The 63,287-nt window shown below is 39.8% G+C and overlaps 3 protein-coding genes across 5 annotated transcripts; 2 read left to right on the top strand and 1 right to left on the bottom strand.

Moving 5' to 3' along the window:
• Positions 1-823: 823 nt before the first annotated feature.
• On the top strand, positions 824-7,121 carry ncam3 (neural cell adhesion molecule 3). The gene is made up of 16 exons (XM_085473288.1): positions 824-1,051; positions 1,433-1,504; positions 1,661-1,858; positions 1,961-2,095; positions 2,348-2,494; positions 2,630-2,747; positions 3,292-3,446; positions 3,552-3,685; positions 3,868-4,003; positions 4,153-4,320; positions 4,470-4,586; positions 4,965-5,092; positions 5,185-5,353; positions 5,546-5,732; positions 5,822-5,926; positions 6,021-7,121. The coding sequence occupies exons 1-16, from the start codon at positions 988-990 to the stop codon at positions 6,061-6,063; spliced, it is 2,076 nt and encodes a 691-aa protein (XP_085329414.1). The 5' UTR covers positions 824-987; the 3' UTR covers positions 6,064-7,121.
• Positions 7,122-17,844: 10,723 nt separating this feature from the next.
• mroh1 (maestro heat-like repeat family member 1) lies at positions 17,845-42,311 on the top strand. 3 transcript variants are annotated; one of them, XM_085473285.1, is made up of 46 exons: positions 17,845-17,994; positions 18,654-18,757; positions 19,757-19,859; positions 20,002-20,147; positions 20,916-21,047; positions 21,436-21,598; positions 22,374-22,472; positions 22,634-22,785; positions 23,405-23,545; positions 23,739-23,831; positions 25,003-25,081; positions 25,403-25,516; positions 25,739-25,812; positions 25,956-26,078; positions 26,576-26,683; positions 26,927-27,071; positions 27,271-27,311; positions 27,778-27,919; positions 28,164-28,216; positions 28,442-28,549; positions 29,255-29,374; positions 29,488-29,610; positions 30,241-30,387; positions 31,060-31,086; positions 32,352-32,474; positions 32,572-32,651; positions 32,984-33,125; positions 33,266-33,361; positions 34,126-34,230; positions 34,333-34,468; positions 34,681-34,793; positions 34,998-35,150; positions 36,155-36,211; positions 36,474-36,571; positions 36,722-36,887; positions 37,084-37,253; positions 37,368-37,505; positions 37,697-37,811; positions 37,980-38,126; positions 38,203-38,269; positions 38,408-38,529; positions 38,931-39,080; positions 39,205-39,339; positions 39,519-39,621; positions 39,782-39,847; positions 39,933-42,311. In XM_085473285.1, exons 3-46 carry the CDS (start codon positions 19,838-19,840, stop codon positions 40,007-40,009), a joined length of 4,911 nt encoding a protein of 1,636 aa, XP_085329411.1. In that variant the 5' UTR covers positions 17,845-17,994; positions 18,654-18,757; positions 19,757-19,837; the 3' UTR covers positions 40,010-42,311. The 3 variants fall into 3 exon arrangements, with proteins under 3 accessions (XP_085329411.1, XP_085329410.1, XP_085329412.1); XM_085473284.1 differs by lacking the exon at positions 18,654-18,757; XM_085473286.1 differs by lacking the exons at positions 18,654-18,757; positions 31,060-31,086.
• A 3,268-nt stretch (positions 42,312-45,579) lies between these two features.
• Positions 45,580-50,368, bottom strand: ccka (cholecystokinin a). The gene is made up of 4 exons (XM_085473283.1): positions 50,269-50,368; positions 48,279-48,358; positions 47,836-48,019; positions 45,580-47,281 (listed from the first exon to the last, which is right to left on the bottom strand). Exons 1-4 carry the CDS (start codon positions 50,366-50,368, stop codon positions 47,148-47,150), a joined length of 498 nt encoding a protein of 165 aa, XP_085329409.1. The 3' UTR covers positions 45,580-47,147.
• Positions 50,369-63,287: the final 12,919 nt, after the last annotated feature.

Here is a 63,287-nt window from a genome sequence, read left to right as displayed (position 1 = left end):
TGATGTAAACAAAGTTTATAGGAATCATGTTATATATTTTTCCATAGCACTACATTTGAATTTAACAGTTCAATCCTTCACATAACGGACAAATATTTGTGCAATCATGATACATCTGTGAATGTATTTTAACAATCTAAATATGCATATGTACAGACAAATACATTTAAAAAACAAGGACATTATGTTTTATTACATTACAGTGATTTTACATTAATTTACATTTGAAATGTGAAATCACAGACTATTGATGTAAATTTAATGATATTCTAGAAGAACAGAACAAAACTGCAAAATACACAGTAAAATACTTTTATATTAGGACTTGTTCTTACAGTGTAGGCAGTCACATGAAATGAACTTACAAACATATAAACAAGCAAATCTACTATAATTGCAATTTTTCCCATTCTTGATGCACATTCATGGATTACCTATTAGATTGAGCTTTTCTGTGTCACACATTTTCAACTGCTCACGTGACCTATGCGCTGATAGAGCGTGCCGAATTGAATTGAACTGGCCGAGAAACTGGAGGGGAGCAAAGCAGAATGCGGTGAAAAAAATGAACAAAAGAGATAAAGATAATAGAACGTGGGGGACCATTTTGAGCAAAACAAAAAGAGAGAGATTAAGGAAAAGATGAGAGGAGCAATGACGTCATTCACTCACCACATCCCAGTTTTCTTCCTGAATGACCCAAAGTGACTCTGCTGGAGTTTTAGGAGGGATGAGAGACCAGAAGTCTGTTCCCCGCCTCCTCCTCCTCATTTCCTCTCATCTCTTTTGCCCTTGTGCCCCTATATAACCACTGACATAGACCCTGTTTCTCTCAGAGTGGTGCTCGGTGGATAGGATACAGGTGTTTGCCTGTCAGTTTCATACTCAGACAGATTTATTTTTTGACTAGCTGATTTTTCTGAATTTGATTTACTGACAGCACAGTTGTCGTTTGAAAGATCGGTAATCTGCAGACAGGTGAGCAAGATGAACCAACCAACTCGCATCCTGACATTGGCCTTGCTGCTCCTGCAGCTGATGGACAGCATAGGTAAGATCTGCTGATGTTTTTAATGATTTTGAAGTGGAAATGCAGAGTTGTCAGAGTGGGAAAACTGAGACTGTGGTCTATGAAAACTGTGAAGTGTAAGGATGAAATTATTCAAGAAAACTATGCTTTATTGAGAGACACATCCACAGAGCGTTGGAGTGTTTAAACTGGATTTACTGGGGAGAGATGTGTTGTGCATGTCATTCAACTGCTGTCTGTTAAATGTTTAACAATGAACTAAAAAGTCCTGATAGGTGATTTAGGAACAACAGTGTTACTGTGTTTGCTTTGGATGAGATGTTGCTCTGTGTTTTTCTTCTTCCAAAGAGAGGAAAAACATCCCAGACTAAAACCAATCTCCTCTCCTGTCTTCTCCTCCAGATGCTAAAATGAGCATCATTTCCACTAAACTAGATATTAAAGTTGGAGATGAGATCTTGCTGTTGTGTAAAGGTGAGTCGTTTATATTTCTTATCTAATTGAAACGATTCAGCATGAACATATTTTGCAATCCAGCTTTATACTCTTGTGAAGGTATTAAAATAAGGCTACAAATTATATTTTTTTCCCCTCTCTTTTTCTTTTTGACCTTCTTGTCTCTCCTCTCAGCTGGAGCAGAGGGAGACATAACCTGGCAAAAGGATGGGGAGGACATAGATGATGAAGAGATTGTGAATAAGTTGGACGAGGCCTCCTCCAAATTGGTAATTAAGAAGGCTACAATGCAGGATGCTGGCAGGTACACCTGCCACTGCGATTTTGACAGCGGACATAAAGATGATGCTCAGATACAGCTGTTTGTTTATGGTACGTAACAGCTGGCGGCACTTTTTCCATTTAAACTTTAAACTCAGTAAAATGTATGCTAGGACTTGTTGCTTTATCCTTAATCTTTTCCTCTTCTGTCAGATGGGCCATCCTTTGGAAGCACTAAGACCTACCATGAGTTTCTGGAGGGTACAGATGGGCTGGTACCCTGCCTGGTGACTGGACAGCCACAGGTGGATGTTCAGTGGTTTAAGAACCAGCAAGAAATCTCTAATGGTAAGAGCAAAAAATGGGAACATAGGACCTGATGCTACCCTGCAATATGAAGGCTTGCTTTGTGATTTAAAAAGAGCGTTTTGTGAACCTTTTGTGAACATTCAGTTTCCCAAGCAAACTCTCCTGTAAACTTTAGAGTCGTAATAAGCAAAAGTTAGTGTATGACTATCATAGCCAAAGCTGCTCTAATCAATATTTCTGCATCAAAATAGTTTTTAGTTAATTTTTTCTGCCTTTCTTCTCTTGCTTCAGTGGGAGGGCATATGCGTAAGCAGTCTGATAACACGCTCCGTATTGAAAAGGTGAAGAGAGAGGATGCTGGGACATACGTGTGCAGAGCTCAGATCAGAGGGAGGCCGTCAATCTTTATGGAACTCTCTGTTTCTGTTGTTGTCAATGGTAAGTGACTGTTTTGCACCAACACATTCATGAGGCTGAATTATTATCATCACTTCCTCATTGAGTTTTAGAATGAGATTAACAAACAAAAAAAACCCACCTGAAAATGTACTGAAACTCAACCCTCTCCTGCAGCTCCCCCGACTGTGAGACTGAGAGAAGAGGTGAAGAAAGTGTTGGCTGGACCTGAAACTAACGTCTCTTTGTTGTGTTTGGTGGACGGTCTGCCACAACCCAACATCACCTGGACCATGTAAGACCACATTTTATGATTTAATAATAAAAATCAAATGTATGGGCTGAACACGATCTGAGCACGTTACATCCCTCTCTCTAACGGCATCACAAAACCTCTAAGGTTAAACTTGTCAGATTTTTCACACAGTTCATCCTTTCCTTTTTATTTAATTCACATATATGCATGCTTGTCACAAAATGTAAATAATGTTGTTGTTGTTGTTGTTTTTATTGGTTTTAATTACCACCATAGCTGAGGGAAAATGTACAATCAGCAAAGAAACTGGGTCACGTTGTGTTGATGTTTGGACTAGTCCCCCTGACGCTCTCCGTCACTAATGTAGCGTGACATCTACACTGTGCATCAGCGGGTGGAGCAGAGTGCACGTGTCTAAGGGGGCTGTGTGTGTGTGTTCCTTGATTTCCAGCTTTATCTCTGCCTCCCTCTCCTGGCCTCGTTTTCTCCATTCCTGATATCTAAACAGTCTCACTATCTCATATTGCATAGCATATTAACATGAAAAAAATAAGCAATTTTCTATTTATTTCATTTTTTCCAGGCCTGTTCAGTTTAACCCCTCCCGTCATCACTTCAACTCAGACAGCAGCCAGCTGACTATACAGTCTGTTGTGAGGGAGGACTTTGGGGAGTACGTCTGCACGGCCACCAACAAGATTGCTGAGAGCAGCGCTACCATCATGCTTCATGTCTTTGGTTGGTTTGATTGTGTTTCACTTTAAAAACAGCTGTGCTAGAAAAACTCTTTTTAAATCTTGTTTCAGCAGTTTGTGTCACGATCATTGATGTGTTTCATTTCAGAGGCCCCCGAGGTGTTTGTCTCAGCAGAGCAGCAGCGTGTGTTGGTGGGTGAGGCTGTATCTGTGTCCTGTAATGTGACTGGCCATCCCCACCCTGAATTACACTGGCTCAACAAGCAAAATGGACAAACACTGGTAAGACTGTATAAACATAAATACTTAGATTCAAACAGCAAATTGTGTAGCTGAATTCAAGGACCTATATGTAAGCACTAATCCTGAATTGAAAAATTTGATAGAGCCCATAATGTTATATGGTTAAATATATGTAATGTTTTTAAAAATGTTTTTACCTTCTGTCTTTTTCTCTCTGTCAGAGTTCAACTTCAGGCCGCGTGCGAGTGGTGGATAATGTGTTGATGATTGATGAGGTGGTGCCCTCTGATGGTGGATTGTATTCCTGCATGGCCATCAGTTCTTCTGGAAATGCATCAAGAGATGTCGCCGTATACAGTAAGAGTTTGTCTCTGTCATATATGGTTAAATGGAGAAAGTGCCTTTATACTTTATTTATAACACCAGTGCATGTTCTGTTTCTTTTATATTAATTTGTGTTTTGCTGTTCCCTTTTTCATTTTTTTCATTTTACACCCTAACTTCAGCTCAGCCCGGTCCACCTCTCTACCTGTCAGTCTCTGCGGGTCCAGCTTCAGTCCACTTCTCACTGAAAACCACACCTGTGAGTGGAGGAACACCCATCACAAGTTTTGTCCTGCAGTGGAAAGAAAAACCCACAGAGCAGTGGAAGGAGAACACCGTCCCGGCTACAGGTGAAACACCTCCTCTTTCCAGCTGTGTATATGCATCAGTCATCATTTACACTTTCACCTGCTCACAAGTAAAAGTTTTATGAATGTGTGAATGAGTAGTAGGACTTGAATATGTGCAGTATCTGATGCTGTTTGTGTGTTTTTTGTAGATCCTCTTGTTATCAACCTCAAGCCGTACACTTCGTACACAGTACGTCTCTCTGCACTGAATGCAGTGGGACGTGGAAAGTTCTCTGAGACACACAATGTCCACACACAGGGAATACGTAAGTTCTTCACACATTACCAACATATTATATAAAGCATACATTATATCTCTAATTCATTCCATAAATTTAAATAGGAGTGAATGAATTACTGGTTCACACTGTGCAGGATGCTTGCTGATGTTTTTGTGGTACTACATCCTTATCTGCCATCATTACCTTTTCTTTTCCATGTCATCTTCTTCCGTCTCCTGATATTCACTCGCGCTGTTCATCACATGATGTAATCCACCGTCATCCATCCTCAGAAGGTAAAGTTCTCACAGTTTTTTGCTAAACTAACCTGACATGCTAGTTTAAGTAAATCAGTCAAATGCAGTGATCAGGTTTTAAATATTGTTATGAATTCTTCGTGTTTTTCTTGCGTCGTTCCCACAGGTGAACCTGACAGTCCAGTTCTATCCTCTGATGAGATGAAAATAGAGAGCAACACCTTCTCTGTCCCTCTTAAACACACGGTAGATGGTGGCAGCCCTGTGTTGCAGTTTAATGTTCGATACAGACAGGTAAGAGACAGCATGAGCCTGTCTTTGTGTTTGTCTCCATCAACCCATTTCCCTTGATTAAGTCCTTTGGTTGCTCTGCTGTCTTTAACCAGGATAAAGAAGAGGCTGAGTGGAAGGAACTGCAGATGCCACCTGATGCTGACTCTGTTTCCCTCAAAGACTTGGCTTTTGGCTCAAACTATCAGCTGGAAGTCTCAGCAGTCAATGCCAACGGTTCCTCCATACCTGCCACATTCAACTTCACCATCGCAGAACAGTCTGGTATGTGGCCTCTTGAGATCTGCAGCATATACGGAGCTAGAAGTTATTCTTAGAGTGTAATTTATACATTGAAAAACTGACACTCATACAAAATCACAGCAGATCTACCTGAATAATAGAATTTTCTTGTCAGAATAAAGATGTTTAATGTTTTCTGTTTGCGCATTGAGACTTTTTCCTCTCTCCCACCAGCCAAGAGCGGCATGACCAAAGGCGCTGTGGTTGGCATCGTCATGATCATCTTTCTGGTGGTATTCATTGCTGTCGATGCCACCTGCTGCTACAGAAACCACTGCGGCCTGCTCATGTGCATTGCCGTGAAGCTCTTTGGGCAGAAAGTTCCAGGAATCAAAAAGCTGGAAGAAGGAGGTGAAAAGGGGTAAGTGTTTGGAATAACCTGGAGGAGATGAAGCTTATATCATATATTTCCATGATCATAACTCATATATTTATGTGTTTTGTCTGCAGAGAAGTAAAGCTGAAGGGCATGTCCACTCTGAAAAGCAGTATGCAACAGGTGGGGGTCCCACTCAAGGAAGGGAAATGTGACAAGGCCCCACTCACCAAGAATGAGTACGTTCATTTTCTCCCACACACTGTAAATCTACACAGATATGTCATAAACATGCGTTGAGAATCTCACCGACTACTTCTTTTCGTCTCGCAGGAAAACCCAACCTGATAGAGACCTGCCCAGCATTAATGCATGAGACAAGAAAACAAAGACGGGAAGATTTCATGTACTTTACAAAGAACAGAAGAAGAAGTGAAGTAATGATAGGTGCCATGGGAAAGGGCAAACACTTTAACACTCCGTAGGGGACTGGCTGACTTTGGCCTGACCCAAACCTCTGAACGGTTTCAGTCAGTGGACAGCGATTCTTTGTGCAGCCTCTCGTGACAGCACCGTCCTCTCCTCAAGCTTCTAGCTGACCTGGTTGATACGTGACTGCAGACAGGAGATTAGCAGAAGTTATTTTGTTACTTTGTCTGCTTTTACAGGGTAATCCTCATGTCTGTGGTTTACAGGCTAAAGCCATTGTTGTTACTTTCTAACTTTACACTTGATTTATGAAAAAAAATCATAAAGACACAACAAAGGTTTGCCTTTCACATTTGAATGTTACACAGGCGTGAGGACCTAGTTCATTTTGGTTTTTGTTACTAACTTTTTATTATTACTGCACTGTGGCAGCTCTACTAACTTATGTCTATGACAAAATATCCTATTAATGTAACACCAAATATGACAACTTTACCATGTGGACTATTTAAAGGGCAATATATACTAAACCTACACATAACCAACCTTAATTTAAAGTATGCTAATTTGTGTTGGTATTTATTGGGTTTAAAAGCCGTACCGTGACTAAATGAGAAATGTTGTAAAAATGAAAAACATAATTGGACTTTTTAGCCAGTTTTGTTCTCAAGCACTTTTTTAGGAAAAGTTTTGAAGCTCTGCTAGTGTCACTGATCACTTAGGGGACCTTAAAATGAGAGCCCTCTTTAAAGTACCTGTAATAATAGCCGACATGTATGATATGGTTGCTAGACACAAAACTGATTGATGTAACTCATTTTTGTATTTATGACCAAATTAATGATTACAGGACGCAAGCTGTTCAAACGACAATTTATTTGAAGTATCTTCGAATTTTTGAAGGCGATGCATGTTTGTTTTTATATTATGTTTTTCACTGTACATTCTTGTAAATACATGTTACTTCTTTCTCTTTGTGTTTTATAAAAAACTTTGACTTGGAAAGCAGCTGTATGTCTCTTTTACTCACCAAATGAATGTTTTTCCCTTTTTCCTGGTGTAATTATCTCATACAGTAAAACTATGAACACTGAGAAAACCTGTTTTTTCTTTATTGACTAAGCCTATCACAGTTACATATAACACCTGGCTACTATATTTAGAGAGTTTAAGAATATAATATGTTCCATTAAAAAAAAGCCCTGCATGGAAATGACTGTGCTTCCACAGCTCACTGAGCGCCATGTTCAAATTTAATGTAAATGTATAAAAAGAATGATGACATGTCTCTGCTTCCTCCCACTTTACAAAAGTGAAGCCAAAAGCTTCTACAGTCACTGAACACAACATTTATTTAGCAGTTTTTAATTCCAGATCAACCAAGTATTGACTCCAGTTGTGCTGAATGGATTTCTGACTTAAATCCTTCAAGTAAGCAAGATGTACTATGTACTATAACTCACATGACTACAGCATTAAAAACCTTATTGTTCAGTCGTGGTATGCTGAGCTAATGTTGGTATTTTGATATCCAAGCAACTTTTTTGATACCAACTTTTTATCTTTCTCGAAATCCAGCTGTGTATAAACAGAGTTAAACTGTAGTCTCAGTTGCTTTCTTCATGTTTGGATGTTTAGGATGTGATAAACTCCAGTCACGTAAACATCTGTTGACTTCTGAAGAAAACATCAGGACTAGAAAACAAAGAAAAAAGTCTGTCTGCAGATGCAGTGCTGTGTAATAGTGAGTGTGATCAGCATGAGTATGATGTGGCTGCTAATCTGAATTTCTTCTTTCATGTAATATAAAATGAGATTGACCACAGTTATGACTGATGGCAGTTTTTTCTGTACAATGTGAGAATGGCCCATCATGTCTAAGATTACACACCACCTGACAGGCAGGCCACAGTGCTTTGTTTTATATAGTGGTGAGCGGCTATGCTGTCTCTATTCCTGTTCACCTCATACACCTCAAACTGTCAGTACAGCTCTGCACTAACTCAGTGAAAGCTTCTGCTTCTGAAAGTGAAAAAGCACTGAAAACTCCTACTTTTACAGAGGGACTATTGAGAGCGTCCTGAGCAGCTGCATCACTGTCTGGTCTGATGATAACTGCACTATATCGGATCGCAACACCCTACAACAGATAGTGAGAACAGATGAGAACATCACTGGAGCCTCTCTTTCCTCCATCACAGACACTTATCGCACCAGCTACATCCGCAAAGCCACAGGCATTTTGGAGAAACCCTCACGGACACTATTCGCCCGGCTGCCTTCTGACAAGAGGTACCGGAGCATTCGGGCCCTCACTGTCAGACTGACAAACAGTTTCTTCCCCCAGGCTGTTAGACTCCTGAACACTCAGTGACTGGACTGACACACACACCCTCATACACGTCACTACCAAGCACTTATCTGCACAATTTCATACACACACAGACAGCACACCTTCATACACCAAGTTACTTTTTGCACAATGCTCAGTCATTTCTATTGCAGTTGTGTCTGCACTGTCTTGTGTCTGTAACGTTCTGTTCTGTCTTGGTTTTGTTTTTGCATTTTTTGCACATTGCACTTTATGTAGTCCTGCGTTGATTGTGTGTTATATGTCATATGTAGCACCAGGGTCTTGGAGGAAGGTTGTCTCATTTCACTGTGTACTGTACCACTGCACATGGTTGGAATGACAATAAAGCCACTTGACCTTGACCTGTCTATCTCGGGCCAGGATGTTGATATGGAGCAGTATAGATGCCTGAGCATCCACATTAACAACAGGCTGAAATGGAAGACTGTATACATTGACTTTATTCTTCAGCAATTTACACTGAACATTGAAGTTACCATTTTAATGTCTTATGATTCGATTTCTGTGGGCGGGGGGGTGGGGGGGGGGGGGGTGTTTGGTTTTTTTAGCTCCTTTGTTTTACTTTATTTCATTTATATCTAAATAATTTAACTATTTTCTTTTGAGCATTTTTTTAAAGCTATCTTATTTATGTAACTTTTTTATAGATTGTGTTTTGGCTGACTGAGCACAATAATTTCTTACTTTCAGGAACAATTAACATATATTTTATCCTTTATATAGTAGAACTGTCCATCCATCCATCCATTTTCTTCCACTTATCCAGGGCCGGGTCGCGCGCGGGGGCAGCAGCCCAAGCAGAGAAGCCCAGACCTCCCTCTCCCCAGCCACCTCCTCCAGCTTGTCCGGGGGAACACCAAGACGTTTCCAGGCCAGCCGAGAGATATAATCTCTCCAGCATGTCCTGGGTCTGCCCCAGGGCCTCCTCCCGGTGGGACATGCCCGGAAAACCTCACCCAGGAGGTGCCCAGGAGGCATCCTTGTCAGATGCCCGAACCACCTCAACTGGCTCCTTTCGATGTGGAGGAGCAGCGGCTCTACTCCCAGCCCCTTCCAAATGGCCGAACTTCTCACCCTATCTCTAAGGGAGAGGCCAGCCACCCTTCGGAGGAAGCTCATTTCTGCCGCTTGTATTCGCGATCTCGTTCTTTCGGTCACTACCCACAGCTCGTGGCCATAGGTGAGGGTAGGGACGTAGATTCACCAGTAAATTGAGAGCTTCACTTTTACACTCAGCTCTCTCCTCACCACAACAGACCAGTACAGCGTCCGCATCGCTGCGTCCGCTGCACCAATCCATCTGTCAATCTCCGGCTCCTTTCTCCCGTCACTCGGGAATAAGACCCTGAGATACTTAAACTCCTCCACTTTGGGGCAGGAACTCATCCCCGACCCGCAGTGGGTACTCCCCCCTTTTCCAGCTGAGGACCATAGCCTCAGATTTGGAGGTGCTGATTCTCATTCCCACCACTTCAGGGGTACTGCCCCTGATCTCCACGCAACATTGTAGAGGTGTGTCAACCAAGACAGCCCTACAACATCCAGAGCCTTCAGGAACTCGGGGTGGACCCCGTCCACCCCAGGGGCTCTGCCACCAAGGAGTTGTTTAACTGCCTCAGTGACCTCGCCCCCAGAGATTGGCGGGTTATCCCCTTCGTCCCCAGATTCTGCTTCCACCACGGAAGACGTGCCAGTGGGATTGAGGAGGTCCTCGAAGTATTCCTTCCACTGCCTGGCAATTTTCTCAGTCGAAGTCAGCAGCACTCCACCCGCACTGTACACAGTGCAGGTAGAGCACCGCTTTCCCCTCCTGAGTCGCCTGACGGTTTGCCAGAATCTCTTTGGGGAAGTCCGAAAGTCTGCACTGTTAATAAGAAGTTTATCAGTCCCATAGATGCTGGCCTGTTGTTGTGTGTGTGTGTGTGCAGCGGACGTTGTTATCTATCTGGGTAGATCTGATATGTTTACAACGTGTGAGAGTGTGGTGAAGAAAATTGGTTTACCAAATGTGTTTATTTGTTAAGTCCCCTGTTTTCCTTTCATCATCTCCCCAAGGCGGCTGCCAAACAAAAGAAAGAACTTCTGTCAATAGTAGAGGCTGAGATAAGACCCAAAAATACTCCAACAAACAACTTACGGTAATGCTACATGATGTTACGTGCCAGTTTGCAAACTCTGCATTTCTTTGACTAATTTCCTCCATTTAAATTGAACTAATGAGATTGTTACAATCTAAATGGGTTGACTTTTGACTAAAACCTCCCGAGTCGCCATCAGTAAACTCCACTGTATAAAAATACATTCTTTAAAACAGACACTTTTTTCCCTTCTCTGAGATGTTTTTTTGACAAACAACCACTGATATCTGCTGCTGGCAAAACAGTGTTATATAATGACAACCAAAATAAAAATTAAGTCAAAATAAACAGGACTCAATTCTGGTAAATTTCATAATTGTTAGGTTAGGATGGAATAAAAAATGTCTGCAGATGTTTATGTTATTTCTCTATCTACAGGTAAACTTTTTGTTTTTCATAAAATGGAAAACAAGTATAACCATGTCAGAACAATTATGTGGTTCAATATCATTTACACCACATGTAATGGAAAAAGAAAAGCACCATCCATTCGCTTCCGGTCATCCTTTTCGGGGTCGCGGGGGGTGCTGGAGCCTATCCCAGCTGTCATAGGGCGAGAGGCAGGGTACACCCTGGACAGGTCGCCAGTCTGTCGCAGGGCCAACACACAGGGACAGACAACCATTCGCACTCACATGTACTCACACATTCACACCTAGAGGCAATTTGGATTATCCAATTAACCTATCCCCACAAGCTGCATGTCTTTGGGAGGAAGCCGGAGTACCCGGAGGGAACCCACGCAAACACGGGGAGAACATGCAAACTCCACACAGAAAGATCCCGGCCTGATGTTGGAATTGAACTCAGGACCTTCTTGCTGTGCGGCAACAGTGCTAACCACCGTGCAGATAAACTTATCTAATTAATCACACAGTTCATTCTTTTCTTTTTAGTTAGTTAACATATATGCATGCTTGCCATGAAAGTAAATTTACCTTCATTTTTTCCAGGCCTGTTCAGTTTAACCCCTCCCGTCATCACTTCAACTCAGACAGCAGCCAGATGACTATACAGTCTGTTGTCAGGAAGAACTTTGAGGAGTACGTCTGCACGGCTACCAACAAGATTGCTGAGAGCAGTGCTGCCATCATGCTTCAAGTCTTTGGTTGGTTTGATTGTGTTTCATTTCGAAAGCAGCTGTGCTTTAGTCAGATTTCAGACCAGAAAAACACCTTCTGTCTTTTTCTCTCTGTCAGAGTTCAACTTCAGGCCGTGTGCGAGTGGTGGATAATGTGTTGATGATTGATGAGGTGGTGCCCTCTGATGGTGGATTGTATTCCTGCATGGCCATCAGTTCTTCTGGAAATGCATCAAGAGATGTCGCCGTATACAGTAAGAGTTTTTCTCTGTCATATATGGTTAAATGGAGAAAGTGCCTTTATACTTTATTTATAACACCAGTGCATGTTACTGTTCCTTTTAAATTAATTTGTGTTTTGCTGTTGCTTCTCACTGAAAACCACACCTATGAGTGGAGGAACAACCATAACATGTTTTGTCCAGCATTGGAAACAAAAACCAATCACTGACAAAAAGTCATCATTTACACTTTCAACTGCTCTCAGGGCCGTAATTTCCAGGGGGGTTAGGGGGGTTACAGTGTCACGCCAAATTGTCATACATCCAACTGCTCTAAGTAAAAAATTCAATCAATTCACATGCACATCAACAGGCTCCCATATCCCAACACTTCCAGTGAGACGGCAAACAACGCAAACAGAACAGACAAACAACAAAACAAAACAAAAAAAGAAATCCAAAAGAAAAGGTAAAGCAGCAGAACTTCTGTCAGTGTAGCCCGGAGAAGCAGTGGCGCCCAAGCTATAAAAGTTATCAGCCACCCACTGAGGCCTACACTTCCGATCAAACAGCGTCGCTCAATTTGTTAACAAAGTAGCCCATATGAGGCTTCTGCAGAAGCCAATAAACAGTGTTGGGGAGTAACGGCATGTACCACCGTTACGTACACTCAACAAAAATATAAACGCAACACCTTTGTTACTGCTCCCATTCCCCATGGGATGGACGTAGAGACCTAAAATTCATTCCAGATACACAATATAACCATCCCTCCCAAACAGTGGTCACAAATCAGTCCAAATGTGTGGTAGTGGGCACATCTGCTATATTGAGATAATCCATCCCACCTTACAGGTGTGCCACATCAGGATGCTGATCTGACATCATGAGTAGTGCACAGGTGTACCTCAGACTGCCCACAACAAAAGGCCACCCTGGAATGTGCAGTTTTGTCTCACAGCAAAATGCCACAGATGCCACAAGCAATGAGGGAGCGTGCAATTGGCATGCTGACAGCAGGAATGTCAACCAGATCTGTCGCCCGTGCATTGAATGTTCATTTCTCAACCATAAGCCGTCTCCACAGGCGTTTCAGAGAATATGGCAGCACATCCAACCGGCCTCACAACCGCAGACCTCGTGTAACCACACCAGCCCAGGACCTCCACATCCAGCAGGTTCACCTCCAAGATCGTCTGAGACCAGCCACCCAGACAGCTGCTGGAACAATTGGTTTGCACAACCAAACAATTTCTGCACAAACTGTCAGAAACCGTCTCAGGGACGCTCAACTGCATGCCCGTCGTCCTCATCGGGGTCTTGACCTGACTCCAGCTCGTCGCCGTAACAGACTTGTGTGGGCAAATGCTCACATTCGATGGCGTCTGGCACGTTGGAGAGGTGTGCGCTTCACGGATGAATCATGGTTCACATTGTTCAGGGCAGATGGCAGCTGAGAATGTCCCAGTTCTTGCATGGCCAGCATACTCACCGGACATGTCACCCATTGAGCATGTTCGGGATGTGCTTGACCGGCGTATACGACAGCGTGTACCAGTTCCCACGAATATCCAACAACCTCGCACAGCCATTGAAGTGGAGTGGACCAACATTCCACAGGCCACAATTGACAATCTGATAGACTCCATGCGACGATGTGTTGCACTGCATGAGGCAAATGGTGGTCACACCAGATACTGACCGGTTCTGGGTCCCCAGACCCCCAATAGCGCAAGAAACTGCACATTCCAGGGTGGCCTTTTGTTGTGGGCAGTCTGAGGTACACCTGTGCACTACTCATGATGTCAGATCAGCATCCTGATGTGGCACACCTGTGAGGTGGGATGGATTATCTCAATATAGCAGATGTGCCCACTACCACACATTTGGACTGATTTGTGACCACTGTTTGGGAGGGATGGTTATATTGTGTATCTGGAATGAATTTTAGGTCTCTACGTCCATCCCATGGGGAATGGGAGCAGTAACAAAGGTGTTGCGTTTATATTTTTGTTGAATGTATTTAAAATACAAAATATGAGTAACTGTCCCTGTACTAACGCTCGGAGCCGCGGACCTGTTTTATATACACGCGGAATAGTTTTCTATACGAGATCGCTGCAAAAAGTGCAGCCTTACCTAATGTCCACCTTACTGTTACTCATTTATTTTATATTAAAATTTAAGAATCTAGTTGGTATTGGTATGGCGATTATCCTTCAGTAATAGTAATAAATCACACAGCAATAGTACTTTCATGTAGTTGTAAAAAGCATGAAAAAATATTAAGTAATCCAAAGTAATCAGAATACGTTACTCTCACTGAGTAACGTAAAGGAATATGTTACAAAATACATTTTAGGGCATGTATTCTGTAATCTGTAGTGGAATACATTTTAAAAGTAACCTTCCCAACACTGCCTATAAACACACTTATTTACCACCAAGTAAAATAATAAATGACACAAAATAAACACATACCAGCAGCGATGGGAGGCTTCAGGAAGATAATCCGCAGGTGATAACATGAGTAACACCAATCAACAAAAGTACAGCCAATTCAGGCTGAGGAAGTCGCAACATGTACGCAACTCCTAACTGTAACACCCAGGGAAGTCAGGTGACTGAAAGGCCGCATGCGGATAACAACAGGTGAGCGATTCAGGGACACTCAGATGGCAGCTACTATTTATAGCAGAGCCATCTAATATGATTGGTTAGTAGTTGGATTAAAAACAAAAGTACTGCATACAGTATTCATTCTGCTACACAGAGAAGTAATGCTGAAGAGCATATCCACTCTGGAAAGTATGCAACAGGTGGAGGTTCCCACACTCGCTTATGAGGTCGGTCAGTTCACAGAGATGAATATGAAAACTGTTTAATATGCTGTAGGCTACAAACAACAAAAGAAGAGAGAGGTCAAATATACTAAAACGGTCTGATTTGGGGGTGAACCAGAGCTCTGCATTTTTGCAGTGAGAGGACGGTGGTTCTGAATGTAGCCTCTTTGTCTTTGACAGCAATGTCCACTCCTCAGGCTTCTACCCGACAACAGGGTGACTACAGGGAGGAAATTCTGCTGAATGTTTTGTTGTTTATTCAATTTGTTCACTGCAGGGGAGTAAACGAGATGAATCAATGCTGCACAGTGAGACCAGCAATTTATTTCATATCAGCAAGTTTTCTAATTATATGTCTTGGTATAAGATACACTGCTGTAATATGCAGACTCTACTTCATCATTCCTGGTACAGAAAGCTTATGTTAGTCTTTTGAAATGTAAGCAGTGAACTTCCTCAGGAAATAACTGATGTCCAAGTCTCTTTTGTCCCAAATTTGTGTGTATAAACAGAGTAAACAGCAGTTCTGGTTCCTTTCTTCATGCTTAAACAGTGATAAAAATGATAAAGTCCAGTTCTGTAAACAGTTGCAGACTGCTGAGCAGAACGTCACAACCAGAAAACGACAAGTGAAACATACATATCTTACTCTTCAGAGAAGCAAACCTGAGAAAATGTCTTTTTCACCACCTAGTGCTGATCTTTTTTTTTTTCTTCCAGTATATTGAATAAAATGCAAGGTTTTTCCCCACCCTAGTTCTATTTTTCTTAAATGAAGCTTATGGGAAGGTTCAATGTCTGCTCGCTCCCATATGCTGCCAAATAAATCTAAGATTTATCCACTTTCCCACGCTGTCAAGCTGCTTGTGTCATCGCTGGGCTAGTCCAGTCATCTTCTCTCTGCCTTTTCCCGGCCAATCAACATTCGTGTCACGTACTTAAAATCTCACTGCGCATCTGTCTTTCTCCTTCGCGGACTCCTTTGTGCAACCCACCTCCTCCCCGTCTCCACTCACTCATCACTCAAGCTCCATTCAAGCCACCTTCATCTCCACCACCAGCATTTAGGCCATCTGAGTCTAACTGCCAAACATTTATCTGTATTATTATTGTTGTTATTATTATTAAGTCTTTGTTATTATTTATTTAGTCTAAAATATGTTGGCATAAAAATTAAAAAGGGCTATTGTAAAATTGCTAAAATCAATGTCAAATATAGATTCGATTCTTTCATTGCCTGCTCAAAATTTGCCCAAAACTTTTATTTGAGGCAATTTAATATTTCATTTTTCATGTTTTATTAAAAAGAAACTGGCAGGCACAAATTCACTATTTGGGACTCAAACACAGAGTTTGTATACTTGATGTTTTGTGCTGATTAATAAAGTGTCTTGCATGCAAATGCTCCAAATTAAAGAGATGGTCCTCACCTGCATCCATCAGATAGAGGAAGAGAGGGAATCAAGATTACCGCATCCATTACTGATGAACATTTTCACTGTAGCTCTCTTTTAAAATGGCCATATATGTATTTAAATGACTTCTGAATATATGTTTAGTTTTGACCAATACAATCTGTTGATTGTTTCTTCACTTTCTGTGTATAACTTCAGTTACCTAAAAGTATTAAGACAGTAATTTGGTTTAGATTTTCACAGGTCAGATTCGGGTTGCCTGCATTATACACTGGGCTGCCATGGCAAACTATATGCTGTAGTGACATTTTTCCTCCTTCAGTGATTGGTCGCCAACAGCTTTGAAAGTCAAAGCTGCAAAGCATTTGTTAAAGATTAATTAAGATTATTTAAATCAAGCATTTTTTAAAACCTGGACAACAGTGTGTGGCTTGCTCTTTGTCCTGCAAAAGAATGCTAAAAATCCCAATTTGGGGCGTTAAAAATGTAAAAAGAATCTTTAATGCAACATCTATAATCTCTCCTTAGCACCAAGACAGATACAGTCGACTGTTCTTTCTTTTTCTGATTTCCTCTCATAACAAGTTCAACACAGGACCTACAAAAAATGCTTAAAGGTGCGACAAATGTCAAATGTTGAACTATATTTGTTAATAATTAGGCATGTTCTATGCTTTCTATTGTTAGCTAGTTCATTTACATATCTTTGGACTCCAGTCACAACTCTATCTGTGAACACTTGGTCATTATTATAGTCCATGGTTAGACCAACGAAGAAAACTAAAAACAAAGAGAAAAAACTGAATCTGCACAGAACTCTTAAGCACTGTAGTTAATATGTAATGAAAACTATCATCACAGAGAGAAGTGAACAAATAACGACAGAGGTGAAACTACTTCCCATGCGACAATGTTAGGGTGGATCATTAGATGGCAGTATTTCCCCACGATTTTAACTATTGCTCCAAGAGACATGACAAATATTCTTTTGGGCTTTTAAGTAAACATTTCAATCTGTAAAGTCTTTATATTCTTTTGGAGATGACATTTCCTGCACACATTTAATTTGTGTAGAATTAGAGCACAGTAACCAAGTCAAGATTGGAATTTGTACTTTTATTGTTTGATGAAATAATGTGGTCTTTTCCCCAGTAACCCTTGTTAGAGTCCTAAAAGACATAAATATTAAATCTATAGTTAGAAAAAACATCTACTTTATCAATCAATCAATGATTCAATCAATCAATGAATCAATCTTTATTGACAGACGTTTCGTCTATAAAAGGATCATACCCTTTTTTTAAAATTCATAACCACAACTCCATTACAGTATGGAGATTTGTTCTATTAGTACTAGTATGTTAAAATTGCGTTTGTGCTCCATTTACACTCACACTTACGCTTGAATGTTTTTCTTTGAGTAAATCACATCAAACACCCACATCCACTTTATCTTTTTTTAGCCGTTTTTACTTTTTTTTTAAAATAATGAATTATGATGAGGTACCCAGTTTACCCAACAGAAATAAATACTAATTTGATGACGCACTTTAGCAAGTCAAAGTCTCGATACCTCTCGGTAGCAGTGAAAGTGGCAGCTCTATGTGTTTCAGGTCTGCACGCTAGCCACGCCCCCTGCCTGATGCGTTCCTGCTGACTGAAAGCACATGACCAAGCGTGTTTACACCTGCAGTCTTTAGTCAGGCGCTAACGTCAACTGTGACACGGATACGCAAGCCTGTTTTTTAAACCAAGATAAGACTTGACCGTGGGGTGAGAGATTATTGTTTGGCAGACCCTCGGCTGGTAAGTTAGCCATATTAGAAAGGCCGCTGTTTTGCTTCAATAAGAAGGCTAGTAGCTCTTCCGTAGCAGCAGCTGCTGCTAGGTTAGCACACTAATGACTCTTGAGTAGGTTGCGACAGCAGCATCACCACCAAAGCAGGTAAAAGCTAAAGGTTTAACAGTTCACTCATGTATAAGTGGCTTCACTTCAGGCACTCTACTTAGCTTAGCCCACACGGTGTGTTTGCTTGCAATGTCATCGTTCTTTATGGTATAATCAACGTAAAATTACAATAAATGACTGAACGAGCTAGCAACGATTCAGTTGTTGGTTATGTTAACCCTTTAGCACAGCAGGTGTGGCGGACTGATAAAAAGTTAAGTCCTATTGACCAGATAGTGGCAGTTTTTGGTTGAATACAGCCTTAAACTCATTAATAGGTGTTAGCGTGTCTCAGTGTGAACTTGTCACAGAGGTCACAATCAACTGTCTGCTCTCAGGTAGCTTCCCGCAGGTTCCCTGTGTCTACGTGAGTTGTTGTAATCAGAGGTTAAACTGAGATTTGGCAGGTGAAGGCACAAAGATTGGCTGCAGCAGGGCCAAATAATTACTGTGAGTTAGAAGTAAGTTACATAAAAATGTGTTCTGTGATGTCCAGTAGATGTTTCTTTGTCTGCAGATTGTGATCAGCTGAACTGCCATGCTACTCCGATATTCCCTGCTCTTTATGGATTTAACCACCTGAATTCAACAAGATATAAGCAGATGTTAAGACAGTAAAAGGTAGACTTCGGTGAATGAGTCTAATCCGCATCAACTTAATCACCTTAAATATAAACTCATGTAACCCATTAGCAGTACCCAAGATATATTCAGTTCAACATACTAATTCTCTGTAAACTTGATAACAATACTGCAAACTAACCAGTGTAGCATGCAGTAAACTGCCTACTGCCATATTTTCATGTAAGCATTTGCAAAATGTTAGGCAAAAACATAATTCAACAACACATCATGCATAATCCAGTATCTGATTTAAAACTCAGAGACTGCTCAGCATGTGAAAATCCCATTCTTTAAAAATAAATAACTCATCTTTCTGGCATCTTTCTCCATATGTCAGTGATGCATGTTAACATTTTTTTCCTCTCCCTGGGAAAAAAAAAGCAACTGAGCATTTAGCTCACGGATGTATTTTGCAACACACTGCACGGATATAGTTTGTGCATTTGTTGATATTTGTTGAGCTGTTTTAAAGTTACTTTTTACAATACTTCCCCATTAAAAATCATTTCTTACCTCTTCTGTGGCACTAACTAGATGCAGACTACAGTGAAACCTTATTTAAATCAGCACCATTAATTGCATCACAGGGATGAAAAGGAAAAAGGGATGTGTTTAAGATGTAAATGAACCATGGGATGTCATTGTTTTCTTATTATTGAGCAAGTGTCTCCATGCCATCACTGGAAACAAGCACAACTCACTCAATAGTAAGATGCACTAACCTCTCTATCAGATGTAATTAATCATTAACTGAAGGCGGTGGGATGCTATTTCAGATTGTTCCAACCCACTTTAACCCCTGGTTGTCATGTTTTTGCATACATTACTGCACATATTTGATAAAGGAACATCCATACTGGGATGGTAGTATGAACATTTTAAATGAATCAAATGATTTTGGTTGCTCCCAAGTCAAAACAGCAGTTTATTTCCAATGAAAAAATGGCAATATTAAGAACAGTATTAACTGTAAATACTGTATACTGTCTTCGGTAGCTCTAGCCCATCTGTATCCCAGGAGAAACAACCCCTCTTTGGCCTCTGGCTCCAGGAAGCCAGAGCTCCTTGCTGTCCAACATGGATGAGACGGATGTTGAACGTGAGTCTCTTCCCTTCCCTACTGAAGGCTAAGCCACATGTATTTGACATTGGTCAATTCAGCTTTCTGAAATGTTGTCCATCCACTTATGTTTACTCCTTTTCTGCTCCGATATGCTTCTGAGGTTGTGTTTTCCTTTCAGAGGTGACCCTGGCTCTTCTTGATGCAGCCACCGATAAAGACTCAGAAGTCCAGGAACAAGTCAGGAAGTCTATTTTGACTCTGGGAAAACAGCAGCCAGACCGAGTGTTGGCCATGTGTCAGGACTACCTCCTGAAACACCCTAAGGTAACAACCCAGAATAGTGAGAGTCCTTAGGAAGACGAAAGTCAGCCATAATTACGTAACTAAGAAAACAACTGCAAAGTCGTTTAATGTTTAAAAGCAATATGGACTGTTAAATCTATTTTGAGCCTGTTTTTCTCCATTTTTTTCCCGCACACAGATGCAGAGACTTTTGATACCGTTGTAGCCACTGAATTCATTCAGTTCATTAGTTGGCTTTTTTAAATTTAGATGGTGTAAAATGTTCTTGGTGATATATTCTTTGCTTATCTAAAGGCAGTCCCTGACATTCAGCAGAAAACAGAGTCATGCTGTTATGTTTCAGATTAACTGCTCCTGTAGCATTTTAATTTCCTGTTTCACTCCATTGTGTTCCTGTTCTCCTTTATGTTAATGACCTTGTCAGTGAGGCTGATACTGTTTTCATCTTATTAATCCGTCAGTATCATCATGCTAAAATGTGCTTAGGGAGACATATACTATAACAGAAACTACCACAAAGGCTATTTTGGAAGCTCTGCCTTTCTATGGACAGATTTTGACAACAAGGTAACACAGCTTTGGGAGATGCAGTCATCAGATTTTACGCTTGTACTGACATCAAAATGAAGGCTGATTTCTGTGTGGTCGGAGAGCTTATTGGCATAGTGACTGATGTTATTCCATCGCAGACCAGCCTGTGGTCCTCTTTTTTTTTTTTTTTTTTTTTCTCCATGCTTTTATATCGCCTCTTCATATCTTCCTCTTCTTCATCTCATCTTTCTTCTGTAGCTGGTGGTGAGCCACAGAGTTGTGATTCTTCGGACTATTGAGCTGATTGTTAGCTGCAGGATAGAGGAGATCAGTCCTTCCAGGATAAAGAGTATTATCTCCCTGGCCTCAGATGAAATGACTCGATCAAAGGTAAATTATTTATGTTTGTGAAGGTTCTCAGTCGCCCAGGTCATCGTAGTCTAAGGAGCTTGGAAAGAAAAGCATCTGGACTTCTTTAAGTGGACCTTTCACCTCTCATCCGAGAAGCTTCTTCAGTTCTTCTTCTTTAGAGCTAAAGAAGCTGAGAGGTGTAACGTCTTCAAGAAACTTAAAGAAGTCCAGATGTTTTTCTTTCTAAGCTCCTTTGACAAAGGTAGAATATTTACTTTTAATCATTGATTTTTGTGTTTTTTTAAGAGTGTGGACATTACATGATTGAGTTTTGATTAAGATATCTTAAAAGCCTTAGTCATACAGTTTCGTGTGGCCCCTTTCTTACATCCTCTTCATTGTTGTTCTGCCTTCATGGTTGATTCAGGAGGTCATCCCAGACTGGCAGCAGGCAGCCAGTAATATCTTGGTCGCGGTGGGTAATAAGCACATCAATGACATCATGGAGGAGATACTAAGCAAGTTCCAGCCAGGGGTCCTGCCTCACTTCTTTGTAGTTCAAACACTGGCCAACCTCTCTGATTCAAATGGTAAGGACATTTTTACTGGCGTACATGAAAGGAAAAATGTGCAGTCTGTCTTTAAGGAAGCCCACATGCAGGCCAGGGTAGGATTTTGGCTGAGAAGAAAGGAATTGAGCGGTTGCTGAGAAAAGCTGAACCTGTTAAACCTGTCCAGTAAGAGCACTTGCAGGTCAAAGATTTTGCACAACACCAGGATTTTTTTTCTTTCTCTCTGTTTTTTAGGAGCACTCTGTGATTACAAATGATTAGGGCTCATTTTTTCCACTAAGTATGGAGTCATACTGGCAGCAGTAAGATATTTTTCAAAACTTCTGAGCTGATGTGTACTTTTCTAATGGATTAGTAAAACTTATTTAGAGCCCTGAACTTCAGTGTCTGTGCTCCAAGTATGGCAGCTACCAAAGTAGCATGTCAGGTAGTTAAACAGAGTTTGTCAGTCTTTAAAGGGCCTTTAAAGTGCGGCTGACGTTACTAATCCTACATTTGAATTTGAGCATGTGTTTTATGGCATGAATGAAGTTGTTGTTTTTTTTCTCCCCAAACTCCATAAAATGAAATCTGGAATAACTTAAAAGAAAAATAATCAGTTGTCTGAACTACTCATGTCTGAGTGTCACTTATTGTGGTAACAGCCAAATAACTGATAGACAAATCATTTGAATTATTGTATAAAAATTAGTCTCATAGTGCAAAAATAATGCCAATGTATGTCTCACTGCTGTTATAGAGGAAGAGGGAAATGTAAGCGTGCCATAAATGTGTAATCTGTTCTGTTCTCTAGTTTATGGCATGGTGCCGTTTCTGAATGCTATTCTGGGAACCATGTTACCCATGCTGAGCATGGCAAAACAGGACAACATAAAGTGGGTCTTCTCTTCTGGTAAGAACCACCTGACCTGTTTTCCAGTGGTTTCTTAGATTTTGACTGAACAAACCAAACAAAAAGTGCAGCTTCACGATGTTCGCGTGTTTGCTTTGCCTGCTCTTTACAGTCACACGGCTTTTCTGTTTCCTGTTTTGTTGTTTTTTCTCTCCCTGCAGCTCTGTCTCATTTCAGCGACAGTATCTTGGAGTACCTGGCCAACTTAGACAAGGCTCCAGATCCTTCAGTCAGAAAAGACACGTTCTCCAGTGACATCTATGCTGCTTTTGAAATCCTCTTCAATAATTGGTTACAAAGCAGAGAGCCCAAGGTAGGTTGATCGTGCAAGATGATATGAAATGCAGTGAACTATACAACTGAAAAACCACCTACATTTTGCAAGAAGTCATGGGTTGAGGCATTGTTGAAGGAAGCTGAATCATTAAGGAAGCAGAAGTAAGCCATCCAAAGCTGCAATGACAAATAAAAAAATAAATGATAAAAGCTAAATTAATTTTCTCACAGAGAGAACACTTGGTGTAATTTACTCTCCTATCCTGGAGAGACACTGTTTTATTGGGAAATTCCCAAAAAAATGTTTTTTGAGTTTTCTGGAAGGTGCAATCTGTTTTAGTCAACAAAAGAGAGTCACAAAACTCAACTAGAAGAGGGTGACATCTTTACTTTTTGTACTGACTCTATATTAATCTGTGTTACTGAACCAAACAATTAAACCGTTTGTTGCACAATTGGGAAGATACAACTGTTTATTAGAAGAGTATTTAGTTAAATTATCTCAGAAAGAGGCTTGTTCTGGGAACTAATATTTATTCAATCACAGGTTATTGATGTGAAGGTCATTCTTATTACACATATGTCCAAGTACTCACCTAATCTTTGTCATCTCTATCACCTCATATTCTGACTTTTCTTTTCTGTTTGGCTTCCAGTTGAGGCTGACAGTGGCTGAGGCGGTGGGATCAATGTGTCATCTGATGGCCAGCGATAAACTGGAGGAACAGATTCCCAGACTTGTTCCTGCCATCCTGTCCCTGTACAAGAAAAACAACGAGCACTACATCATTAGCAAGGTGGGCACAGTGTGATGCATCAGTGTAGGGATTGTTTATTATGGGTTTTTGTAGAAAGTATAATTTATGTAAGGAAATGGAGGACCATTACTCTCTGAGCATCTCTAAACTCTGTCCTGGCTTTAAGTAGAAGTGCATCTTAAACTGAGTCTGAGCCTTTGCGTGAGTGTACCTGTTTTGTTTTTCTAAACAGAGTCTGTGCCAAGTCCTAGATGCATCTGTTAACATGGGCAGCAGGGTGCTGGAGGCACAACTGGAAGCTCTGCTCTTTGCACTGCACCAACAGGTACACTTTAAGTGCATTTCTTTGCATGGTAATAAATTGGTATCATTGATTGTGTAGTGTATTGATGAGAAACAAATGGTTAGAAGAATTGTTTCTCAGTATTTCTGTTTGGTGCTGAACTACTTATGGTATTGAAAGCACAAATCTGTGAATGAATGGACTGGGTTAATTCTTGCGAATTGCTCACCTGTGCTGCTTTTCTTAGTTGATGAATCAAATGACCGTAACTGTTACTGAGGTCACACATTTTCACATCCTTGTGACTCAGCTGACACTTGGCCTGATGCCTGCGTGTTGCAAAATTTCACCTCAACTACGTAATGTGATGTGATGGCATAATGTTACAGCAGCAGTGTCTGTTACAGTTCCTTTTGTAATTTTTTTCCCTCCATTTTATATATGTAATATTTAACGGTGCTTAAAAGTGCATGTTGCTGTTAAGAATGTGTTCCTACAACATTTTCAGTTCTTATTTTCAGCTGAGAAGTGTACCCGAAGTGGGAAAGTGGTGGCACATGAAGCTTTTCAAAAACAATAAACACATGTGACTTTGTGCTGTAAAAACAGACCATGTGCTCAGACTGTTAATTTTTTTTATTATGGTTTTCAAAAATGCACTGGTCCATGCAAAAATGAACTCATGTTAATATTCTCCCATTCTTCAGCAGCAGGAGAACACCATCATCCCTATATATGATACAGCTGCAGGAGAGCGTTTATACAAATGTTTTATTGCCTTTAGCTGCTTGATTTGCACTCTGACTTGTAGATTATGAGCAGAGTCCTTGTTATGTAAAATTATATCAGTCCCATTTTTAATATACAAATGCAGTGATTCGTATTAGGTAGATATACATTTCCTGGCTGTCACTGATCCAAACACACATCTGCACCCATGACACCCGAAGCCACAGAAACCAAATTAGAAAACTGTATTTTATCCATGCTGAATAACACATACGCTGTTATTATCACAGCTGTTTTAATACAAGGGATAAAGGTAATGGTAAAAATATTATTTAGAATAATGCGACATGTAGCACAATTGTGTTATAGTGAGCCATTTTTAATGACATCTAAAATAATCTAATCTACCGCGACCATTATTTTCCTGATGTAACTAAAAGTCACCAGAATAGACACCATGATGCTCTTCCCTTGTTTCTACCAGGTGTCTGCCCCTGTTGACTACAGTAACCCTCCTACTGTCAAGAACCACAATGAGGTCCTGCGCTGCTTCAGTTTGATTGGTACTAATTTTACTTTTATTTTTCTTCTTATGTTGATGTGGAGTGCACAGTGACAGCTGAATGTTGTCCGGTCAAGCTTTTCTATCTGGTTTAGCTCTGGAGAGTCACAAGAGCAGTAATGAGATGTGCATTAGCGTGTTAGACCCAGTTTCCACCACAGGATAATTGCATTAACTGTGGCAGTTTGTGGACTGCTCTTATCCTCTGTCTTGCTTTGCTTGCCTTTTTTTGACCTGATTATTACATCTGTGTCAATTTATGCATTTCACATTTAAATGTATTTATTTTATTTTTTTTAAACTTCTAATTCTCTCCCTTTAGCGAACTCTTTCCCAGATCGCCTGGTTATGTTTGTTCTTCAGAAGTTGGAGAACAGTAATGAGAGAAGCAGGATGGGCTCCTTGGCTGTCCTCCGTCACCTCATCAACTCCTCCAGTAAGGAAATACAATAACAGCTCCAAGCATGACACACACTATTCCCTGATCACACACTTGCCTGTTTTACGGCACACAGACATTTCAAGACAAGTAAGAAGCAAATTGTTCAGTTTACCTAAATCACGTGATAGTATTTATGTATCTATGTGTGCATACATAGAAGTGTTGATTCATTTGATTATTTAAGACTTTGCCTTTATTAGTACCTGTGCATTACAGCTTCTACTATGGAGAGCAAGAAGCTGCTGATTCTGGCCAGCATCAGACAGCCGATAGCTGACCACAGCAACAAGGTAACACACACACACACACACACACCTTTTTATTTTTTATTTTTTGACTATCATGCTGTTAGATGGATGAACATATTCTTCTTGTGTTTTACTCTTTTCCTTAAGCTTTTAGTTGTTTAGACAATGATGTCATTGTTTCCCAGGTGAAGAAGCGTGTGGTCCAAGTGATCAGTGCCATGGCTCATCACGGCTACTTGGAGTTAGAGGGAGGAGAGTTACTGGTTCGATTCATAGTTCAACATTGTGCTTTACCTGACACGTATCAGGTACAACTCCTTTTGTGTTCATTTCCCCCTTTTTTTTTTTTTTTTTCCTGATTTGTATGGAAGTTCTCTGTTAGTTGCATTTTCAGTGCTGTATGTGTGTGTTAGTATGGTGGCTTTTTGTTGTATATATGTACACAATGTACAAAATGGTAACAGTAAAAACAAATATCATTTTCTGTTTTCCATGTGATTAAAATCTAAGGTGCAAACATGAATGATGACATGCAAACAAGCCCATTAATGCCCAGACATTCATAATCATTCACAATTCATAATTCACAAATGAGCTTTAATACTTTATCTTAAAGTCTATAAGATTAATGAACTATATGGAGCTGAAAATGACAGATTCTGCAGATGTGAAACATCAGTCCTCTCACAGATAACCTGAGGACTTTAGCACCCCAGATTAAGGAAGAACTGTACAGAAGGACCAGCAAAGATGTTTTTAAGTAAAATATGTATTACTACCTGTGCCCTTTTCTGTGTGTCTTCAGCGGAGTCAGAGGCCCACAGATCCAGAGGAGGTAACTAACGAGTCACTCAGGTCAATGTGTGACAACACCCTTCATCTCCTCACTACCACTGTTGGACGACTAGCCGATGTATGTACCCTTTCTACCAGTCTGATCTGATAAATATTGTGTATATATATTAACATGTGTTGTTCAGGAAACGGTGTTAGCAGCAGGTGTTTCTTATGTCTTTATTTTATGCTGTGCATGTGTGAAACTTCCCTGACTAGTAGTGTAGGTCAGTTAAATTTGATTTGTACTACTAGTCAGTTAAAAGTGTTACGTTTAAGAACTTTGCTGTGATATTTAACATGTGTGTTTTCTTGTTTGAAGGTACTGTGGCCAAAGTTGCTGTTTTATCTGACCCCTTCACAGTACAGCAATGCCACTACTCCTCTTTGTAAAAGTCTCATAGTGCTGGGCAGCAAGAAGAAAAATAACCAAGAGCCCAGCTTCAAAATCGACTTTACACGGGAAGGTACATGGCTATAGACACTTCTTTATGTAACGTGTGGAAAGCAGTGTGCTGTAAGGGGTCTATGTTGAAATGTTGTGTGTGGAAGTGGAAAAAATAATATTATAAATAACTTTATAAGCATTGAAATTTGTTCTTACGTCTCTTGTTCTTGTTCTGAATGATCAGTTTAACCTAAACATGTCTCATCTCTGTCCTTTAGTCAATCTACCATCTCCACAAACACTGATGATCAGACTGCTGGTAAGCAAATATAGAAGCATCGGCTAAACCTAATTCCCTTTTTGCATCTTCAGTATTCAAATAAAGGCTTGCCAAGCATCCCATCTAATAATTGGCTGGAGCAAAATTTTTGTAATAAAATTTAAAAAAAGAAAATTAAACAAAAAGAAAAAAGGACTGCATGGATTTATTATGCTAATTTAATCCCCGGGGTGTGTGTGTGTGTGTGTGTGTGTGTGTGATCTGCATATAATGATGGGGTGTTATATGCATACTGTGAGTGAAAGTTAAGTCTGTATGTGTGTTTTTTGTGTGCGTGCATGCGTTTGTTTCACTCTCTATGGCTTTTAATCCCAAATTCTTTGTAGTTGCATTTTTTTCTCTAGCTCCTCCTACCACGGAGCAATAACCAAGTTAGACAGATTTACTGCAATTGTTTGTCTTTTATGTGATCTGTGATATAAATGATACGTATCTGTTTTTGTAGGTGAATGCAGCTTTTCCATTCAATAACAGAGATCATGGCGCTCCGTCCCTCTCTCTCCTCCAAATCCTCAGTATTAACATTCACCCCAATGCTGAGGCAGTCTGGGACAAAGAAATAGCTCCACTGCTTACAGTACTAGAGGGTATGAAAATATGTGCACATACAGTAATCATTTTATGCATTTATTTGTATTATACTATATATGTGCTTTGCTGTAGTTACACAAACTGGCACTTTTGCCCTTCAGGGGTTCTCATGCTTGGTTTTTGTTTTTGTTTTTTTTTTTCTTGTAAAGATGATCGTCACCTTGAGTGTCATCCTCATGCACAGTATTTTTCACTATGCTGCTGCCAGAGCTTTCTGACTGTGGTTTTTGGTTTTAACAGAGTCCGCTGCAGAGAGTCTGGATAAGAAGGAATGGGACAAGAGGTTACTGGAGGTGTGTGGATTTATTTTTAATATTCCCTCTTCAAATGCATTAGTGATTTTCAGCTGAATAAAACAAAAATATCGTCCCACTTATTTGGGAAGAGAGTGAATGATGGTTGTCATCATTATTAGATTATTTATATAGTTAGACTGTTATGATCCCTGCTTCGTCAAAAAACATTTAAGTCAATTAATTTGATCAAAGTCATCCTAACGGTGCTAAAACTGTCCACAGCTCTTGTCTAAAACCCTGACAGCACTTGATGATGATAAGTGGGTATGTCAGTTGGCAGCTGAATCAACCAGATACCTCCCTACATATAACAACGCCTTAGAGGAGAAGGTAGGTACCTTTTTAACAGTAAAGGTTTATTAAATCAGTTCAGAGCTGCTAAGACTTCAAAGCAAACTTAATTTAGAAGTGAAAAATATGGAGCAGGTAGAGGGTGGTAATAAATCTAAGAAAAACGTCAGAATTTCTGACAGTAAAATTGTCAATTTCCAAGAGAAGAAAACTGCAATATTCTAAGATTTCCATCACAAATATGAGACCACAGTTCACACAGCACACATTAGCACTAAAATGATGCCCATGGTACTCCTTGTGCATATTTTGGCAAGACTGTGCAATGAGAGCTGATGCCAAACGTTCATCATCTCACCCAAATCACCAAGTTGTTTTCTTCTAAATGGGTCCATTTTTTTTCATGCTAATATTATGAATCATATTTAAATCACAAGTATTTCTTCATTCTTAAATCCAATTGCAAGGTATAATTTGATTTGGTCATCTGCTGCAGACATAATGAATGCTTAGCAGAACACATACAATTTATATTTATTTATTTATATATATATTTTTTGATTGCATACAGAAAGTTGAAAAGTTACACCTGACCAAGGGTGTAGCTTGAAAATAAACAAAACTTAACTAGTAAATTTTGTATAGTATAATTGATATCACAGATGTTCCTCTTATAGGAGAGAAAGATATGAAAATGCTGCTTAGATATTTATATAATGAGCCTTTTTTTTTCCCTTTTTTTAGAGCTTCCTGTATCGATGTATAGGAGTGACTCTCCAACACTGTTTCAATAAAGACCTGGTCAAAAAACAGCTGCATGAAGTTCTCCTCGCAGCTCGGCACAATGATGCAGTCGAAAGAGAGGTACCTTAAACTGTCACCTGACAATATTCTTTCGTACAAAACTCATGTCACTTTCGATGTTGTTGCACAGGTTTATAGTCTGACTCTAAATTCCCGTCATCTGCATCTCTCAGGGAGTGGCGATGGGCGTCGGTCTGTGTGCAAATAGCCACTTGGAGGGAACTCTGGCCAAGCTGGATGAGTTTGGAAAATCGGATGCCTTCAAGAAGTCACCGAGCATCTTTAACCTGCTGAAAGTACGATGGAAAATGTGCAAATAACAAGTTTCCTTATGTTTATTTTATGTAGAGCAGTGTTCATTTAGATGTCAAATTTTGATTTGTTCACAATCTTTTGACCAAAATCTCATTCTAAAAAAATCTAAATTCTTGTAGTTTTAGCTAAATATCATAAGATATGAGACCAAATCTGACGTTGGCTACATTATAAAGTGTGAAAGAGTGTCAAGTTTTGTTGGTGACAGTTTCTCAACACTGTTTATTTTCCTTGACATGAAATATCAAATGTGTCCATATGTCTACTCTTCTCTTCCTCTCATATGTTAATTTAAGATCAGAGATTACTTCTGACTGGATCACGTCCATATTCCCACCCGTCTATACACCTGTCTCTTAGATAGTTCTTATTGGATCTTGTCTCTGCAGAATATTTTCAATATTTTTTTTTCGTTGACAAAAAGTGGCAACACATCCCGTCATCGTTTTTGTCCTCGAGCATTATTTTTTATTTCCTTGTCAGCTTGTTTTTATTAGGAAAAAGTGTGACAAAAATTATTGGTTAACAAAATGAATACTGATTGTACAGTTTTTTTTTTTTTTTTTACAAAAAACAAAACGGCTGGTTATTCCTTTCTTGTCTAACCTCAGGAGCGTAATGATGTCGAGGTGGAGAAGGTGAAAAGCACATTAATCCTGTGCTACGGTCAGGTGGCTGCGAACGCCCCTCCAGAAAAGATTCTGAACCGCATTGATCAGGACATTCTACGCTGCATCAGTAAACATTTCAACACCAAGGTATGGAAACACAGAGAAACAGTCCTGTGATTTAGTAGTTTGCCATTGTTTGAGATGGTGTTGCTGGGTGTCACAGACTCCTGCATCACTTAGGTCAGCGGTCCCCAACCCCCTGGCCGGGGACCAGTCTGTGAGTCGTCTGGTCTGTGCCGCGAGAGTTGAGGCTTAGGTGTATATATTTGAAAGAAATATTTACGCATTACCATAGCGACCAGAGAGCATTAAGGGGCAGAGAGGAGGATGTTACTCTCAATGCTGTCGGCGCATTTCAGGAGGACGCTGCTAATAAAGTTACACAATTACACAGTGAATTTGCCTTTATTATTATATTTACAAAATACCACAGTTTTTGTCTTGGTCGTATCATTTTATTTTGTTGTATTTATCCGCAACACCTTAAAGGCCAGTCTGTGAAAATATTGTCTGACATTAAACGGGTCTGTGGTGCTAAAAAGGTTGGGGACCGCTGACTTAGGTGATCAGACAGTTCATGAGAAGAAAGAGAAAAAACAGCAAACTGAGCTAAGATCCAGGTCTGATGCTACAGGCAGTGAACAAGGAAACTCTTAATTTTAACAGCTTATTGATGAACATTTTATTTGCCTGAATCCTGCAGGAATCAGGGCTGTGTTTGTATGTGAGCTCATTCCTTATCACCTTTTCTTTATGCAGGTTCTGGGGATTAAAGTAGAGACAAAGGTATCGTCACAGGAATCCAGGAGCTTTGTCTTTAATCCTTGCTAGTTAACATTTCCTCTTTCTTCAGTTTGATCTCACCCTCCTTTCTTAATATATTTCTGCATAAAATCTGCATACTTTTGGTGATATTGTCACTAAAATCATACATGAAAGTCTTCAATTTGAGAGCGCTGTGCAGTAAAACAGCCTTTTCATTATGCTTCAACCCAGCTTCACTGCATACATGTGAAGTTTCACGGTGCAAGAGCACCAGACTTTACTGTCCTCTGAAGGCATTCATGTATGATCGATCACTAACATGTTTCCAGTGTGGTGGTGGAGTTTATGTTGATTTTTAAAATGCAATTTAAAACTTTTTTACAATCACCTAATAGCAATGAGACTAAAATATATCCCAGCTAAATTTGGTTGTTGAACCGTCGGAAACCATATTGAGCATCACTTCTTATTGCAATAAGGGACCGTGGTGTACTTCTGGGAAATGTAGCTTCAAAGTGATGCATCACTGAAAATATCTCACACACTCACTTCAGGAAAGCTTGAAAGATTTTTTTATCTTTTGTTGTCGGCTCTCAGCTACAAAGAGCAGATGATAAGAAACTAGCAGACCACCTTTCTTACATTAGTCCTTACTAAATAATATTCAGGTTTACGACAATATTGTATTATGTGTGTGCTGTTAAGCTGTTAACATTTTGTCTTGTGATTATAATCATTTGGGGCAAAGAAACAGCTGTGTTTACGGCATTGTTCTAGTCAGGGTGACATTGATAAATAACACCTTCAGGTCCGTCTCTCTCTGTTCTTCACTATAAGCTCTACTCTTTCTTTCTTTTTGCCTTATTTGCTTAAAGGTTGATTGCTGTTACATTACTCACTGGTGACTCGCACGCTGTGTGAACGCCTTTTATGTCTTACTGATCAGAGCTTGCAGATGTTGTGTTGTTCTACTGATCACCTCACATTTCTTTCCATCCATAGGCATGGAGGATCAATCTGCAATATACATGTTGGATTGATTTAATTAATTAGCTGACTGATTTATTATTATATGTATTTTATTGTTTATTTTTACTATGCTTTGTTTAGAGTTGTGTCTGCTAAAACAGGTTTGCAGTGCATCTTGTTCATTCTTGATAACGGAGACTGCCTCTTGACCCGAATCATTTTCTCTCTTTGTTTTTTTTTGTTGTTTTTTTTTATGTCTTTGTGCGTCATTTTGTCTTTATTTTGTGCACCGTCATCTCTGCATTTTCCCAATACAGGACCTGACTATGAAGCTCAGTTTGATCCAGAGTGTTGGCCTCATAGCCAGAGCCATCAGTGAGTGTGTGAAGAAACAGGGCTACATCTTCTCTCGCAAGCAGGAGCTCATTACTGTTATGCTGGTCAGTGGAAATTAAGGGCCAGCTTCTTGTTACACAGTAATTGCAGACAGTAAGAACAGCAGACATGTTCTTGTCTTTTATTTTTTTCACTGGTCAGGACTTCATTAAGGCAGAGCAAGCTGATGCACTGAGGACTCCAGTACGCCAGCTTGTGATGAGCACGTGTGCCAACCTTATGTATCCTTCACTTCAGTGAAGAAACTGAACTTTGCAAAGTAATATGACACAAATTAAGTCCCTTAATAATAGAGACTAACAGCTACTGAATATATGTACAGAGCGCTTACTAATAAATGAGTGTTTGTAGTAGTTAATCTTACTGTTTGCACTGAATGAACTGTAAAACTTTGATTTGGGGTGACTTCCTTTTGCAGACTTAAATGATAACCACAGAACTCAAAGTCAACAGGAGACAAATACGAGGCAGCACTTTGCTGACGTGAAATGAATCATCAGTGACTGAAGCTCTGTCATCTCCCAGTGTTTTATCTTTGACCTTAATGCCTCAGTCCACTGGACCCTCCGATGAGCGAGAATGAGAACTTTGACTTGCTAAAGGTGTGTATCAACAGTGTGTTCTGTCTGCCAGCTGAGACGAACACTCCAGAGAAAACTAAAGAAGAGGAGCCGCTCGACCCCAAGCAGAGAAAGGTGAAGTGAGATAGACTGAGATCTGCTGTAGTTTGTTTGTACCACCTCTGATCTTTATAGCAAACTTTGTCTGTCATTGTAGCCAAGTATTTTAAATGCTGTCATGCTGTCAGTCAATATATTCTGGTGGATCTCTACAGGCGCTGTACAAAGACACGCTGGCTGCTCTGCAGGAGCTGCTGAAGAGCGTATTGGCTAAAGATCCAACACCCGACGGTTTACAGAATGTCTTTAAGGTGAAGCCTGCCGCTTCAGCAAATGCTCTTGTTTTCACTTGGCTATTCAATATGTTATTTATTTAATTTTTTAAAAATAAATGAGGTCATTTTGTCATAAGATTAAGGGGCTGATGAAAATCTTTACTAGTAGTTTTGGTCGAGCAGTAGAAGAATGGGGAATAAAATCAATACAGAATAGTATCACAGTGTTTTACATGGTGATAATAGATCGATTAAGGGAAACAAAATATCAATATTCTATTAAATAAATAATACTTCTATTAGAAAAATAATTTAAATACTCTCTTACCATCATCGTGACATAATGTTGACTCAGTATTTAGTATTTATTTATTTATTTATTGTCATTGTCAAGAACAATGAAATTGCGTTTGGGGCTTCCATACAACCCCAAAAAAAGAAGAAAATAATAAATACCCCTTAAAACCCAAGTGTACATATTTAACCCAGTGTGACTCCAATGCAAAGTCAACAGAAGTTGACTTTTCTGGTTTTAAGTGCATGATACAAATTGCTCTTTCTCTGCTTTTAATTTTAGTTTCTGTCAGTCCTGCTCACGACTCCAGTTCCACAAATAACTTTATAAAAATCTTTAAGTATTGTAGACTGCCATACAGTAATGATTGACTTTAACATGCCAGTATCATATCGTAGTGTACGTGTAAAGCTCTTGTAAAGGACAAAGTAAAGCACTATACAAATACAGGCCATTTACCATAGTGTATGTAACCTGCGTTTTCTGATGTGACTTCCTTGTGCAGCACATTGAATCATGGTTGAGTTCTGGACAGGACTACGAGAGGGAGCGAGCTATCACAGCCACAGCTCACATACTGGCTTACTACCTGGATAACCTGACTGTCAAGGTACACACAAAAACATAGGGCAGATATATTGGTGACAAAATGTTTTTATAATTCAATGGATAATCGTGTAATTACCATTTAACAACTCAAAACTTTGTGTAGAACATGGTGTCTTTCCACAACCTTGGAGCTCTGCTGGGCCGCCTGTCTCCACGCTGTTCGGACCCTGTCCCTGCCGTGCGCGCTGCTGCCGTCGAGTGCATACACACACTCCTTTATATACAACTTCGATATGAAGGTACAGTCATGTAACGCTTTGACATTTTATACATTGTTTTAAGGAAGTACCATGTCATAAAGTGGGGAAAGGTAAGGAGGCAATGATGAGACCCTGTCTGTTATTTTGTAATTAGTTTATAAAAGGAGCAGGGGTTGGATAATCTGGAGTTGAACTGTGAATAATTATTGTCAGTGTAAAACTTATTTAAATATTTCTATCCCTGTTCCTAGGATTCTCTTTGGATTATAAGGATGAATCTGTGGACTCTCTGCTGTTGTTAAAGGATCGGCTGGAGAACCCTGACCACTCAGTTCTGTACAAGACCTGCTCAGACCTTACCAAGGTACGCGCAGGAGAGCTGCGAACTGCTTTATTGCTCGTGCTCAATACTTGTTTTCTTGCCAGTGTGGATTTTATCTTTTAGTATGACACTCAACAATATGTTTGTGCAGTTATCTGTTGTAATGCGTATAGTCTGTCACACTCTGTCCACCATAATGTAGGTGTGTGTGTGTGTGTAACTGTATCTTTCCCTGCATGAAATCAGGTGATGAGTAAGCGTCTGCCTCAGCAGCAGCTGACGACATTGGTGTTCATGCTGTTTGAAGGGCTTGTCGACAGCCAGACAAACTGCTGCCGAGCTTCAACTGTCATTCTGAATACTCTGCTCAAGAACAGAGGAGGCGGACTACAAGATATGGTAACGCACGGACTGCCTTTAGTTGCATTTTCTTATGCCTGTACAGTCATTGCATATGATATAAAGTTGCAAAAGAGAAATCTCTGGAATCACTGACATTTCCTTATAAATAAATGTATACAACATTTGCCTACTCACAAATTTGGGGGATAGCTTTCACAGAACCTTAAGAAGAGGCATTTGAGCGATCCGCCAAGCAGGGAAAAGCAGCAACAAGCACTTCTAAAGATCTGGATGTTATTCAGCCCGCGAAAACAACTAATTGTCTACAAGTGAATAAAATTTAAGACTACTGCTACTCTCCTGGGAGTAGGCGTCCTTCAAACATCAAAGGGAATAACACTCAGTCTTGGGAGTTGAAGAAGACCAAAGGGCTGCAAAAAACGGCACTGTAAATCTTTAAACCTTGTTAAAGTCTTTGTTCATGTATTCATAAAAAACACTGATCGGGAAAACGCCTAATGAAGGGGAAAGTTTTTTTTTTTTGTTTTTTGTTTTTTTAAAGACCACTTTGAAGGTACAAACTACATTTAAAAACTCAAGATTGGCTGCTTTGCAACCCAAGGGCCAAGAAATCTTTGAATCAATGAGTGAGCAATAAATTCAGAACAGAATTAAACAGCAAAGTGGTTTACAAAAAAAAGACAAAGAAAGGAGGAAATTCCACTTTTTTTGAGCCTCTTAGCTCTGACCTGATTCACATGATCTGGTGTGACCTGTAGAGGCCTGTTAGGTCAAGACATCCCAGAAATGTTGATGAAATATTTCTGAGAATTAAGCAGGACATGGAAAGTATAGCTGTTACTGGTTTAGTTAGATTGTGTTTGCCTAAAATGATCTTGATGGCCGTACAGATGACATCAAATCAAAAGTCCTGCTAAATGTAACCAGCTTCACAGACATGGTTTTGCAACTGTAACAGTGAAGTGCTTTACCTGCTGCTGTCCTTCTGGATCACCAAACACAGCGATTGTTTGTTTCTGTGTTGTTTGGTGTGTATGTAGGTCCCAGAGATGCTGGAGGTGCTGCATGTGCGTCTGCAGAGCGTCACAGAGGACCAGGTAAAGACAAACATGAATGCACAATTCATATATCACACACTTAAATTATTCAGATATTGAGCGTTATCAGCATTTACAATTTAAAGGATTTCTTATTATCCCCATGTTAAAATAACAAAGAGCAAATTAGAAGAATACCTTTGAGCCCTATTTTGCAATGATGAGCCATTTACTTCACAACTCTCTTACTTTGTTTTCTTGCAGGTACTTAATGAACTCACTCGCTTTGCTAAGAATAACTGTTTTATTGTATTATGTTCAGGTGAGAGTGGCAGTGGGACAAACAGTACTTATCCTGGCTTCTCAGCATCTACAGACTGTTATCAATACACTAGTCAACCAACCACTTCCTTATGACAAGTAAGTATAAAGAACCTTTAAATCCTCTTCCTCAGCATGACCACATGCCAGCTGTTTTTTGTCTTAATATAAGAAAGAATTGCTCATATTTTAGCTGTAACAGATATTTTCTGGGACATGTGTGAACATGAAGCGTATTTGTTCGTGCAGCTGGATCAGTGAGATGTGGATGGCTTTGGGAGCAGACCCCATTGTAGCTAATCAGATCATGGAGATGGTGATGGAGAAACTTAGCATCATGACACCCTACGTAGACAAGAAGGAGTCATTGATGAGAGGAGGAACAACAAAGGTGGCTACTAATCAGCCACTGGCTGTAAGTTACAAAGTGACTCACTACATGTAAATTGAGATGCAGTTGTTGTGCACAGGACACACACATATCATGAAAGTCTGTTGTACAGACTACAAAGAAATTAGCTTGTGTTTAGTTTCTGGTGCTGTTTTTAAACTTGGTAAATTTACTATAGATAATTGATGGGTGTGAATGTTGTGTGACTTTTGTCATTCAGATGACATGCGGTCTCAAGGAGCTGTTATTAAACGGTCAGAGTCAGGAGCCAGCGGTCAGTCTGTTCCCTCGGCTATTCTCCTGCCTCACTGTGCGACTGGGAGCGAGCGTCGGAGTCTCAGCACCAAAGGACAGCAACTCAAAACACACTGCCTCCATCCACGTCGCAGGGTACTCATCTTTTTTTTTTTATGTATAAAATAAATAAATAAAATCTCTGTCAAGTTAGAATGTCAGGTGTTTCTGTGGGTGAACTTTTGGATCCAATCCTTTCTTCTCTTCCAGGGTAGCAGCTGAAGCGCTGAGAATTTTGTTAGCACGAGCCCAGTTAGATGAGGTGATGAAAAAACTGGATGAGGATAACGCCTGGGATGCAGTGAAGGAAGCCAGTACACATGTTAAAGGAGTGACACTGCTAGCAAGGTACAGATATCTTCATGTTGCACATCAGTAAAGCTGTAAATCTCTTTTAAAACAGTACACTGGAAACACTATGCCCTTGTTTTGCATTTTATCCAAACCCTGTCTTATTAGGAGTTAAAATGTTAATTTAAATGTGCTCTAAATGTGCTATGGTGTCTTTGTAAACAAGCGTTTGTTTGCCTTGTCCTTAGGGCGATGGCTAAGCATGCTGGTCCCAGATTGCCTGCAATCGTGGAGTGTCTGTGTCCATTACTGAACAATATCTATGAATGCCAGCGAATCACTGTCACTGCTTTCTTTTCTGAGGTGATAAACCCAGTGATTACATGTCTCCAATTCTTATCGTTATATCTAAATTGCAAATGACTAAATGAGTATCTTTAGCAGCTTCATTGGCCAGCAGCAGGAGAACAACAATAAAATGTTTTTTATTTATTTTATGTCTTTTGTCACGGTCTTATCTTGTGACTCCAGCTGTTGAACCATCATGTGGTGACAGAGCTGATGTTAGTAGATGTGTTAATGAACAACATGATGGAGAGGATATCAGATCCATGCTGCACGGTCCGCATGTTGTCTGTGCGAGGGCTGGGGAACATAGCCGTGGGCTCACCTGAAAAGGTACGCACACTCACAGCACTCGCACTCAGCCACCCTAACTGTTACGACACTCACTCACATGTAACTTTCATATTAGGTGAATAAATATGCCAAGGAGCTGCTGGCAGCCATGAGTTCAGGAATGGAGGAGAAAGATGATCCAGGTAAGTCAACAGCAGATTAAAAGTGAAAAAAGGTAACGCTAATAAACATTTGTATCTAATTCACTGCAGTGTTTCTTAAAGCGTACATGGTACAGTCATTAATCAGATCTCTCTTTTTTCTATATAAAACTGAAACAGGTAAACTGATCACACTTGAGGCCATGTCAGGCTTGTCTAAAGTTCTTGTCCACCTTGACAAGAAAAACGTTCACCTACTCGCGGTCTACATCTTCATGAAGATTAAACCTTTCTTGGAAAGTGTAAGCTTGGTCTTTATATATGTCCTGTATCATGTTATTAATCAAATATTAATCTAAATAAAGTAAAATTTTGTTGTATTTTATATCAATATTTCTTAAAAGTTCATTCACATCTGAGGTCAGTTAGATTTCTCAAGCTTTGTTCAGTCCTGTGAGAAGATGACTTTTTAAATATTCAGACGCAAGGAGGCTTTATGAGACACCTGTACGTTTGTGGCTTTTCAGCAGGTGTGCCTACTAACAGGGCCCTTTTTGTAGGCACACCTGTTTACCTGCCTACACCTCTGTGCCTAATAAAGTGAAATTTCCCATTCCAACCTACATGAGACGATGAAACAGGCAATGCACTTTCTCTAGTTGTCTAGATAAAATGCTAAGTGCCGCTTCTGACTCTCAACCAGGAGAACGATGACATCCGCTGTACTTCCATCCATCTCATGGGTAACCTGTCCACGTTTGGCTCAGGAGAGCAAGTGTTCAAAGACCAGATCCACAATGTTCTGGTCAGCCTGCTGTTACACCTGGTTGATCCAAACCCGGAGGTGGTTAAGGTAAAGTTGGAAAGCACACACAAACTGTGACAGCAGCTTTCTCTCTTATTGCAGATACACTTTAGTACTAGAGGGTGAGCTGTTACATGCTGTCATGTAAAAGTGGATTGATTTGTTTGTTTAGGCGTGTAAGTATGCGATGCGAGTGTGTGCTCCTGTAGTGGGATCAGAACAGATCACAGCCATGTTTCAGAACCACCTACATGAAGATAAGAGCTTGCACTACGGAGAATTCATCAACGACCTCACAAAATACCTGGTGAGCTGAGAGACCGTCTGAGTTAAGCTTATTTAAATGTGGGGAGATAAATTCAAACCGTTAGTTTTAGATTTTGTCAGCTTTCTGTCCTGATGTTTGCTTTTCTCACTGCAAAGTTACAGTAAATCATAATATAGATGCTCGTTTGTGATGCTTATTGTGTGTTTTGTGGGCTGTAGATTCAGGACTTTCCTGGCATGCTGAACTTCTACCACATTTCAGTCATCCAATTCTTCAAGAGTAACTGGCCTGAGGTCAGAGCAGGAGCTGCCATGTTTATAGGTATCACTGCACTTTAAAAGATCACTCCATATTATAAACTGAAGTTCTATCAATAAGCATGAAGTGTCAAATGAAAACCAGCCTCTGTGTCAGTTAGGTTACAGTATGATAGTTTACAGATGACATGTGATGATGATGATGATGATGTATCCATCATCAGGGTTCATGCTGGGAAATCTTCAAGAGGAGCATCACTCCCACCTCAACATGGGCACCATCACTAAAGGTAAAGTGAAAAAATCCCTTCATTTCCTCTCTGATCTCATTCTGTTTGTTTGCTGGTTTTAATATTTGTGTGCGTTCGTTTACAGGTTTGGTGATGCTGCTTCAAGATCCAGATCCTGTTGTGAGAGTGAAGGCTGCTGAAGCCATGGGACACTTCCACTGACACACACACATACAAATACTAGTAATTCCTTTACACATCAGTGGTCGGTATAGATAGTAATTTAATTGTTTTTTTTTTAAATATTCAGCACTCTGTGTTCCAGTGTGCAGTCATTCTCAAATTATCCAAATAAACTAACTGCAGACTTTCATTAAGACCAGAACAGGGACCAAAGAGGAAGAAGTGAGGAGTACGAAACCAAACGGTCACATGATCATGCCAATGAAAACTAAAAACACTCAGTCACACACACATGCAGATGCATTTAGCTCTTATAGTCTTAATTTAGCCCCTCTCACCTTTTACTCTGGTACTTGAAGGAAGAGTCGATTCTTAACGGTATTTTAGTGACCCAGGACTGTGCTCTTTACAGATAGACCTCATCTGTAGCATCCTGTCAGTGTGACAGCGACAACGAGATACACTGTGTTCTCTCGATCAATATATTATACGTGAAGTTTCTAATGCGAACATGAAAATACATTTAAACTTGAGTAAAACTTTTTTAGAATAAATATAGTTTCTTTGAATACAGATATATATATGAGCAAGTGAAAGTTGCACATTTGAAGTACATGACTAGTTCACGTGAGCGTGGTTGGTAGCTTGTGTGTGTGTGTGTGTGTGTGTGTGTGTGTGTGTGTAGTCATGGCAGCATTTTGTGACCATGTCAGTGAATGTGGAGTTTAGTTCCAGAAAATCTCCGTTACAGGTAGTTGCAGTTTAGTGAGCTTGGTTTTGGTGTACTAAAGACCCCACCCTCCCCCTCACCTTTTGAATCTTTAGCCACTGCTGAGCTGTTTCCCTGCCCTCAGTTGAAGACCCTGTGAAACGTGCTTAGATCGATTAGATTTGTGGTTCCACGTGGATGTCTTAAAGTGAAGCATAAAATAAAAATAAATGCACGAGAGCTAGAGCAGATCAGATTTGAAGGGTTGACAGTGTGTCTGGAGGATGTGAGTAATTAATCCATATCATTTAGCCACTAAATCAGCCACCAGTAACCAGCCAGTAGCTGTTAGTGTTTCTATAACCAGCAGGACTCAAGCTCAGTAATGGGAACTGGGTAAGAGTTTGCCTATTGACTAATGCCAGGCTCACTATCACTGTTTAATGATGCTGTTTATAAATCACTACCATCTCTACAGCTGTAACAGTCATGTCTTCAGCCGAGGCTTTTAAAACTGCTTTGATTGTCTTGTTTTATCAGCATATGGTTAATTTTGTTTTTTAATTTCACGTGAACTTCACATTAATCTCACGCGTACACGTTAATCGCCTGGAAAAAAAAAATCTTTGCCAAACCTCCTGTGTCAACCCTCATAAACACACCAGCCAAAATCATATCAATCCATAACGCTGAGAGGTGTCACATTATTTAGAAAACGAACTCAATTCCAATTAATAATTGTCAAAAAGACAATTGTAGCCAATAAAAGGTTACTAACCTAGTGTTGCTTTGTCAAACAGTCCAGCTAAACGTGATGAAACCAATGCCAAATATCTACACCCTCATTATATTGTAGCAATGCCGTTAATGATTTTCCTTTATTCTAACTTCGAAAGCGCTTGATCCTTGTTTAGTTTTACAGTTGTTGCCTCTATTTGTGTGCTTTTAGGTACTGATGTGGGTGTGCGTGTAAATATGTGTGTGAGCAGTGTCTTATACGAGAATGACTTGAACACAGGACCTTAGTATTTATGTCTCCAATCAATGTGCTCAAAGACAATAAGTCGAAAATAATATGTTGTGCATCCACATTCAAATCGATTTTGGGGCAGAAATTTCCAGAAACTCTGATTAAGGTGATAGCGATGCATCGTTTGTTGTAAAGTTTACCTCTGATATTTCCGTTGCACTTTTAAGCCCTGCTTAAGTTCAGCATCACAAGTCTTCTTTATTTTTCCCTGTTTACTTTTGCACTTGAACAATTGAGACACATTTGTCTCTTAATACTCACATTCACACTATAAATGTATTAATCGCATACATAAGCTGCTCCTGGATCTGTTTTTGCTAGCCCTACAAACAGGGACTCGTGGCCTCCTGCACTTTCTAACACTATGGCTCGGTTTAGGGTAGTTGGTATTATTCTGTTGTTGTAAACTTTGTACAACTGATATTGATTGTTTCATGTCTTCCTGGTTTTTAACATGTTCTGAATGTCAGATGGTGATTATTTCAAATGTGTCTGCGTGTTGGAGCGTGAATGTGTGCATGTCTGTTTTCAATAGAGTGTGTGAGGACGATGGTAATCAGTGCATCTAAAACGAATAAATAAACAGACCCATTATAACATAACTAGTCATTTTGTATTTTTTTTTTTTTTTTAAATACCTTTTTCAAAATGAGTTATACTCTTACTACAGCAGATCAACTGAGTTCAGGACTTTGAACGAGACTGGATGGATAAATCTGAGCTAAGAGACCAGCAGATACCCACCTGTCTATATAAAGAGACATTTTCATCCTGTGTGCAGATAACACATGCCACCATTTTTTAATAAAGAGAAATTTTAGCTGAAATTCTTATTTCATATGTGTGACATAGGTGTACTCACCGTAATCATGCAGAAAACTTAGAATAGAAAGTGAAAAACTTCAGATGACTCCAACAGAGAGCTACAATATTCTTGTGTATTCGATGAGCCTCCAACCAGGAAGCATGTTAACAGTTACATTCATACTGTCCTCAAGTGCAGCTCAATGACGATTTCTCTTTATCCAACAACAGATGAAACTGCGCTGAAAAATCAGTCAAGCAATGCCACCAATGAGTATTTCACTCATTACATTAAATTCATTGAGTTGTCTGATCATTCAACATGTTTTCAATGTAAACAGAGGGTTACCAAATTATTACTTAAGGTAATATAACCATGTTGTGTTCTATTACATTGGTCCTTCTTGTGTTCTGCACACGAAAACATAGAGTGGTGACAGTTCTGTGACGGCACATCAAAGTCAGTCACTTGAATATGAATGAATGTTGTGAATGTTAGCACGTAATAGAGCAGGCAACATTATGAGCTGTATTTGTGTATAAAGGCAAAAATGAAAAGTATCTTTCATTACAAGTTTGTGAAAATTCAACTCCAAGCATGTGTGAGTCTTCTTTTTCCTGCTGTTCCCACAGAAGCCCCACAATTCATCTCTCACACATCTTTGCACTTTTTAACAAATCAATGAGGTAATTACTGCACACAACAGTCTGTGGAGGTCATTAAGGTATCCAGTAATCGACTGTTCAAATGCTGCAATACCACTTTTGTTTTTTTTTTTTTTAAATGTGTGTCCGTAAGTCTGCAAATTAGTAATGTAATTACACTGCCTGGCCAAAAAAAGGTAACCACCTGGATTTAACTAAGCAAATGGGTACAAGCCCTCCTATTGGATAATTACTGCATAGGTCTTTCAGCTGGCAACAAGTTGTTTAACCCCAACTGGTGCAATGAGTTGCTTCTCATTTCATAAACAACCATGTCGAAAGACTCATCTCGTGGTCGTGGAAAAGATGATAGTGTTTGGAAAGGGTCAAATCATTGGCATGCATTGATAAAAGATAACATCTAAGGAGATGCAGAAACTACTAAAATTGGATTAAGAACTGTCCAACGCATTATTAAAAAGTGGAAGGGTTGTGGGTACCCAATCGTCTTCGAGGAAGAAACGTGACCGGAAAAAAATTGATTGTGATCGGATATCACTTAAACATTTGGTGAAATCTAATTTTAAAAAACAACAACAACAGTAGAACTCAGGGCTATGTTTAATAGTGAAAATAAGAGCATTTCCACACACGCAATGCAAAAGGAACTCAACAGATTGGGACTGAATAGATGTGGAGCCCAAAAAAAAAACACTGATCAGTGAGGCAAACCGAAAAAAAAAGAGGCTTCAATTTGCTAGGGAGCATAAAGATTGGACTGTGGAGCAATGAAAGAAGGTCATGTGGTCTGATGAGTCCAGATTTACCTTGTTCCAGAGTGATGGGCGCAACAGGGTACGAAGAGAGGCAGATGAAGTGATGCACCCATCATGCCTACTGTACAAGTCTGTGGGGGCAGTGCTGTGATCTGGGGTTGGGGTCTGTGTGTGTTTCAGGTACTGCCCTCTCAAAGACTGAATGAACCAGCATTACAGCCATGGGTCATTGTGAGCATCACAGGGAAGGTTGAAGCCGCCCACTGCACCTGTAAGGCCGGAGTCCCGGAGACCTGCACCCATGTCGCTGCTCTTCGGTTTAAAGTAGAAGCAACAGTGTTGATCTGTGGCACAAGGACTGTTACAGATGAACCTGCATACTGGGTTTTGCTGGGTAATGTGACCAAGATACAGCCAGAGGTTGGACATAAGATAGACTTCTCCTCTTCAGCTGCCCAAAAAAGGCTCTTGATCAAAACATAAACAGACCATCCGTATTGAAAGGTAAAAGAAAAAACACTATCATCATCAATACAAGATGTTGGTAAAAAAAAAAATTATCCAACACTGAATGGAAATAAATCTTGTGACATTGCAGAAGCTTATTGAAACAATGCCACAGCGAATGCCTGCTGTAATCAAAGCTAAGCCAGGTAGTGTATCTTAGTAATTGTGAGACTTCTTCTTCAAAATGGTTCACTTATCTCATGGCCTCACTGGTCCAACTTCCAGTAGATTTGAATGAATCACAAGTAAGCCTGCAATCTGGGACAGAAGTACTCTATTGTGATAATATTTTAGTGTAAGGTCTTTAAGCTATGATGGGATTTTTCATTGTCATAACATCATAACTAATATTGGTAAGTTAATATCACAGTAAGTTGATAAATCTATGAATGATTATCTGTCTCTCTGCATTGGTCCTGTAACAGGCGACCTGTTCGGGGTGTCTCCTCTCGCTCTATGGCAGCTGGGGTCAGTTCCAGCCTCCCCGTGACTTTAAATTGGATAAACGGAAGAGAATTCCTTTCCACGTGTTCATCAAAGAGCACCTATCAGTATATTTATATCACTTTTGCCAGTTTCGCACACAAAGACTTCAAGTACAAATTTAATTAGAAACAGAGCCAGAGTTTAATTTGTCTTTCTGTTTTCATATTTGTGAGGAAGATAATTTTTTATTTTGCCCCTCATCAGCATTTAGTTCATTTCACCAGGAGATTTGTTTTTATTATTTTAGGGCTTTTTATTTTATTCACAGTACTCATCCTAACTTCATTGCATTAGGACTAACAGATCATTAACATAATCCACTTTAATTAATCCCCAGGCACGAACACAAACACTTTTAAAGGCAAAATGAGCTCTTTGAGACTTAAGTCTGATTTAAATTATAACCTTTTCTAGCTACCAGCTCCTTTGTCCCAAAGCTATTTTACTTATAGTGGGCACAAATGAAAATGTTTTGGCTTTCTTTTGCTGAAATCCCACACTGGGTTGCACCAAAGGTTTGTAAAAAAAAGAGACATCCATTCTTTCTCTTCTGCAGTGATCAAATCTAACACTATATAGAGAACTGCCCCACCACCTGTGCCCTGAAACCATAAGATCATGAGACTGAAAAGAAAGCGTTTGAATTTCTTGCTGACATTGGAGGAAAACAAAGCTTTATTTGGAGTTTCACTGAATCTGTAGAAACAAATGATTTAATACAGAGAGTTAACCTTTATATATAATAAAGGCCGTTAAAAAAAGAAAAGAAAACATTTCTAATCTGTAGATTTAATATCTGCAGCATCCTGATGTTATTGTGTCTGCCACTGAAGTCCATTATGCAAAGTCAGGGAGACTCCCAGGTATCAAACAGACAACACTTTGTGCTTGTCAAAACCTGTTTTGCCCTTTTCACACTGCACACTGCAGCAGCCTGCCATGTTAGCCACTTTTCACCCAGTTCTCCCAGTTTCTAGCACGATCAAAGATTTTTGAATGATGTGTCACATTCAGTGTTGAGCATGGTGTGATATGAAACAACATGCTTTTTATTGTTGTGTCGTTTTTGTTTTTTTATTGTGTAATTTTATGAAGATTAGTTTGCAGAGGACACCTTAAGGGCACATTAAAAGTCTACAGATACATTCATACAGTAACGCTCAGTAAAATTAAGCATTTTAACAGTACTTTAAAATACGAATGTCTAAATCCTAAGACACTGATTTTTCTCACTGGAAATATATTTAAAGGGTGTTATGTTTAACAGCTTTTTGTAATTTTTGCCTTTTAACAGTTGAAGTTGTTGGACTTACAGTGCTAAACAAATTAATTAGATCTCCACCCAGTGTAAGTTTAATGTCACAGAAGCCCTAAATTAACAATACTGGTAATTGCCAAAATCATTTTTAATGTTTCTGTAATGGGTTAATCCAGCAGCATATTAATCGAAATGATGTTTTTAGTGCAGTTCTCAGAGCACTGGCTTAAATTTAGTCATATAAACATGATTTATTGCAGACTAAATGATAATCTTTTTTAGTTTTAAACAAGTTTTGACTCATTGCTAAAATATTTGTGATTTCTTAGTTAAGCTCTGTATATCCACTGAAATGGAAATGTGGCATTTCCCATTGTTATACCAGACCTACTGTTTCTTCACTGATCTGTTAACACCAAAAAGCTAACATTGCATTTGTCAAAAACAACTTAACTAACAATGGTTACAAGCATCTGCTGTGTAACCAATGTCTAATAGCATTAGCAGATTGTGAGCTACTCATGTAACTTTAAGTAAGAAAGTACTGCCAAACAAATTAAAAACTCTATGCTGGTTAGAAAATTACAGTGACCCCATATTTTAAGAAATCAAAACACCTTTTTTCCATGAAAAAACTTTTTTTGTGACTCATTTTTAGTGATTACCATCCAAACCACAGAGAGAGTGAGGGACTAAGAAAGCACTGCGGGATGGACAAGCATTGCTACCTTTGGTCTTAACAGCAACACAGATATACAATAATGTGCCGTAAGTTTTGGATTGAAGTTTGTGGTTCGTAGATTGAAGGATATGTGCTGAGATATACTTCTCACTAAGTCAGCTCTGCTGGGCTGAGAGTGCAGTGTGAAAAGGGCTCCAGGTTTTTTAAAATAAAAACTTTAACTGGTGATGTTGGAGGTTTTGGGCTCAGCGTTCGAAGAAACAAAGCCGTGCCTTCAGGACTAGTATTCGTACTCCTCTGCACTACGCCGTCCGAAGTCCATCCAGCCGAGATAATCTCTGTCCTTTATCCTGTGGTTGGGGGGGAGACCACTGGCTCTGCTGCTGAGGGAGGATCTGGTGTGGTAGGCAGAGCCTAGAGGAGACATGGATGAAACAAACTAAACAAAAGAAAACATTCACTGCATTTCATAAAACTTATGTTGTTCTTCTTTTTTTTTTAAACTACCCATACTGTATGATAATAATATACGGTCTATCTTCCAAATGGCACTGTTGCTCTAACTCATGCTGACTCGCTGTGTTTCTATTTCTGTCCATGAGCTCAGCAGGTCTCGTAGTCACACAGTGTTTACTTGAAAGAAAAAAACCGATGCGCGGTGACAGAGGAAGCAGAGAGTGAGGTCAGGAGGTAGGCAGACGACTATGATAGAGGGCGCAGGCAGAAATGTTAGGGGAGTAGCAAGCGTGGAAAGATGAAGAGAGGAGGCCAGAGGGAGATGGGAAATGCCAGATGGTGGGACTGAAACACAGCATGAATGAACGCAAGCTGCAGAAGGATGGATGTGAGGAAGAGGGAAATATGAGCATGTAATGAGATGACAAGTAAAGGGAAAAGGGAAAGGCGGTCATTTTATTTTCTCTTCCCATCCTTTGTTCTCTTATTCTGTATCGGCAGTCTGATCACACCTTTCCTAGAGATGAGTCTGGCCAGAAGCTGGTTCAGGCTGTCTGGAGTGTCTGCGTCCTCTTGGTGCTGGCTGTAGTTGATAAGATGCCCTGAGAGGGGCGCTGGAGCGGAGCGAGCCTGCCGTTTCAGGCTGGGAGAAGGGAGAGATCCGCTGCCTGAGAGAAGAGCCGTACTTTCAGCTGTCTGTGGAGAAAATGACACATTTATGAAATAACACATTTAAAAAGTAATAAAAAAAAAAAAAAATTCAAATGAAAAAAAATATTTATCCTCCAGTGGAAAATTGAATCCAATTGTACCACGTGGAGGCAATTTAGACATTAAAGTTTGTAATCAGGGTCCTACTCCACTTCCCTTAATTGGCAATGTACGCGCTGTTTAGCTCTGCATAATGTGTGTGTGTGTGTGTGTGTGTGTGTGTGTGTGTGTGTGTGTGTCTTACAATTGATTGTGAAGGCAGACTCAGGGAACCACTGGACAAAGCAGCCAGGATAACACAAACACAGATGCCTACAGTCATGGCTGGATGGAGAGACAGGGAGAGAATAACAGTTAAACAAACTCAATAGCACATTTCCAGTTAGTCTTTATTTGCTCTTTACTGCCTCTCATCTGCCCTCTTCTCTCTTTCTGTCTCACCTCAGCTTGCTAAGGGAAAACAAACCAATGCAGGCAATATTGGCTCTCCTGCTCTGCCTGTGACAGAACGGCTTCATGTTTACACACAGACACATACATGTATATGTATGTGCTGTTTGGAGTTGCGGTCTCTATAGTCGAATGTTGATCTATGTGCTGTTTTCTGAACGGGGCTCACAGGACAGTCGGTGTCACACAGAATCAATACATGAAGTTTACTCACACTGAAAGCAGAGGCATGAAACCTTTTTAACCCCTCATGTAAATACATATAATATTATTAAACATAATAATAAATACATTTATAGATGTTTCTTATTAATTTGGTTAGAAGATCATTTTGATGATTTATTTATTTTATTTTGATCTTGAAGCCTGCCAAAGCAGCATATTATCTTTGATGAATAATGTTTTACTCCCGAAATTTATTTCCAAAGGAAAATGAGTTAAAGTGGATAATTAGATAAAACCAACAGCAAAAGCTGCTTGGAGGCTTTCAATCTCAGATAAATCAAAAACCCCACTGCCTCAGTCTGTCACAGTGTTACAGCGCTCTGCTGCGTCTCTCTGTGTTAATATATTTACTAAGTCAAGGATGATCTTTTTACAGCCCATAAACACCAGAACATAGATATGCAGGAGAGCATAACTTTGCCATGGTTTCTACCTTTGCAGAACAAATAAAAAAATAAGTGTTTTAGATTTTTCATTTATTTTATGTACTGAGTCTTTGTTCTTAGTCTAGATCCTTTTGTACCGTTAACAGTCCAGAACGTCTTCTAGTCGTTGTTCACTGGTCAAATCATTACAGACGTGCAGGTGAAATCGCCCTCCTCTGCAGTTTTAAACCAACTGAAATGGAGAATTTCTTCTTGTGTGATTTTATCACCATAAGTCCAGTGAAACGTTTGGTTTGAATAATTTGTTTAAACGGACACAGCGGTGGTGTAAATAGCCATTCTGCTCATGCTAATATAATTCCTTTTAGCAGCTGGTCATTGTCTCTCAATCATTATGTAATAGGCTGGTAATGATGTGATAATGTAATGTATGTGACAGCTCTCCTCTCCTCTCCTCAGAAAACAAAATGAGAAAATAACACTTTTACCCATCACTACTTAGTTTATACACAGAGATTAAAAATAAAAATAAAAATAGCTCCTATGAAATGTGATGAGGAATTTCTTTCCTACTTTCTTTTAACTCCAACTCTTGGAATGATAATTTTATCCACAACAAAGGTCAAATGATGCTCACAGAACCAGCAGCTTCTGTGAGCATTTAAACACAAACACAGAGTTTTCCTCCAGATAAAAGTTAGGGGCAAAATTAAATTTCTTATGTGGTCATTTGGACACTCAGACATAATTCTCTTTCAGCTCAGCTTTCAGCATGGATCTGTTACTTTTTAAAGACTTTTAATCATAAATATTGTATAATCTTTTAATAATTCTGTTTGGCTCGTGTATGAATATAATTTTCTTTCATTAAAACCCACCACTCACTTAAATAAAGAGAAGAAAAGATCCACTGTAATAAACATTTCATTTGTGCTCTAAAAAGGCAAAAGAAGAAAACGACATATAGATGGATAACTATCTATATAAATACCAGTCCAGTCTTTACTTGTCTACAGTATTCTCATTTTCAGTGTATAAATAACTGAAAATGAGGGGACAGGACACCTCAAAGCATTAGTGAGTGTGTGTAACCATCCTCCTGTGACAGGAAAACAGAGAAATAAAATGAAGTTTTAAAATGAAACAAACTGCAGAGAATATTTTAAACCTTACCTGCAGCTGTTGAAGTAAACCAGGAGAGGCTGATTTGAAGATAGTGAGCTTTGCTCCACTGATGAGGCTGTGACTGAGTATGAGATTGAGAGAAGACCATACTTTATACTGACAGAGAGGGAGGGGGAGGAGCCTCGGCCTGTGGGAGGAGCCTGGTGCTGGTGCAGAAAGTGACAGTGCTGACGCCAGTGAAGACGCAAACATGCATGTAAACTTAGAAAGCATAATGAACGCTCACACACACTTCCACATGTACCCACGCCAATCTAGGAGAGAGAGGATTGGGACAAAGGTGGCAGCTTTAAATACACCTGTGACTGAAAATGAGGGGTTAGTATTTTGAATCCAGTAAAGAGACGCTTTGGGGATCTTTAACTGGTTTGCTGTAGATGATAACAAACTTGCAGGTCAGTGCCTTCGCCAGCTGCAGCGAGGCTCTAACAGCTTTAGCTGATCAAAAGCAGGGACACTGTTCATGTCTGACGGCCTGAAAATCATCCTGGGACTATCTTTTCTTTTTTCCACTGATGATCTCTGATGAAATTATGACAGAATGAAGTGGAGAAGAATGAAACTCTGAGACTTCTAACGAAGCCTTTTGGTGTCATGCACATGGATCCACTGTAATCTCGTGGATGTGTCATGCAATCAAACAGACGTGAGTGTTAAAGATCAGAAACACATACGGTACTTGCTTATATTATCTCCTGTCTGAGTGTGTACCTTCATCAGCGATGAATGTGTATGAGCTCTGTGTACAACAGCTTTTCTTTAAACAGTAAAAACATCCCCAGTGTCTTCTTGGCATCTTTAAATTGTTTAATTAAATAGAAGTGGGATCATTTTGTCAATCTATGAAGTACTTAATTAAAGAAAAAATCCGAATCACAGCTTGTGGGTACAGCACTTATACACGAAACAGTGATGCACTGGCTATGAGTGTGAATATGTAGGGTTTATATAACACATGTGGAAGTTTTGAAATAAAATTCTGCTTTTTAATGTTTGATTAAAAATAAATAAAGTAAAATAACATAAAAATTCAGTGTCTCTGAAGGCCAGAATGAAAGTAACAGCATGAGGATCCCTTTCATATATATTTTACAGATTCGAACGCTGGAATAATAACACCCTGAAGTGCAAACTGTGCTTTTAAAAGTTCATTAAAACCTAATGATCTATTTTAGCTATCATCAAATTGTCTGAGTCAAAGGATTCATTTTACAACGTTGTTGTTTGCTGGAGCTGAAACATACAGGACTCAGGTACATTACACCTGTTGGGTAGATATAAATGGCTGCTTGCTTGCAGCATTTTTGTGAATCCTGATAAATTCTTCAGTAGTTCAGGTACCGCTGAGTTTACAGAAAGGTATTAAAGTACTTTTGAAACATATTTTCACTCTCTGGCTCTTCCTTGAAAATCTAACTCCCCTGCGGATGCATCCTGGACCTTTAAACATATAAAGTTCTTTATTGCAGCTCCCTTTTGTTATGAAATGTTGCTTAATGTCAGTAAAGCCAGTGGACCTGCACAAATTAAAATAAACTAATATTTGCACAATACTGTACACCAATCATTCACTTGCTGTATATGAACAATGGATTTTAGCCATTCTCTGTCATTCTCTGTTGCGCTGGTCTTCATTTCTCATTCAGTAACTGTGTCAGACTGTTCTTTTTCCATTTATTTTCCTATTCAGACTTTTTATTTTATTTTATGTGAGCTGTGACCTGGCACCGGGAGGATATTTAAAGTAATTTTTTTTTTACCCAGCAGCGCAGTCCCACCTCTGAAATGAGGAAAACGTATCTTTCAATTCAAACCTGCAAAAAAGAAATCAAAGATGTGTCAGAAAGTTGAGAGAGGATTGTGAGCTAGCTCCCTTTCACTCAAATTACACCAAGGTCTGACACTGTCAGATGTGGGAGGCTGCCAGTGGACAGTCTGAGTCTGTCCCGGGTGTGATTTAGCTCTTTAGCACTATGTTAATAAGGCTGCCATATGTCTGTCTCATAACACTGCCATGAACTTTTTGATCAGGCACGCACCTGTAGGCTGATACTCGTGCCCCTCTGCCCTCTGTCAAAGACAAACACCGCACTCACTTTGTGTTTTAAATAAGAATTCATAGATTTTGAGGTATCAAGTGGGCAGATGTCAAGAGACAACTGGAAGCTCACTAATCCACTACCCTCTCACAGGATTTCATTACAAAAGTCAGCCTGTAAGCCTCATCAGACAGGTTCTCTCTGTTATTGGGGAGGAAAAAAATGAATGTGAGTTAAAAGCCAGAAAACAGAAAGAAAGTTTTTATGGCTTTTCTTCTCAAATATAGGAAAACAAACAGGGACTGCAAATTTTTAAGCTAACACTGACTTTTCAGACCATGTCAACATTTAGCAGCTGTGCAACACAAACCAGAATAACTGATTTCCACAAAGTAGAAGAAGATTATATATGTGTTTGTGATGTAATTAAAAATGACAGTCAACGGAAATAGTGAGGGTGAGGCCGAGGTCAGGAAGTGTTAAGAAAAAACATTAGGGCAACTCAAAATGCACCGTTTGACTGCAAAACATATTTCAGGAGCCCTAGCAGCCTTCTTGACAGCCACACTTCACCTGAGACCATTTCTGATGAGGCTTCAGTAGATGGATCAACAGAATGGCCAGATGTATCTTTGAGGTCCTGTGTCAATATTTGTTTTCTGCACAGCATGCCAGAATATAAAAGTCATAGGCCAACAGCACTTTGAGAATCACCGTGTTAGTGCAAAAATGCTATTTTATGTATTTTTCTGCTACCTTTGGCTTTTATCGTAGATTCAGTCAAAGAAATAGGAAAAATCTAACAGTGGGAAATTAAGTGGTTCTTTGCTGAGTTTTCTGTTATGTGCGGACACAACGATGAATGATCGTTGAGTTAGGTGATCCCTTGAGTTAGGTGTGTCATGTGTCATGCTAGAGTGATTCATAGGTCAGCGTCAACTGATTCAAGCAACAATAAAAAAAAAAATCTATGAAAATGATGAGGTAAAATGAGAAACGACTGCTCACCCGCCCACCTCTTAATGTGAAAACTGCAAATGCTACAACTAACTTTAGACCAAACTGTGGAAGTGGGTTTGTGTAATGAAGTGTTGTATTTACAAGCTCAGATTACCTCTTGTGCATCAGTCACACACAAAGTTAGAAATCGGGGTATTTTTCTGCCCATGCTGCAACACCAGGCCCAACCTAAAGGACCGCTCCGCCGACGACGGCTGAATCACTTCACCAACTAAAGTTTGCCTGTTGGTTTGAAGTTTGAACTCTTTCAGTTGCTTGCATGTTGGTGCCTGTGCTGCTCTGTGTCAGTCTGAGTGAAGGCATTTGCTCTCTGCTAACTAGCTGCTACTTTGTATCTGCCATCTGCCTAAGCCATGTGCAAATTTTCCATTTCTTCTGGTTCCCACTCTGCATGCTCATTATGGTGATTTATGCTGTGGTAAAATATAACCAGGCTGAAATGAACCCCGAGGGGTTCTTGCCTGCTTTGGCTGAATGGATGAGTGCAAACTTTGGTTAAGGGTTTATATTATGTGTTGGGCTTTAGTGATGTAAACGTAACATTAGTTTTTCATTACTCCCATCGTCATGTTTATGTATTTTTGGATTAGTCAATCAAACATTTCTCATAGAAAAACCTGCAGCTTAGAAGTCGACAACATCAGTCAGGCATAGTTAGAGTCAGATTGACATATTATTCTTCATCTAATTTCCAACAAACAGCTCAGCTCCAGTTCTGTGGTTGATGCTGTCGTCACTCTCTCTGCCATTCTGAGCTTAAACACATGCATTCATGAGTCTGGCTCTATGAACCATTTGATAATAAGAGATTCTTTGCAGACTGTTTGAAATTCATACCTAGCATACCTGCTTCTGCATATTGGATGAGCTGCAATCTCATTGCAGTAGACAGACAGTGGATATTCTTCCCCGTGGTATTAAGTTCACAGGAAGGGGATGGCTACATAATGTCTTCATGGTTTTGGATTCTGCTTTGGTTATGATTGTATTTTTGTGGATCTCTGATGCCGTAAACTTGAGTTGATCCTGGACTTTAAATGCCAGCTCTTTATGGAACTTGGAGCATAATAATTACCACAGGAAAGACAAGAAAAAGCGATTATAACAGCATAAATATTGCAAAAAGCAGCATCCAATACCAGTTTCGGTACTGAACACAGATTTGTCCTGATGCCAAGTTCACTAAGAATCACTTACAACATGTTGCGTTAATCTTCAGTGATTATTCTGCCTTTTTAAAAAATAAAATACCCAAACAAGGTGTTCCACACAGGCCTGTGGCTCATAATGACATCACTTCTCAAAGGAAACATACATGCACACAGGTTTTTAAGGAATGTATTCATATTTATTCTCTCTGTCTCTCCTCCTGCCAGCGGGTACTTGATTTAATTGCACTCTTGTGGTGTATGGGTCACAAACCTCTTCAGTAGATGGACCCTCCATTCTTTAATTAACTGGTGCGTTTTCTATTGTTGGACATGAAGGGAAGGTTGGGTGCAGAGATGAGCACAGAGGTGGGGAGTGAGAGGGGGCAAAAATGATGATGATTATTAAGCATTAACTACATACACTTAAAAACATGCTGATTGCTGATGGAAACAGTTAGATGCTTTTTTTTTTTTTTACTGGTAAAGGTTTTTTTTGCAGCCATGTGAAGACAAAGGCAAAAATAATGAAATAAAAAACTGGGAGCTCAAGGAATGAGCAAGAATTTCATCTTCTTCAGCATCTGGATAGTTTCAGTGGCTTTTTTTAACCTCCAAAGTCTTCTTCAAATGTACAGAAGTTTCTCCTTTTCTAAACTTTTAGCCAACTATGACCGAGGGTGTCATGATGAAGTATCTTTTATCTGGAGTTTAAACACATGTAATCCTGGAAGCCACTGGTATTGCAGCTGGGACAACATGAGCAAAAGCTTCCAGGCAGACCCAGCAAAATCATTTTTCACAGAAACAGGAAAGGAACAGGAAAAAACTTCAGAAAACTTTGGGACCATCAGGTGGGAACACTGCAGCACACAACTGGAGATCGTTTGTCTGCTATTTCCTCACTACAGGAAACAATAAGTTTGATTTCAGGTGATAGAGCTGTCTGACTGGGACATGCAGGAGGTATAATTCGAGATACCGACTCGCTTGCTGTGGATTGTGGTACCAGAGCTGTTCTCTCATTGGTACAATCAGACCGATGGGGGCCATTCAAGTTAAAGGCCATTAAATGTGGAGGTGCAGACGTGCGCTCTGCACATTCATCTTAATCAGTTCTCACAAAGCTGAAATTCATGTGTGAAAATGTCTTTAGTCAGGATTTTTCTCAGTAGACATCCTTGAGGTTCTTCTACCCTTTGACAAGGACAACAGCGTTTGTACATGTATTATGAGAACTTCTTATTTCTGGTTAATGTAAAAAAACATGCAGTTACACCTTTCTCACTATAGGGTATTAAACAGAGTATTTTTCTTCTATTTCCTTGTTTTATAGTTTTCTTCTTTTAAAATCTTCTTTTATCTTATTCATCTTCTGATATCTTTTATAATCTGCTTCTTCATCCGTCTTTTTCTTGTTGTCTCTTCTTCTTTTATTCCCAACCTCTATTTCTTCTTCTCCTTTCAATGTTCTCCCTCTCAGCCTGTTAACAAGCTCACATTTTCTCGTTAACCTGAAACATGAGGGAATTCTGAATGAATAGTAAAACCTGTATGGGCAGGCGTGATATAAAAACATGAACATGTTTTTTGTTGTTGTTTTTTATTTTTATTTTTTTAAGGCAGAATTAATCTGCAGGAAAAAAGAAAGACATTTGCAGCTCCAAGATATGAGAAAGTGCAGTCCTGCCCTTCAGGCAAAGCCATAGTATTTTCCACCTACTGTAAGTTCTGTTCCCCAATACCAATGTTTTGCGACAGAACTGTGGGGGCATTGCGACAATAATGAACAGTAGTTGAGTTATTGTGCGCCTGTGCTGCTGTGTGATGTTATTTGTTCAAGACTGCTTTCTCAGAGGAAATAATCTTACTGAACTTTGCTGCTCTCTCTGATTTTCCACATCGTGGCATCGAAGCTTTCTAACAAACCTCTAAATCATATTTGTCATTTGCAGGATTGTCTTAATCTGGATAACATCTTGGAACATGGTGATTAAATTCTTTTTCCGATTTGGGGAATTATATGAAAAGCTGTAAGCTATTTGAATTCAAATGAACAATTTGTGAGTCTGGAGCTGCGAGGTCTTATTGAAGCATCTTAAAAATGAGTTTCTCAGGGGAAATAACGTGAGACTACATTCAGCTGCTTTTTTTTTTCTCTAATAGGTCCTTTAATCAGTACTAATGCTCCTCTCTGGGCCATAAAAAACAGTGTGTGAGTGTGTAAGTGTGTGCATGTGTACTATCCTGCAGTATCAGTTACATGTGTCGCCCTGTCTGTGCCACTGTGTGTGTAACAGTAATGGTAGAAAGTTCTGCAGCAAGTTAAACAGGGGAAAACTGTGCCCTGTTGATGGCAGAAATATTCATTCGGAAATGTTATTAGATTTTTTTGGGATGTGGGAAATATGTTTAAGTGTTTGAAATTACAGTATTAGCAGACAGGAAGTGCAAAATGCTGTCCTGGGGTGGACTCATTTTGTCTTACATAACCAGCAATAAAACATTTTTAAAAGATGACTGTGTGCTAAACATCACAATCAGGGATTTAGGGAAATATTTCAACCAATGTCTTATCTTATGATGTCACTAAGTTTGAGCAAAATCCTCAAGGCATGAAGCCATTATGTAGCCACCTGCTGTTTGTGTTCTATTATGGGGTCCAGCCAAAACTGAGCTTTGTGGTTTGTTTGCTCTTCTCCAGAGCTCAAACTGGTTCAAGTCAGATTTGTTATCCAGTTAATTTCCTTGATCTGCCTTTATGGTAAAAGCAGGATAGTAACTTCCTTGTGGAAAAATAGGAATTAGGAAAAATGAGGAAAAATAAGTGGTTGTCTGGTGATTACATTACATTTTGTTCTATTCAGGAACCAACTGGTCAACCAGAGGCTGAGCATGCAGCACCCTCGACCTCTGGGCAAACACTTTTGTTCACAAGAAGATTGCACAGTCATCTGTTGGGAGACTACCTGTCTCCAAACAACTCACTGCAATCACTCTCTGACAGACTGCTGAAGGTTTTCAAAGAACTGCCTTCTAATTAATAAACAGACAGATAACATGACAACATGTTGCAGTCAGTCTGAGTCAGTCTGCACCAGTGAGTGCAACTTGTCTGCAATGTGTCTCCTTGCAATAGGAGTTGACTCAACTGGTTGCCAACTGATTCTTTTCTGGTTGTACTGCTATATAAAATCAAGATTACTGCATATTTGCCCAGTTTTGAAATGAATTTGCCATCCTCCAGCAACTACATTACTATGCGTGGAAGAATTTCTAACTTCCAGTTTCTGGTTGTACAACAATGTCACTGGGAAATTTCTGTGTTTGTAGATTTGTGATTTTTGACAGTTTATTACAGTTAATCCATATTATCACAAACAGATTACATGTAATCGGCAGCTTGACCCCAGCCAATTACAAAATGATGAGCTGATTGCAAACTGATAGCAGATTGAGATGATTGCTGTCACGGCTGGGGCAGCAGTCGTGTGGTGGAGTTAAATGAGGACCCAAGATGCAAGAAACAGCTAGATGCAGGTGAGCGTTTTATTTACAAAGGGTGAAATATATACAGAAATGAGGGTGGCGAGGACTGCACAAAGACACGAACCTAAACTGGGACTGTTTTACAACACAAAACTCGAGGACCCGAACAGAGCACAGAGGACAGACACAGGTAGGGCTGATACAACACTCAAGCACTAAACACAAGAACCAAATCCTAAAAACTAAAACCAGAATAAACACAAAACACAAGGTGAAACCAAAAGGAAACACAAAACGCTGGGTCAAAATGACCCAGGATCATGACAATTGCCTTTTTATTGATGCACTAAAGTTTCACTGAATATGAGAACGGACACCGAGTGGTCGTAGAAATAGTTCCTATCTTCAAAACAACCGTTTCAAAGGCAATGAGCTTGGAAATTTATTGCACATTTTGATTAAATGTGCTTGTATCACAGTCTCCAACCACTGTTTTCTCTAATGTGACTGTTCTTCTGGAGTTATTAAATGCCTCCACCCTCCAAGGACAGGAGAGGTGATAATGGTGCATTTAAACCATGTGCAGCCAGCCCAGCCACCTTTTCAATCTTAGGTCTACCACAAAGCTGCTCTGCATGTAATGGCAACTGTGAGAGAGAATATGACGGTGGTGTTGGGTGCTGGGATAGATTTAAAATCACTTAGAAGCCTCACTCTGTTTGTAATGTTTATTCTGAATCAGCAAGGTAGAGAGAAAGGATCTCACTCCTCTATTCCAAACACACCCTCTTCATCGCACCCTCTTCTCTTCTATTTTAGACAATTGTATTGCCAGCCTGAGGCGGTCTGTCACTGGCAGGAAATTGAGAGTTTAGCTGGCTGAATGGAGAAAATGTGTTGAGAGAATTGTGGCAAGCCGCACACACACAAACAGCTGCAAATACTGAGAGAAATGCGGCGTTAACAAGACTGATAAACTGTAGAATACGTCCACATTTACACTATGTGAGGCACCGATATGCTGTAATGTGGAATTAATTATATTGTATTCGTGCTCGCATGTTAAGCTATGCTTAATGTCTCTGTGTGTGAGGGTGAACGCGAGGCTTTCCTGTTGACATCCGTGTTTCCCTTCAGATAACTGCGACGGCCCACACCAATAAAAACATGACAGACAATTTGAGCAATGACTGAAATGGGGCATCACACCTGTAGACGCCAACCAGAGCCTCACTGTTGTCACATCAGCTGCTCGGTCACTAGATTTAGATTAAAACATAAATAAATCCATGACTCTGATGTTTCTCGCTGGGCAGACGCAGCTCTTGCTCTGAGTCTGAGAGGAGCGGCTGTGCAGTATGTGGGTGGACGAGGTGAGGTGGAGTCAAAACGCATCCTATTGCTTCTCTCTGAGTGATCCACTGTTGTTAACTTTCTAACTTATGTGCATGTGTTGATGTAAGAGACCTGGAGCTTCACCAGCAGCTTTAGTGAAATGCAAAAGTAGCTACAATTTATGAGTTATCTCTGATATATGAAAAGAACAATACAGTGAATATGTAGCCGGCATTGGGCTGGTGGATTCCCACAGGCATATCTCCAAAACATGATGTTCACTGTCGTGGCTCATGTTTGTTAGTTGCGTTGCATCAGTTTTGAGCTGGCTAAATGGACAAAGACAGTGTGATGAAGAGCTGAAAGACTTTAAAACAGCAAAACACAATCAGCCAAATTCATATTTTTGTAAACTTCTGTGTTTCACACTCATCCTTAAAACATAAAGCTACTGTACAAGGGTTATTCTATTCTGAACAGCTGAATATTTTTCTAGGATGTCCTATTTAAGAAGCTGAAAAACGTTCACGTTCCCATTTGTTTCCCATTTTATTTTATAGCAATGAAAAAATGATCCATGCTAACATTGGCCTAAATAAATCTGTTTTTCCCTTCATATCTTTTGCCTGGTTGTGCTCAGCCCACCTGCTGTGAGCCCGCAGCCCTGCCCCACAGTTAGAAACACTGCTGTAAGGAAAATGAAACATTGTAAAAAATTGTATCTTACTCTTGATGCCATCATTCCCATAGAGGTTTCATTCCAAAGATGCTTTCTCTTTAGTGAAGATCATCCCAAACATTACTGAAATCTTTCTGCTGGTTTTTCATTTGAAGTCAGCCTGCTATTTTCTTCTTTTTTCGACCTTTAGCTTGTTGTAGGATGAACCCTCAATCAGCCAAGCCATCGTTTAATATCACTTCTCATCATTCTTGCAAAAAGAATAGCCGAGGCTTTTCATTGGGATCTCAGTGACAATTTGGATCTTTGCCCCATGTTTCTTTGTCATAGGCAAATGTTAATGGGACTCAAATTAAAAACATGTCATTTGTTGGCATTGTTAGAACACAGTACAAATGCTACCTGTTAAGATGTTAGTAACACTGCAGGACTGACTGATCTCTGTGGGCTGGCTCAGTAGGTGAGCCATCATCAGCTGGATAATGAAATAACAGCATGGACACATCACTAACTCGCACACACACAAACACAGTGTTGCTGCCTTCTATCTGTTCTTACAGCTCAACATGTGTGCAAAATCGATATGAGTCCCAGCACCACCATAAGGTTCAGGAGGGAGTGACTTTAGAAAGATCACACCATTCTGTGATTAACCAGCAGGGGATGGCTATATTGTCCACCCCTACAGTGTGTGTGACGCGCTGCTGTGTGTGGGTGATTCTGTATTTTGCGCCACGGTCTTTGTCTGTGTGTCCGTGTGATCCTCCAGGCAGCACGGCACCAATAAAAAGGTGACAGAGACAGACCGTTTAAAAGATGGATTGAAAAGGGGAAATGACGGCATCGCACCTGTGTGCGCCGGCCGGGGGAAGAAAGGGAACGACAGACATGCGATATTACAAAGTGCGTGAAGACAAGCGTATCACTGTTATTGCCGCACTTTCTTAGAAATGTTGGGTTATACACTCTTTTGTTTCTTATTTTCCAATAACTGTGGTGAGCTGGGGCAAATAGAGATGAAGCTGAAAGCGCATCTCTCTTATAAGCTGGTGTAATTAAAGTTCATGGCAGAGGTGGGACCAAGTCATTGTTTTGCAAGTCTCAAGTAAGTCTCAAGTCTTTATCCTCAAGTCTCAAGTCAAGTCTCAAGTAATGTCAGGCAAGTCAGAGTCGAGTCTCAAGTCACTGGTGTAAAAGTCCGAGTCAAGTCACAAGTCTGAAATTTTGAATTTCAAGTCCTTTCGAGTCATTCAAAAAAACGAAAAAAAGCATGTTGCAGTTATATGCTAAATGTAAATATTAGACCATGTAATTTTAAAATCTGTGTTTTTCTCAACACATGACAAAATAGTGAACTTAGAAAATATACACAAATTGTGAAATTGCACCTCTTTAAAATGCAGCTCAATTAAACCTAGCTCCAAGAATAATTTTCACCGACAGTTCTGAGATAAGCTGCATGTTATTCTTGGATGCGGTTGTAGGACCAGCTTTAAAATCGCATGACAAAAATATCACACATATTAAAAAAAAACTGCATCACCAACGTAGCCTGGAAAACATTTGCTAGTTAGATGAAGTCAGCTATCTCATATTTATATGCATATTTATAATCATACGGTTCTTGGAGTGAGTGCATACACTCATGAAGTTTAGTAACTTCCGGTCACTGCAACAAGCCCAGGTACAGTTTACCGCCGGATGGGTGCAGGACCTTGAAATGCACCGTGTAGAACGAAAGACCATCGTACGTATCATATAAGTTTACCAGTCTCACAAATCGTCTTCATAAATACACATTCGTTAACCGTTTATTAATAGGACCTTTGCGCTCAACGGTAATTAATTAGTAGTGGAAATAATTTCTGGTACCCATCACAGAAATGTAGCAGTGACAATAATATTGTATGCTGTAATCGTACTGGGCAATTAGTGATACAAAAAACCTGTTTTATCCTGTGAATAAAAGTATGTTTCTGTCAATGTACCATAATAACAGAAGCGAAACGCAATATTGTGTCAGGACAATTCACTATTTATGCACAATAAACACAATAAATAAAGGAGCATAGCGCGACAATTTCTGTTCAGCGCCAGACTTGCTTGTAACCTATATCACTAATTATGTTATGAAAATGACGCATTAACTACAACAGCAGACTGACCTTTGTGTAAATGCTTGGAGCAGACTAACCTGTGAGCTGGAGTGTTCTGGGACGTTATATTTGATCTTTGAATGGCTGCAATCCAGGCCATCCGTCGCCTGTTTGTCACTTCGGAAACATGGCTCAAACAATTTCTCTTCAACGACGTAATCCGATAACAACCGATCTCTTTACCCGTCGGCTTCCCGTGGCTGTCATGCGATCGGCTATTGCAGTTAATAATACAACAGCTTCTTGACATTTTTGTGTTTCTTTTTATCTCTGTATAACTGATTTTAATTGAAAGCCTGCGTGCGCTAGTACTTCTTGCCACGAGTTCCCAGAATCCTTTGCGGTTCTACCCGTGAATGACGTCACATTTTCAATCTCTATATAATATGCGTGTTAAATTTTATATTTGGGGTAAAATATCAAGTCTTTTCAAGTAAACCGGTTCAAGTCCAATTCAAGTCGCAAGTCATTGGTGTAAAAGTCCAAGTCAAGTCACAAGTCTTACAACATTTTTTCAAGTCAAGTCTAAAGTCATAAAATTAATGACTCGAGTCTGACTCGAGTCCAAGTCATGTGACTCGAGTCCACACCTCTGGTGCATGGCTGGTGGTTTTCCCCCCAGAGTTCTTCCTCAGCGTGTAGCACTTTCTTAATGCCCAGAAACTTTAAGGTGGAATTTGAAGCTCCAAACTTTGCTGATGGAGCCACAGACAATGATGACATCCAGATGAAATCTGAAATTTCATCATTGTTTCAAACTGCCACATGCAATAATGTAGTTAGACAGTTGGTGCTTTTTTAAAAGATTTGCTCGTTTTTTTTAGATCGCGCTGGAACACTCGACGTTCAGTGTTCAACAGATTTATTTGTTTTAAGAATGATGAGCATTTGAGGTTTGCATGTTTGTGACTTTTCCTGTGATGCTTTGGAGGAAGTCAGAGGAAGCTTAACACAGACTGTGCTGTTTTTATTCAGAGCCCTGAAACACAACAAGTCCTCCAACCTGAATTACCATAGAGGCTGCCCCTACATTCCCATGTCAAAGTCTAATGTCGCTTTAAGTCTCCTGATTACAATAGTAACAGATTACTGTATTTCACTGTAATACACAAAAGCTCACTCTATTTGTTTCTTTGTCCAT

The sequence above is a fragment of the Copadichromis virginalis genome, linkage group LG11 (assembly GCF_057382275.1).
Source record: "Copadichromis virginalis isolate Kocher_CV1m ecotype Utaka linkage group LG11, C_Virginalis_male_GT1.1, whole genome shotgun sequence".
NCBI lineage: Eukaryota > Metazoa > Chordata > Actinopteri > Cichliformes > Cichlidae > Copadichromis > Copadichromis virginalis.
This window is presented reverse-complemented; position numbering and strand designations above follow the sequence as displayed.

What these genes read in the sequence shown, in the direction of transcription:
- ncam3 (XM_085473288.1), top strand. Translation starts at nt 988, where the DNA reads ATGAACCAACCAACTCGCATCCTGACATTGGCCTTGCTGCTCCTGCAG. An exon ending in GCAGCTGATGGACAGCATAG is followed by an intron (nt 1,052 to 1,432) that starts GTAAGATCTGCT and finishes CTTCTCCTCCAG; the next exon opens with ATGCTAAAATGAGCATCATT. An exon ending in GATCTTGCTGTTGTGTAAAG is followed by an intron (nt 1,505 to 1,660) that starts GTGAGTCGTTTA and finishes CTCTCCTCTCAG; the next exon opens with CTGGAGCAGAGGGAGACATA.
- mroh1 (XM_085473284.1), top strand. Translation starts at nt 19,838, where the DNA reads ATGGATGAGACGGATGTTGAAC. An exon ending in ACAACGCCTTAGAGGAGAAG is followed by an intron (nt 28,550 to 29,254) that starts GTAGGTACCTTT and finishes CCCTTTTTTTAG; the next exon opens with AGCTTCCTGTATCGATGTAT. An exon ending in AGAGCGTCACAGAGGACCAG is followed by an intron (nt 36,212 to 36,473) that starts GTAAAGACAAAC and finishes TATTATGTTCAG; the next exon opens with GTGAGAGTGGCAGTGGGACA.
- ccka (XM_085473283.1), bottom strand. Translation starts at nt 50,368, where the DNA reads ATGGTCTTCTCTCAATCTCATACTCAGTCACAGCCTCATCAGTGGAGC. An exon ending in GTTTACTTCAACAGCTGCAG is followed by an intron (nt 48,359 to 50,268) that starts GTAAGGTTTAAA and finishes CTCTCCATCCAG; the next exon opens with CCATGACTGTAGGCATCTGT. An exon ending in CAGACTCATCTCTAGGAAAG is followed by an intron (nt 47,282 to 47,835) that starts GTGTGATCAGAC and finishes TGTCTCCTCTAG; the next exon opens with GCTCTGCCTACCACACCAGA.